At 59.9% G+C, this 66616-nt stretch overlaps 4 protein-coding genes across 6 annotated transcripts in view; all 4 read right to left on the reverse strand.

Moving 5' to 3' along the window:
* Nucleotides 1–14613: 14613 nt before the first annotated feature.
* Nucleotides 14614–25662, reverse strand: LOC128899127 (keratin, type II cytoskeletal cochleal-like). The gene is made up of 9 exons (XM_054177398.1): nt 25168–25662; nt 18446–18660; nt 18216–18276; nt 17642–17737; nt 17319–17483; nt 17065–17190; nt 16628–16848; nt 15771–15805; nt 14614–14885 (listed from the first exon to the last, which is right to left on the reverse strand). The coding sequence occupies exons 1-9, from the start codon at nt 25660–25662 to the stop codon at nt 14614–14616; spliced, it is 1686 nt and encodes a 561-aa protein (XP_054033373.1).
* Nucleotides 25663–34399: 8737 nt separating this feature from the next.
* Nucleotides 34400–39613, reverse strand: LOC128899124 (keratin, type II cytoskeletal 3-like). Its single transcript, XM_054177385.1, has 9 exons — nt 39023–39613; nt 37686–37900; nt 37457–37517; nt 36744–36839; nt 36429–36593; nt 36194–36319; nt 35757–35977; nt 35035–35069; nt 34400–34740 (listed from the first exon to the last, which is right to left on the reverse strand). Exons 1-9 carry the CDS (start codon nt 39611–39613, stop codon nt 34400–34402), a joined length of 1851 nt encoding a protein of 616 aa, XP_054033360.1.
* Nucleotides 39614–46651: 7038 nt separating this feature from the next.
* LOC104305565 (keratin, type II cytoskeletal 6A) lies at nt 46652–51587 on the reverse strand. Of its 3 annotated transcripts, none has more exons than XM_054177387.1 (10): nt 51000–51587; nt 50138–50352; nt 49523–49583; nt 49183–49278; nt 48868–49032; nt 48317–48442; nt 47879–48099; nt 47268–47302; nt 47021–47029; nt 46652–46978 (listed from the first exon to the last, which is right to left on the reverse strand). In XM_054177387.1, exons 1-10 carry the CDS (start codon nt 51585–51587, stop codon nt 46689–46691), a joined length of 1806 nt encoding a protein of 601 aa, XP_054033362.1. In that variant the 3' UTR covers nt 46652–46688. The 3 variants fall into 3 exon arrangements, with proteins under 3 accessions (XP_054033362.1, XP_054033363.1, XP_054033361.1); XM_054177388.1 differs by having other exon boundaries at nt 46652–46885; nt 46961–47029; XM_054177386.1 differs by having other exon boundaries at nt 46652–47029.
* A 14827-nt stretch (nt 51588–66414) lies between these two features.
* The window catches only part of LOC104305563 (keratin, type II cytoskeletal 4), a 7320-nt gene continuing 7118 nt past the window's right edge, over nt 66415–66616 (reverse strand). The window contains exon 9 of the mRNA XM_054177349.1: nt 66415–66616. This exon is cut by the window's right edge and continues 49 nt beyond it. Coding sequence (XP_054033324.1) covers nt 66415–66616 — 202 coding nt within the window.

Raw genomic sequence — 66616 nt, forward strand, 5'->3', positions numbered from 1 at the left:
CGTGGCCTGGCTGCATCAGGATCATCCCCAAGGGTCCTGGAAGGAAGTGTTGGGCCCTAGGGGAGGGACCACCCCCAGGCCAAGCAAGCCCTGTGCTGTGGAACCAGGCTTGGGGAGATGCCTACCCAAGGCCTCTGCCCTCCCCCAGGAGGCTGCAGGAGCCCAGCCAGGTGGGCACTGGTGGAGCAGCTCTGCTCTGCCCTCCTGGGCAGCTGTGTCCTGCTTGGGAAGGCCACCAGCAAAGCCTGCAGCCAGCCCCACGTGCCAGCCAAAGCCACCTCAGCTGTGTGGGCTGCTGTTGTGCTCAGCCCTGGCACAGCTCAGCCTTGGCACAGCAGCCCAGGCCACACCTGGACCTGTTGAGCTGGCTCCAGACCCAGAGAGGGCTTCACTTATGCAGGTGAGGAGGGCAGCTTCCTGTGACACCTTCCTCTTCCTTGCCATGAGCTGGCACTGCCCTTGGACATGGTGCCCTTGGACATGGTGCCCTGCTCTAGAACACTCTGCTCCTGAGCATTCTGCTCTTGGAAGTTCTCCTCTTGGATGCTCTGCTCTTGGACCTTCTGCTCTTGAGCACTGTGGTCCTGAATGTTCTGCTCTTGGCTGCTCTGCTCTAGAACACTCTGCTCCTGAGCATTCTGCTCTTGGAAGTTCTCCTCTTGGCTGTTCTGCTCTGGAGCACTGTGGTCCTGAATGTTCTGCTCTAGAATGTTCTGCTCTAGAACACTATGGTCCTGAACATTCTCCTCTTGGAAGTTCTCCTCTTGGCTGTTCTGCTCTTGGAAGTTCCCCTCTTGAGCACTGTGGTCCTGAATGTTCTGCTCTTGGATGTTCTGCCCTAGAACATTGTGGTCCTGAACATTCTGCTCTTGGAAGTTCTCCTCTTGGCTGTTCTGTTCTTGATCTCCTCTTGAGCACTGTGGTCCTGAATGTTCTGCTCTAGAACACTCTGCTCCTGAGCATTCTGCTCTTGGAAGTTCTCCTCTTGGATGTTCTGCTCTTGAGCACTGTGGTCCTGAATGTTCTGCCCTAGAACATTGTGGTCCTGAACATTCTGCTCTTGGAAGTTCCCCTCTTGGCTCTTCTGCTTTTGGACCTTCTGCTCTTGAACACTGTGGCCCTGAACCTTCTGCTCTTGGATGTTCTGCTCTAGAATGTTCTGCTCTTGGACACTCTGGTCCTGAACCTTCTGCTCTTGGAAGTTCTCCTCTTGGATGCTCTGCTCTTGGACCTTCTGCTCTTGAACACTGTGGTCCTGAATGTTCTGCTCTTGGACACTCTGGTCCTGAACCTTCTGCTCTTGGAAGTTCCCTTCTTGGCTGTTCTGCTCTTGGACCTTCTGCTCTTGAGCACTGTGGTCCTGAATGTTCTGCTCTTGGATATTCTGCTCTTGGATATTGTGGTCCTGAAAGTTCTGCTCTTGGCTTCTCAGCTCTTGGCTGCTCTGCTCTAGAACACTCTGGTCCTGAACATTCTGCTCTTGGATGTTCTCCTCTTGAGCACTGTGGCCCTGAATGTTCTGCTCTTGGATGCTCTGCTCTTGGATATTGTGGTCCTGAATGTTCTGCTCTTGGAAGTTCTCCTCTTGGGTGCTCTGCTCTTGGACCTTCTGCTCTTGAGCACTGTGGTCCTGAATGTTCTGCCCTAGAACATTGTGGTCCTGAACATTCTGCTCTTGGAAGTTCCCCTCTTGGCTCTTCTGCTCTTGGATGTTCTCCTCTTGAGCACTGTGGCCCTGAACATTCTGCTCTTGGAAGTTCTCCTCTTGGATGCTCTGCTCTTGGACCTTCTGCTCTTGAACACTGTGGCCCTGAATGTTCTGCTCTTGGATGTTCTGCTCTAGAATGTTCTGCTCTTGGACACTCTGGTCCTGAACCTTCTGCTCTTGGAAGTTCCCTTCTTGGCTGTTCTGCTCTTGGACCTTCTGCTCTTGAACACTGTGGTCCTGAATGTTCTGCTCTTGGATATTCTGCTCTTGGATATTGTGGTCCTGAAAGTTCTGCTCTTGGCTTCTCAGCTCTTGGCTGCTCTGCTCTAGAACACTCTGGTCCTGAACATTCTGCTCTTGGATGTTCTCCTCTTGAGCACTGTGGCCCTGAATGTTCTGCTCTTGGATGCTCTGCTCTTGGATATTGTGGTCCTGAATGTTCTGCTCTTGGAAGTTCTCCTCTTGGGTGCTCTGCTCTTGAACCTTCTGCTCTAGAACATTGTGGTCCTGAACATTCTGCTCTTGGAAGTTCCCCTCTTGGCTGTTCTGCTCTTGAACACTGTGGTCCTGAATGTTCTGCTCTTGGATGTCCTCCTCTTGGATGTTGTGCTCTTGGGTGTTGTGTTCCTGGATGTTCTGCTCTTGGACATTGTGGTCCTGAACATTCTAGTCCAGAATGTGCCCCTCTTGGATGTCCTCCTCTTGGATCACAGAATCATAGAATCAATAAGGTTGGAAAAGACCTCAAAGGTCATCAAGTCCAACCTGTCACTCAAGACCTCCTGACTACTGAGCCATGGCACCAAGTGGCTGTGCTGCTCCTGGCTGTGCAGCTCCTGGCTGTGCTGCTCCTGGCTGTGCTGCTCCTGGCTGTGCTGCTCCTGGCTGTGCAGCTCCTGGCTGTGCAGCTCCTGGCTGTGCAGCTCCTGGCTGTGCTGCTCCTGGCTGTGCTGCTCCTGGCTGTGCTGCTCCTGGCTGTGCTGCTCCTGCTCCAATCCTTCAGGAGAAAGAGCAAACCACTTCCCAACAGAGAGCTGCAGAACCATAGCATGGGCTGGGCTGGAAGGGACCTCCAAAGGCCTCCCTGCCCAACCCCTCTGCAGTCAGCAGGGACATCCTCCACTAGATCAGCTTGCCCAGGTTGTCCTCATGCTTGAGCCCAAGGGAGCAGAGGGCCAGCCTTGCAGAGGGGTTGTCACAGAAGCTACCAGGCAGGAGAAGCCCTCAAGGGCTCTCAAGCAGTGCCATGGCCAGCCTGGCTCCTTGGGCTTGGGGATGTGGAGGTCAGTTTCAGATGCTCAAATCACTGATGCAAAATTGGCTGCCTGGGCTTCTCCTCCAGCTGCTGCAGCAGGCACAGCTTGTCCCCCTGTGCTGCCATCCAGGAGGGTCTGTGGAGCAGCATCAGAGACTCAGGAAGGTTGGCAAAGCCCTCTGAGATCATCCAGCCCAACCAGCAAGCCAACCCCACCGTGGCCACAAGTGCCATGGCCACAGGGGTCTGGAACCCCTCCAGGGATGGGGACTCCACCATCACCTCCCTGGGCAGCCTGGGCTGGTGCCTGACCACCCTTGCAGGGCAGAAATGGTTCCCTCTCAGGTCACCAAATCCAACCTCCATGACCACCAGACCACATCTACACTGGGTGAGGCACTTAGTGCCATGGCCTGGCTGATTAGATAGGGCTGGGTGATCAGTTGGTTGGACCTGATGACCTTGGAGAGCTCTTCCAACCTGATTGATTCTGTGGTACTGCACTTTGCTTTGCATGGAATCATGGAATGGGTTGGGATGGAAAAGCTCTTGGAGCTCATCCAGTCCCAACCATCCTTCACCATGGGATGGAAAAGCTCTTGGAGCTCATCCAGTCCCAACCATCCTTCACCATGGGATGGAAAAGCTCTTGGAGCTCATCCAGTCCCAACCATCCTTCACCATGGGATGGAAAAGCTCTTGGAGCTCATCCAGTCCCAACCTTCCTTCACCATGGGATGGAAAAGCTCTTGGAGCTCATCCAGTCCCAACCATTCCTCACCATGGGTTGGAAAAGCTCTTGGAGCTCATCCAATCCCAACCTTCCTTCACCATGGGATGGAAAAGCTCTTGGAGCTCATCCAGTCCCAACCTTCCTTCACCATGGGATGGAAAAGCTCTTGGAGCTCATCCAGTCCCAACCATTCCTCACCATGGGATGGAAAAGCTCTTGGAAATCATCCAGTCCCAACCATCCTTCACCATGGGATGGAAAAGCTCTTGGAGCTCATCCAGTCCCAACCATTCCTCACCATGGGATGGAAAAGCTCTTGGAGCTCATCCAGTCCCAACCATCCTTCACCATGGGATGGAAAAGCTCTTGGAGCTCATCCAGTCCCAACCATCCTTCACCATGGGATGGAAAAGCTCTTAGAGCTCATCCAGTCCCTACCATTCCTCAACATGGGTTGGGAAAGCTCTTGGAGCTCATCCAGTCCCAACCATCCTTCACCAGGGGATGGAAAAGCTCTTGGAGCTCATCCAGTCCCAACCTTCCTTCACCATGGGATGGAAAAGCTCTTGGAGCTCATCCAGTCCCAACCATCCTTCACCATGGGATGGAAAAGCTCTTGGAGCTCATCCAGTCCCAACCATTCCTCACCATGGGTTGGGAAAGCTCTTGGAGCTCATCCAGTCCCAACCATTCCTCACCATGGGATGGAAAAGCTCTTGGAGCTCATCCAGTCCCAAGCATTCCCCAGCTCTGCCAAGCCTGGTGCCAAAGCACAGCCCTCAGCACCACATCTCCTGTGAGCACCTCCAGGGCTGGGGACTCCACCACCTCCCTGGGCAGCCTGGGCTGGTGCCTGACCACTCTTGCAGGACAGAAATGATTCCCTCTCAGGTCAAGTCCAACCTTCTACCCAACACCTCCAGGGCTGGGGACTCCACCACCTCCCTGGGCAGGCTGGCAAGCAGGGGATGATGTTCCTCCCATCTGGAGAAGCCTCTGAGCCAGGTGAGAGGAGGGAGCCAGGAGACCTGAGTGGCCTTTGTGCATGGTCTCATTGCCCCCTGTGTCCTGGCTTTCAGGTGGTGGAAGGAGCAGGAGCTGAGCTGGCCCCCACCAGATCCATGGCACAGAGCCTGAGCCAAGGACCAAGCTTGCCAAACCACAAAGGCTGCTCCCAGGAGAGCCAAGCTTCACCTCCTTGAGCACAGCTGAGGCAGGGATTTGCCAACCTCCACAGCCCAGACCTTGGCTCAGCCCCAGTCAGCCCAAACCACCAGCACAGAGTTGTAGAAACACAGAATGGGTTTGGGGTGGAAGGGAGCTCAGAGCTCAGCCAGCTCCAAGCCCCTGCCCTGCCCAGGGACACCTCCCCCCAGCCCAGGCTGCTCAGGGCCTCATCCAGCCTGGACCTCAGCACCCCCAGGCAGGAGGCAGCCACAGCCTCCCTGGGCAGCCTGTGCCAGGCTCTCCCCAGCCTCACTTCCTCCTCTCCCCTCTCAATCTCTCCTCTCCCAGCTCCAATCCATCTCCCCTCACCCTGCCCCTCCCCAGCCCTCATCCCAGGTCCCTGCCCAGCTCTCCTGGAGCCTCTGCAGCTCCTGGCAGCTGCTCTGAGCTCTCCCTGCAGCCTTCTCCTCTCCAGGCTCCACAGCCCCAAGCCTCCCAGCCTGGCCCCACAGGGGAGGCTCTGCAGCCTCTGCTGCTCTTGGTGGCCTCCTCTGGAGCCTCCCCAGCAGCTCCAGGTCCTCCCTGTGCTGGGGGTCCCAGGGCTGGGGGCAGTGTTGCAGGGGAGGGCAGAGCAGAGCAGAGGGCAGAATCCCCTCCCTGTGCTGCTGCTCTGCCTCCTGCTGCTGCAGCCCAGCTCAGGGTTGGCTTCTGGGCTGCCAGTGACCACTGCTGGCTCCTGGGGACTCTGTCAGCCACTGCCACCCCCAAGGCCTTCTCCTCAAAGCTGCTCTTGGACCCAAGAGCACCTCAAGAGCAACTCAACAGCCCCAAGCCTCCCAGCCTGGCCCCACAGGGGAGGCTCTGCAGCCTCTGCTCCTCTTGGTGGCCTCCTCTGGAGCCTCTCCAGCAGCTCCAGGTCCTCCCTGTGCTGGGGGTCCCAGGGCTGGGGGCAGTGCTGCAGGGGAGGGCAGAGCAGGGCAGGGGGCAGGATCCTCTCCCTCCATCCCTGGCCAGGTTGCTTTGGGTGCAGCCCAGGCTGCCCTTGCCCTGCTGTGCTGCCAGTGCCCAGTGCTGGCTCCTGCAGGTGCCCTGCTGCCAGGGGCTGATCCCTTCCCACCTTGCCCTGGCTGCCTGAGGGAGTGTGAGGGGGGGCTGGGGGGGGGGGGTGGGGGCGGGGCTGGGGGCGGGGCTGGGGGCTGGGCTGGGGGCTGGGCTGGGGGCTGGACCAGAGGCTTCCCTGCTCCCAGCCCAGGGAGAGGACTTTGCCATCCCGTTAACACAGGGCTGAGAGCTGCTTTAATGAGTGGCTAATTAGGGGTTAACAGGAAAGGCCAGCGGGGCAGGAAGCTCCTGGTAACCACCTAGCAGAGCAGGTGATCCACTTTAGCAATTACCAATGCTAATTAAGCTATCTCCTAAGCCTCTCATTGTCCCCACAGGAATGGGAAAGTAGGAGCTTAAGGGAGGGAGTGAGGAGTGAAGAGGATGAAGGAGCAGCAGAGCAGCACTGAGGCTGGAAAAGAGCTCCAAGATCAGCAGGTTCAGCTCCTCCCTGAGCTCTGGGCTAGGAGCTGGCTGGAGGGAAGAGCCCAGAGGGGGGGTGGTGAACGGTGCCCACAGCCAGGCACCGGTGGTGTCCCCCCCAGGGAGCAGTGCTGGGCCCCAGCCCCTTGAACATCTTCATTGCTGCTCTGAATGAGGGCATTGAGGCAGGCAGCAGCACATCTGCAGAGGGCACCAAGCTGGGGGCAGGAGTGGAGCTGGGAGAGGGGAGCAGAGCTCTGCAGAGGGCCCTGGGCAGGCTGGGCAGAGCCCAACAGGATGGCACTGAGCAGGGCCCAGGGCCAGGGGCTGCACTTTGGCCACAGCAACCCCAGGCAGTGCTGCAGGCTGGGGGCAGAGGGGCTGAGAGCAGCCAGGCAGAGAGGGACCTGGGGGGAGTGGGGGAGAGCAGCTGAACAGGAGCCAGCAGCGTGCCCAGGGGGCCAAGAAGGCCAAGGGCAGCCTGGGCTGGGTCAGGAGCAGTGTGGCCAGCAGGAGCAGGGAGCTGATCCTGCCCTGTGCTCAGCACTGCTGAGGCCACAGCTGGAGTCCTGTGTCCAGCTCTGGGCTCCTCAGTTCAGGAAGGACATTGAGAGGCTTGAACCTGGCCAGAGAAGGGCAACAAAGCTGGGGAGGGGTCTGGGGCACAGGGCTGGGGAGGGGTCTGGGGCACAGGGCTGGGGAGGGGGCTGGGGCACAGCCCTGTGAGGAGAGGCTGAGGGAGCTGGGGTTGCTTAGCCTGCAGAAGAGGAGGCTCAGGGGAGACCTTCTTGCTCTCTGCAGCTCCCTGCAGGGAGGTTGTAGCCAGGTGGGGGTTGGGCTCTTCTCCCAGGCACCCAGCACCAGAACAAGAGGCCACAGTCTCAAGCTGTGCCAGGGGAGGTTTAGGCTGGAGGTGAGGAGAAAGCTCTTCTCAGAGAGAGTTGTTGGCCCTTGGGATGTGCTGCCCAGGGAGGTGGTGGAGTCCCCATCCCTGGAGGGGTTCAAGAGGGGATTGGATGTGGCACTTGGTGCCATGGCTTAGCCATGAGGCCATCTCCTCTGCTCCTGGCCCTTGGCCCTTGTCCCAGCCCCGCCCTGGCTCCAGGCTCCTCTCAGGCACTTGCAGGGAGCCAGGAGGTCTCCCCTCAGCCTCCTCTCCTCCAGCCTCAACCCCCCCAGAGCTCCCTCAGCTGCTCCTCCGCAGCCCTCTCCCCCAGCCCCTTCCCCAGCTCCCTTGCCCTTCCCTGGCCCTGCTGCAGCCCCCCTGGCCCTGAGGAGCCCAAGGCTGCCCCCAGGCTGCCAGCTGTGGCCCCCCAGTGCCCAGCCCAGGGGCTCCATCCCTGCCCTGCCTACAGAAGCTGCTTTATTTCCCCCTTTATCTCCTAACCCAAAGCAGAGCTCTCAGCTCTCTGATCCCTGAGACCTCTCAAGGGCTCAGCAGGTCTGCAGCTGAAGCCCTCAGGCTTGGGGGTGTGGTGCAGAGCAGAGATGAAATCTCCAAAGGGTTGCAGGAGGAGGAGGAGGAGGAGGAGAGATCCAGCCTGGAAAATGAGGCTGGAGAGGAAACTGGGTTGAACTGGGGGTGAAAAGCAGCAGCTGTGAGGAGAGAGCAGGACCTGGCTGCTACCTGCTGCAGGGAAACCATCCCTGAGTGGTGGCTGAGACACAGGGGAAGGGCAGCAGAGCAGCTTCAGGATCAGCAGCTCAGCCCAAGAGGGCTGCAGCAGGGCCAGGGAAGGGCAAGGAGCTGGGGAAGGGGCTGGGGGAAAGGGCTGGGGAGGAGCAGCTGAGGGAGCTGGGGGGGTTGAGGCTGGAGGAGAGGAGGCTGAGGGGAGACCTCATTGTCAGGAGGTTGGAGCCAGGTGGGGTTGGGCTCTTCTCCCTAGGCTCAGGTGTACAAGAAGAGGAGCTGGCCTCAGGCTGCCCCAGGGCAGGCTCAGCTTGGCCATGAGGAGCAATTTCTGCCCTGCAGAGTGGTCAGGGCCTGGCCCAGGCTGCCCAGGGAGGTGCTGGTGGAGTTCTCAGGCCTGGAGGTGCTCCAGGACCCTGTGGCCATGGCTCTTGTGGCCATGGATGGGTTGGGTTGAGGGTTGGGCTGGATGACCTCAGAGGCCTCCTCCAACCCAATCTGTTCTCTGACTCTAAGTGGGAAGAAGCAAAGGGAGCTGCTGAGATCCTCTACCAGCACCCAGTGCTCCCTGCAGGGGTCTAAGAGCTGGGGACCTCTGCCAGGGGGACCCCAGGACAGGCAGCTTAACCCAGCCTGGCTCAGCCACGGTCCACATCCCCTGGCCATGGGTGCTGGGCTTCACCTCACCACCCCTGAGCCCCCAGAGCCATGCAGAGGTTGGGGCAGAAGAGTGACACCCAACTCACCCCATGGAGCCCTGGCCTCTGCCTCCAGGATTGATTTCAGCAGCCAAAGACATTCCCAGGGCTGGTTGGGTTGGAGAAGAACTCTGAGGTCATCCTCTGAGTCCAAGCTTCAACCCAACCCTGCCATGGCCACAAGAGCCATGGCCACAGGGGGCTGGAGCCCCTCCAGGCCTGGGGACTCCACCAGCACCTCCCTGGGCAGCCTGGGCCAGGCTTGCAGAACCCTTCCAGGGCAGAAGTTTCTCCTCAGGGCCAAGCTGAGCCTGCCCTGGGGCAGCCTGAGGCCATCTCCTCTTGTGCCATCACTTAGGGCAGGAGATCTCAGCCCCCAGCTGGCTCCAGGCTCCTCTCAGGCACTTGCAGGGAGCCAGGAGGTCTCCCCTCAGCCTCCTCTCCTCCAGCCTCAACCCCCCCTGCAGCTCCCTCAGCTGCTCCTCCCTCCCCAGCCCTCTCCCCCAGCCCCTTCCCCAGCTCCTTGCCCTTCCCTGGCCCTGCTGCAGCCCTCTTGGGCTGAGCTGCTGACCCTGGAGCCGCTCTGCTCTCCCTCCCCTGTGTCACCACTCAGGGATTGCTCTCCTGCAGCAGGCAGCAGCCAGGTCCTGCTGCTGCTTTTCACCCCCAGCTCAGCCCAGTTTCCTCCCCAGCCTCATTTCCCAGGCTCCAATTCCTTCCCTTCCCTTCCCTTCCCCATCCCAGAGGCTCTCTCCACGCGCGGAGGACTTCTGGAAGCTTGGGGACAGCTTCTGCCCACCGGAGGCTCAACCTTGCCGGGGCGGGCGGGCAGCGAACCGGCAGCTCCCTGCGCTCGGCAGAGGGCTGAGAGCCTCGGCAGGGATCAAAAGCCGCTGCTGACGGCGGAGAAGAGCCTTTAATGAGCTCCCTGCCCACAGGAAGCTGAAACAGCTGGAGAGCAGCCGGGGCAGATGTGCAGCCCGGGGTAAACAACCTGATTAGCAGCCCGGCCCCGGCGCTGCCTGCCGCCGCGCCCGGGGAGCGCTCCTCGGCCTCCCACACCGGGCTGGCCCCGGCGCTGCCCTCCCCATCGCCCCGCAGCCGATAATTAGCCCAATCAAGGCCAGCCTCGCTGATCGATTGCAGTCCATCCCACTCCCGGCCTCGGGGGCAGCTCAGTTGGGCTCCCAGGAGCTCAGCGCAGGAGCAGCAGCAGCACCCAGAGGGCAACCAGAGAAGGGGGAGGAAAGGTAAAGCAGCCCCCCAAAGTACCCCCAAAAAGGAGCAGGGAGAGAGGGGAGGAAAGGTAAAGCAGCCCCCCCAAAGTACCCCCAAAAGGAGCAGAGAGAGGGGAGGAAAGGTAAAGCAGCCCCCCCAAAGTACCCCCAAAAGGAGCAGGGAGAGGGGAGGAAAGGTAAAGCAGCCCCCCAAAAGTACCCCCAAAAGGAGCAGGGAGAGGGGAGGAAAGGTAAAGCAGCCCCCCCAAAGTACCCCCAAAAAGGAGCAGAGAAAGAGGAAAGGAAAGGTAAAGCAGCCCCCCCAAAGTACCCCCAAAAAGGAGAAGAGAGAGAGGGGAGGAAAGGTAAAGCAGCCCCCCCAAAGTACCCCCAAAAGGAGCAGAGAAAGAGGGAAGGAAAGGTAAAGCAGCCCCCCCAAAGTACCCCCAAAAGGAGCAGAGAGAGAGGGGAGGAAAGGTAAAGCAGCCCCCCCAAAGTACCCCCAAAAGGAGCAGGGAGAGAGGGAAGGAAAGGTAAAGTAGCCCTCCCAAAGCACCCCCTAAAAGGAGCAGGGAGGGGGAGGAAAGGTAAAGCAGCCCCCCCAAAGCACCCCCCAAAAGGAGCAGGGAGAGGAGAGGAAAGGTAAAGCAGCCCCCCCAAAGTACCCCCAAAAAGGAGCAGAGAGAGGGGAGGAAAGGTAAAGCAGCCCCCCCAAAGTACCCCCAAAAGGAGCAGAGAGAGGGGAGGAAAGGTAAAGCAGCCCCCCCAAAGTACCCCCAAAAAGGAGAAGAGAGAGAAGGGGGAGGAAAGGTAAAGCAGCCCCCCCAAAGTACCCCCAAAAGGAGCAGAGAGAGGGGAGGAAAGGTAAAGCAGCCCCCCCAAAGTACCCCCAAAAGGAGCAGGGAGAGAGGGAAGGAAAGGTAAAGCAGCCCCCCAAAGTACCCCCAAAAAGGAGCAGGGAGAGGGGAGGAAAGGTAAAGCAGCCCTCCAAAGTACCCCCAAAAAGGAGGAGAGAGAGAGGGAAGGAAAGGTAAAGCAGCCCCCCCAAAGTACCCCCAAAAAGGAGGAGAGAGAGAGGGAAGGAAAGGTAAAGCAGCCCCCCCAAAGTACCCCCAAAAGGAGCAGGGAGAGGGGAGGAAAGGTAAAGCAGCCCCCCCAAAGTACCCCCAAAAAGGAGGTGAGAGAGAGGGGAGGAAAGGTAAAGCAGCCCCCCCAAAGTACCCCCAAAAGGAGCAGAGAGAGGGGAGGAAAGGTAAAGCAGCCCCCCCAAAGCACCCCCAAAAAGGAGGTGAGAGAGGGGGGAGGAAAGGTAAAGCAGCCCCCCCAAAGTACCCCCAAAAAGGAGGTGAGAGAGGGGGGAGGAAAGGTAAAGCAGCCCCCCCAAAGCACCCCCAAAAAGGAGGTGAGAGAGGGGGGAGGAAAGGTAAAGCAGCCCCCCCAAAGTACCCCCAAAAAGGAGCAGAACCTTGGGGAGTGTCAGAGCCAAGCTCCTGCCCAGCAAGGGAAGGCTCTGAAGCAAAGGCAGCAGGGGTGGGCACCAGGGGAGGGCAGCAGGGGTGGGCACCAGGGGTGGGCACAAGGAGTAGGCGCCAGGGGTGGGCACCAGGGGATGCCCAACCCTGAAGGTGAAGCTTGCCCAGGGAGGTTGTGGCTGCTCCATCCCCAGCAGTGCTCAAGGCCAGGCTGGGAGAGTGTGGAGCCTGGAGAAGGCTGCAAGGAGAGCTCAGAGCAGCTGCCAGGAGCTGCAGAGGCTCCAGGAGAGCTGGGCAGGGACTTGGGATGAGGGCTGGGGAGGGGCAGGGTGAGGGGAGATGGATTGGAGCTGGGAGAGGAGAGATTGAGAGGGGAGAGGAGGAAGTGAGGCTGGGGAGAGCCTGGCACAGGCTGCCCAGGGAGGCTGTGGCTGCCTCCTGCCTGGGGGTGCTGAGGGCCAGGCTGGATGAGGCCCTGAGCAGCCTGGGCTGGGGGGAGGTGTCCCTGGGCAGGGCAGGGGCTTGGAGCTGGCTGAGCTCTGAGACCAGAGCTGCTGCTTCTTCATGTGGTTTCTGGCTCCAAATCAAAGCCTGCACAGATCAGCCCAGGCAGAGAGGGACCTGCAGCCCAGGCAGAGAGGGACCTGCAGCCCAGGCAAGGGGACCTGCAGCCCAGGCAGAGGAACTGCAGCCCAGGCAGAGGAACTGCAGCCCAGGCAGGGGGACCTGCAGGGGACCTGCAGCCCAGGCAGAGGAACTGCAGCCCAGGCAGAGGAACTGCAGGGGACCTGCAGCCCAGGCAGAGGACCTGCAGCCCAGACAGGGGACCTGCAGGGGACCTGCAGCCCAGGCAGGGGGACCTGCAGCAGACCTGCAGCCCAGGCAGAGGAACTGCAGCCCAGGCAGAGGAACTGCAGGGGACCTGGAGCCCAGGCAGAGGAACTGCAGCCCAGGCAGAGGAACTGCAGGGGACCTGCAGCCCAGGCAGAGGAACTGCAGGGGACCTGCAGCCCAGGCAAGGGGACCTGCAGCAGACCTGCAGCCCAGGCAGAGGAACTGCAGGGGACCTGCAGCCCAGGCAGAGGACCTGCAGCCCAGGCAGAGGACCTGCAGCCCAGGCAGATCTGCCATAACCACAGTGGTTGGCAAATGCCAGCTGCCAGCTGTCCTCAGGCTCTCACTTGTGAGCCATGGCTGTGGTGAGAATGGTGCTGGCCCTCCCCCCTGGGTGCTGGCCTTTGGGTGCTGGCCCTTCCCCTTTGGGTGCTGGGGCTGGCATCTGCTGAGGGGTGCCCAGGGGCAGGCCAAGGGGCAGAGAGTGGAGGGCAGGAGGAGAAAGCAGCTTGGGGTGAGGCTGCTGGAGGCCTGCAGCAGGCTGCCCAGAGAGGCTGTGGAGAGCTTCCAACCCCCCCTGGGCACTGTGCCCCTGAGCAAGCTGCTGGGGCTGGGGTGGGGGCTGGGCTGGGGGAGCTCCCAGAGAGGTCCCTTCCAACCACTCAGGACCTGCAGAGGATGGAAGAGACCTCTGAGGTCATCAAGGGCCACCTCCAGCTGGAGCTGGCTGCTCAGAGCTGATTCCATCCTCACTTCCTCCCCCCCTGTTTCAGGGCAGTGAAAGGCTCTGGGGTTTTCTGGGTCCCCTTTGGAATGCTGAGGTCCCCTCCAGCCCTGCCAGGTCTGTGACCTGCCCTCCCCTGGGCCCCAGGGAGGGAGAAGATGACACCAAGGGAAACCTTTTCATCTCTCTGCAGTTTATTGGCAACAAAAAGGACCTGGAGGAGAGGGCTGCTGGCAGCAGGCAGCCGTGCAGCAGGCCTGGTGCAGCAGAAGGGTTGCAGGAAGGCCATGCACAGGGCACAGGAGGGGAAGGAGAAGAGGGAAAGGAGTCCACAACGCATTCAAGCTGCCAAATGGCTCCACCAGGGCAAGGTGGAGAGGGAGACCTCAGCCTCACTCCTAGCCCTGCCTGCCAGCTGCTGGCACCTTCCTTCTGCCTGCAGGAGCTGCCTGCTAGAGCTGCAGCCAAGGCCATGGGGGACATGCAGGGGGTGGGGGAGGTGCAAGGGGGGGACCATGGCCTCTGAAAAAGAGACCTTTGAGGGGGCCAGGGGAGAGCAGGGCTGCACAAGCTGCTCCTCAGCCAGCACAGCAGCAAGAAGAGGTCCTCAGGTGAGCTCTGTGCCCAGGAGGGAGATCCCTGCAGACCGCTGGAGCTCAGGGAGGAGCCAGGTCCTGCCACAGGGCATCTCCTCTCGGGCAGGATGCTGGCAAGTGGCACTCTGGGACCTGGTTCAGTGCCCATGGTGGGGCTGGCTTGGTGGGTGGACTCAGTGACCTCTGAGGTCTTCTCCAACCTCAATGATCCTGTGGTGTAAGAAGGTTCTGAGCTCTGGGGAAGAGGTTATTGCCTTGCTGGGTACTGGTCCAAGGTGATGAACCATGGCTCTTGTGGCTCCATGGTGGTGTTGGGCTGCTGGACCTCAGAGCTCTTCTCCATGCTCAGATGAGCCATGGCACTGCAGCACCATGGTGATGTAGGGCTGCTGGTTGGGCTGGAGGACCTCAGAGCCCTTCTCCATGCTCAGATGAGCCATGGCACTGCAGCACCATGGTGATGTAGGGCTGCTGGTTGGGCTGGAGGACCTCAGAGCCCTTCTCCATGCTCAGATGAGCCATGACACTGCAGCACCATGGTGGTGTTGGGTTGCTGGTTGGGCTGGAGGACCTCAGAGCTCTTCTCCATGCTCAGATGAGCCATGGCACTGCAGCACCATGGTGATGTAGGGCTGCTGGTTGGGCTGGATGACCTCAGAGCCCTTCTCCCACCTCAGATGAGCCATGGCACTGCAGCACCATGGTGGTGTTGGGCTGGAGGACCTCAGAGCTCTTCTCCCACCTCAGATGAGCCATGGCACTGCAGCACCACGGCTTGGTGGCCATGGTGGTGTTGGGTTGCTGGTTGGGCTGGAGGACCTCAGAGCCCTTCTCCATGCTCAGATGAGCCATGGCACTGCAGCACCATGGTGGTGTTGGGCTGCTGGTTGGGCTGGAGGAGCTCGGAGCCCTTCTCCCACCTGGATGATTCTGAGTTGTGAGGGGGCTGTGAGCTCTGGGGGCGAGTTCATTCCCTTCCTGGGTGCTGGCTGGGGAGGGCAGGGGCTGTGCTGCTGGCTGGGGAGGGCAGAGGCTGCCTCTCCCCCCGGGGGGGCTCAGTACTTGACGCCGGAGGACTTGAGGGTGGTGGTGGTCACACATCTGCGCACCGAGGAGGAGCTCCCCCCTGAGACAAAGTTGCCCCCAGAGCTGCAAACCCTTCCACTCCCAGAGGAGAAGCCAGCGCTGAGGAGGCCTCCCCCCAGGCCACAGCTGCCCCCCACGATGCTTCCTCCCCCGAGGGTGCAGACTCCGACTCCTCCCGCGGCGCCGCAGGCTCCGAAGCCTCCGGCTCGGCCTCCGGCCAGGCTGCCTCTGCCGACCACGGCTGCAAGAGAGGGACAGGCTCAGGGCACCCCAAGGGACGGCCTGGGAGCCCTCAGCAAGCCCAGGGCAGAAGCTGCTCTGCAGGGCACAGAGGATGAGGGCAAAGGAGGGGATTCTGCCCCTCTGCTCTGCTCTGCCCTCCCCTGCAGCGCTGCCCCCAGCCCTGGGACCCCCAGCACAGGGAGGGGATTCTGCCCTCTGCTCATCTCTGCCCTCCCCTGCAGCACTGCCCCCAGCCCTGGGACCCCCAGCACAGGGAGGGGATTCTGCCCCTCTGCTCTGCTCTGCCCTCCCCTGCAGCGCTGCCCCCAGCCCTGGGACCCCCAGCACAGGGAGGGGATTCTGCCCTCTGCTCTGCTCTGACCTCCCCTGCAGCACTGCCCCCAGCCCTGGGACCCCCAGCACAGGGAGGACCTGGAGCTGCTGGAGAGGCTCCAGAGGAGGCCACCAAGAGCAGCAGAGGCTGCAGAGCCTCCCCTGTGGGGCCAGGCCGGGAGGCTTGGGGCTGTGGAGCCTGGAGAGGAGAAGGCTGCAGGGAGAGCTCAGAGCAGCTGCCAGGAGCTGCAGAGGCTCCAGGAGGGCTGGGCAGGGACCAGGGATGAGGGCTGGGAGGGGCAGGGTGAGGGGAGATGGATTGGAGCTGGGAGAGGAGAGATTGAGAGGGGAGAGGAGGAAGTGAGGCTGGGGAGAGCCTGGCACAGGCTGCCCAGGGAGGCTGTGGCTGCCTCCTGCCTGGAGGTGCTGAGGGCCAGGCTGGATGAGGCCCTGAGCAGCCTGGGCTGGGGGGAGGTGTCCCTGGGCAGGGCAGGGGCTTGGAGCTGGCTGAGCCTTGAGCTCCCTTCCATCCCAACCCCATCCCATGGCTCCATGGTCTCCAGGTACTCACAGACATTGACGTTGGAGGGGTTGTCTCCACAGAGCCTGTGCAGGGAAGGGAACAGAAGCTGTGACTCCAAGAGCAGCACAAGCAAGGCAGCTCCAGGAGGCTGCCCAGCTGCTGCCTTCATTCCCCACCAACCTCAGCCACTGGGAATATTCCCTGGGGGGGCAGGGGGGAGCTTGGGGCTTGTTTGGGCTTAAAATTGAAATCAAACCAATTGGAACCTCAGAGTTGTGAGAGGGGAGGAAAGCTTCAGCCTGCACCCAAGGACGGTGGAGAGAGACCTTTGAGAGAGACTTCCTCCTCCAAGTCCATTGAGAGTGCAGAGCTCCTGGGGTTGGGAGAGCTCCTCTGCCACTACCAAACCACTTCCCTCTTTCATCCTCAGCACAACTCTGGTGCCACCAAAGTGCTCCAGTGGGCAGGACCTCACCAGGCCCTCTTTGTGCTGAGGTTCCTCCAGGTTTGAGGTTCACCACATGTCACAGAGAGGATGTGGTGAGGTTCCCACCCTGGCAATACCCAGACCTGACCACCCCAAGTGCCCCCCAGAATGCCAAGAGCTGGCTTGGGATTAAACTCAAGGTATCCAGGGTCAGATCTCTGCCTCTCCTCCTCAAAGCACAGTGAGAGTGCAGAACTCTTGGGGTTGGGAGAGACCTTTGAGATCCTCAGGGCCAGCTTGAGCAGGGGAGATTCAGGCTGGAGCTGAGGAAGCAGCTTTGCCCCACACCTCAGGAACCAGCCAGGAGCTCAGTCCCAGGGCTGCCAGGAGCAGTGGTTCCCTCTCCAAGCACAGATCCCTTCCTGCCTCTCCTCCTCCAAGCACCCTGGGCAGCCCAGGCTGGCTCAGGAGCTCTCACCTGTTCTCCTCTCCCTCCAGCAGCTTCCTGTACATGGCAATCTCCACGTCCAGAGCAATCTTGATGTTCAGCAGCTCCTGGTACTCCTTCAGCAGGCGAGCCAGCTCCTCCTTGTCCTTGCTCAGGGCACATTCCAGCTCCTCCAGCTTCCTCCTGGCATCCTTCAGGGCCATCTCCCCGCGCTCCTCGGCCTCGGCGATGGCCGTCTGCAGCTGATGGTTCTGGCAGAGGGCAAAGGAGGTTCTCAGCTGCCTCCTGCCCTGCCTGCCCTGCAGCAGCCCTCGGGGCACCGGCTCCCGAGGCAGCACCCCGATGGCCGCATCAGGCTCCCCCAAAGGGCCTCCCTTTCCCTGCCCGCTCTGCCCTCAGCGGCTCAGGCAGCTCCCAGCTCGGGCAGCCTGCTGCCAGCAGCCCAGCAGGTGCTGGGGGAGCCCTACCTGCTTCTTCACGCTCTCAATCTCAGCCCTCAGCCTCTGGACGTTCCTGGTCAGCTCCTGGATCTCGATCTTGGTGTTGCGGAGGCTGTCCCCGTGCCTGCCAGCTGTGTTCTGCAGCTCTTCATACTGAGCACAGGGACACAAAGCCTCCCATCAGCCACAGCCTGCCCAGACCCCGGCTGCTGCCCTCTCTCACAAGGGACTCAGCACCCAGCAGAGCCTGCCCCAGGTGCTGGGAGGCCTCCATGACTCACCCTGCTCTGGTACCAAGCCTCAGCCTCAGCTCTGCTGTTCTGAGCTATCTGCTCGTACTGCCGCCGGACCTCCTCGATGATGCAGTCCAGGTCCAGGTGCCGGTTGTTGTCCATGGACACCACCACAGACAGGTCCCTGCTGATGGTCTGCATCTGAGCCAGCTCCTGCAACCCAGAAATGAGGCAACTTGGCCATCCAAGGAGCAGAGGACAGCCCAGGAAGGCTCAACTGACCCAAGCCAGCCGGTCCACCGCTCCATCCTCAGTGTCCGTGGCCACCCCACAGCTCCTGCAAGCAGCCCAGGGGAAGGGGCAGCTCTTACCTCCTCATAGATGCACCTCAGGAAGCTGATCTCATCGGTCAGGGCTCCCACCTTGGCTTCCAGCTCCACCTTAGTCATGTAGGCACAGTCCACATCCTAAAGGAGAGATCCCACAGAGAGAGAACTTCTTCCACCCAGCACAGAGCAGCTGCCGGCAGCCACTGCCCCACTGGAGGCTCCTTAGGTGGGGCTGTGGCTCCCTGCAAGGTCTCTGCAGCCTCCACTCTCCCTCCCTCCTGCTGCCTCCCTGCAAGCTCTCTGCAGCCTGTCCCTCCACTCTCCCTCCCTCCTGCTGCCTCCCTGCAAGCTCTCTGCAGCCTGTCCCTCCACTCTCCCTCCCTCCTGCTGCCTCCCTGCAAGCTCTCTGCAGCCTGTCCCTCCACTCTCCCTCCCTCCTGCTGCCTCCCTGCAAGCTCTCTGCAGCCTGTCCCTCCACTCTCCCTCCCTCCTGCTGCCTCCCTGCAAGCTCTCTGCAGCCTGTCCCTCCACTCTCCCTCCCTCCTGCTGCCTCCCTGCAAGCTCTCTGCAGCCTGTCCCTCCACTCTCCCTCCCTCCTGCTGCCTCCCTGCCTCACCTTCTTGAGCACCACAAACTCGTTCTCGGCAGCTGTTCGCCTGTTGATCTCTTCTTCGTACCTGGAGGGGACAAGGCAAGATGAGACTCTGGCACCGCTCAGCAGCCAGCCAGTGGAAGCCCCTTGCTTCCAGGCCCCCCCAGGGCCCCTTGTCTGCAGAAGGAGGACCGTGTGGCAGCCTCCTCTGCTGCCTGGGGGCTCCTTCCCCCCTTCCTCTGCCAGGCACTCACTTGCTCTTGTACTCCTCCACGTACTGCCGCATGCTCTGCAGCTCCGACTCCAGCTGGCTCCTCTGTCCCACCAGCCCCTCCAGCCTCCTCCTCAGCCCTTGGATGTAGTTCTCAAAGATGACATCCAGGTTCTTCCTGGGCCCTGCAGGTCCTTGCTGTTGGAGGAGCTCCCACTTGGTGGCGAGGACCTTGTTCTGTTGCTCCAGGAAGCGAACCTGAAAGCCAGCAAGGGGCTGCGTGAGAGACTCACCCGGGGGGAGGTTCACAGGACCAGAGGTTGTTAGGGGTTGGAAGGGACCTCTGTGATCATCCAGCCCAACCCCCCTGCCAGGGCAGGACCATAGAATCCAGCACAGGTCACACAGGAATGCAGCCAGATGGGGTCTGAGAGCCTCCAGGGAAGGAGACTCCACCACCACCTCTCTGGGCAGCCTCTGCTCCGGGACCCTCACAGCTGTGCTGCTCACAGAGCTCTGGGACCCTCCTGGAGATGTTGTGCCCCTCAAAGCTGCTGCTCCTTTGGGAGCCCAAGGCAATCCTTGCCCACAGCCCCCCAGGACCATGCCTAGCTGAAAGCCACTGTTCCAAGAGGAAGATCCTTTCCTTCTTCCTCCTCTTTGCCCACTTCTCCTCGAGTTCCTCTTTTGCCCCTCCTTCATTTCTGCTCTTCTGTTCCTCATCCCCTGGGATGTTCTCCTCCCAGATCTCCAGAGGGTTGCCAGCTCCAGCTGCAAGCTTTGCCCCACATTCCTCTGCAGGAGCATCAGATCTCTGGGGTTTAGCTGCCAGGGCCTGAAACCCCACAGCTCCCAGCAGCTTATCAGAGAGCCAGAGAGACACAGCCACAGGTTACGAAACCCACGGAGCCCTTCCTCAAGCAGCATCTCCCCAGCCTGGGGAGGACTCCTCCACGCCAGAGCCGAGATAAGGAGCAGCCAGGCCTCACCTGCAAGCTCATTTCTACATCCCTAAGCTCCTTGAGCAGTCATTTGAGACCTCAGAGGACCTCTCATGACAGCTGAGCACTTGGTGGTGCCTTTGGCCTGGCCACACACAGAGGAGGCTGGAGAGAAACCTAAGGGAGAGCTGGGATCGAGCACCCCTCGAGAAGGTCCTCTGGATGCTGTGGGGAGCCCAAGGCTCAGGTTTCCTTAGGAGGACTCCAGGAAAACAGCACCAGCAGCCTTCCAGACCTGCCAGAGTTGAGCTGGGAAGGACAGCATTGCCCTCTCCACAGCACAGGGAAGTTCATGGAGTCATAGAATGTGCTGGGTTGGAAGGGACCTCTGAGGGTCCTTCAGTCCAACCTCCCTGCAGTGAGCAGAGACATCCCCAGCACTGGGCTGGAAGGGACCTCTGAAGGTCCTCTGCTCAACCTCCTGCAGTGAGCAGAGACATCCCCAGCCCCAGCACTGGGCTGGAAGGGACCTCTGAAGGTCCTCTGCTCAACCTCCTGCAGTGAGCAGAGACATCCCCAGCCCCAGCACTGGGCTGGAAGGGACCTCTGAAGGTCCTCTGCTCCAACCTCCTGCAGTGAGCAGAGACATCCCCAGCCCCAGCACTGGGCTGGAAGGGACCTCTGAAGGTCCTCTGCTCCAACCTCCTGCAGTGAGCAGAGACATCCCCAGCCCCAGCACTGGGCTGGAAGGGACCTCTGAAGGTCCTCTGCTCCAACCTCCTGCAATGAGCAGAGACATCCCCAGCCCCAGCACTGGGCTGGAAGGGACCTCTGAAGGTCCTCTGCTCCAACCCTGCTGCAGTGAGCAGAGACATCCCCAGCCCCAGCACTGGGCTGGAAAGGACCTCTGAAGGTCCTCTGCTCAACCTCCTGCAGTGAGCAGAGACATCCCCAGCCCCAGCACTGGGCTGGAAGGGACCTCTGAAGGTCCTCTGCTCAACCTCCTGCAGTGAGCAGAGACATCCCCAGCCCCAGCACTGGGCTGGAAAGGACCTCTGAAGGTCCTCTGCTCAACCTCCTGCAGTGAGCAGAGACATCCCCAGCACTGGGCTGGAAGGGACCTCTGAAGGTCCTCTGCTCCAACCCTGCTGCAGTGAGCAGAGACATCCCCAGCCCCAGCACTGGGCTGGAAGGGACCTCTGAAGGTCCTCTGCTCAACCTCCTGCAGTGATCAGAGACATCCCCAGCACTGGGCTGGAAGGGACCTCTGAAGGTCCTCTGCTCCAACCCTGCTGCAGTGAGCAGAGACATCCCCAGCCCCAGCACTGGGCTGGAAGGGACCTCTGAAGGTCCTCTGCTCAACCTCCTGCAGTGAGCAGAGACATCCCCAGCCCCAGCACTGGGCTGGAAGGGACCCCTGAAGGTCCTCTGCTCAACCTCCTGCAGTGATCAGAGACATCCTCAGCCCCAGCACTGGGCTGGAAGGGACCCCTGAAGGTCCTCTGCTCCAACCCTGCTGCAGTGAGCAGAGACATCCCCAGCCCCAGCACTGGGCTGGAAGGGACCTCTGAAGGTCCTCTGCTCAACCTCCTGCAGTGATCAGAGACATCCCCAGCCCCAGCACTGGGCTGGAAGGGACCCCTGAAGGTCCTCTGCTCCAACCCTGCTGCAGTGAGCAGAGACATCCCCAGCCCCAGCACTGGGCTGGAAGGGACCTCTGAAGGTCCTCTGCTCAACCTCCTGCAGTGATCAGAGACATCCCCAGCCCCAGCACTGGGTTGGAAGGGACCTCTGAAGGTCCTCTGCTCCAACCTCCTGCAGTGAGCAGAGACATCCCCAGCCCCAGCACTGGGCTGGAAGGGACCTCTGAAGGTCCTCTGCTCCAACCTCCTGCAGTGAGCAGAGACATCCCCAGCCCCAGCACTGGGCTGGAAGGGACCTCTGAAGGTCCTCTGCTCAACCTCCTGCAGTGAGCAGAGACATCCCCAGCACTGGGCTGGAAGGGACCTCTGAAGGTCCTCTGCTCCAACCCTGCTGCAGTGAGCAGAGACATCCCCAGCCCCAGCACTGGGCTGGAAGGGACCTCTGAAGGTCCTCTGCTCAACCTCCTGCAGTGAGCAGAGACATCCCCAGCCCCAGCACTGGGCTGGAAGGGACCTCTGAAGGTCCTCTACTCCAACCTCCTGCAGTGAGCAGAGACATCCCCAGCCCCAGCACTGGGCTGGAAGGGACCTCTGAAGGTCCTCTGCTCAACCACCTGTAGTGAGCAGAGACATCCCCAGCACTGGGCTGGAAGGGACCTCTGAAGGTCCTCTGCTCCAACCTCCTGCAGTGAGCAGAGACATCCCCAGCACTGGGCTGGAAGGGACCTCTGAAGGTCCTCTGCTCCAACCCTGCTGCAGTGAGCAGAGACATCCCCAGCCCCAGCACTGGGCTGGAAGGGACCTCTGAAGGTCCTCTGCTCAACCTCCTGCAGTGAGCAGAGACATCCCCAGCCCCAGCACTGGGTTGGAAGGGACCTCTGAAGGTCCTCTGCTCAACCTCCTGCAGTGAGCAGAGACATCCCCAGCCCCAGCACTGGGCTGGAAGGGACCTCTGAAGGTCCTCTGCTCCACCTCCTGCAGTGAGCCGAGACATCCCCAGCCCCAGCACTGGGCTGGAAGGGACCTCTGAAGGTCCTCTGCTCAACCTCCTGCAGTGAGCAGAGACATCCCCAGCCCCAGCACTGGGCTGGAAGGGACCTCTGAAGGTCCTCTGCTCAACCTCCTGCAGTGAGCAGAGACATCCCCAGCACTGGGCTGGAAGGCACCTCTGAAGGTCCTCTGCTCCAACCTCCTGCAGTGAGCAGAGACATCCCCAGCCCCAGCACTGGGCTGGAAGGGACCTCTGAAGGTCCTCTGCTCAACCTCCTGCAGTGAGCAGAGACATCCCCAGCCCCAGCACTGGGCTGGAAGGGACCTCTGAAGGTCCTCTGCTCCAACCTCCTGCAGTGAGCAGAGACATCCCCAGCACTGGGCTGGAAGGGACCTCTGAAGGTCCTCTGCTCAACCTCCTGCAGTGAGCAGAGACATCCCCAGCCCCAGCACTGGGCTGGAAGGGACCTCTGAAGGTCCTCTGCTCCAACCTCCTGCAGTGAGCAGAGACATCCCCAGCACTGGGCTGGAAGGGACCTCTGAAGGTCCTCTGCTCCAACCTCCTGCAGTGAGCAGAGACATCCCCAGCCCCAGCACTGGGCTGGAAGGGACCTCTGAAGGTCCTCTGCTCAACCTCCTGCAGTGAGCAGAGACATCCCCAGCCCCAGCACTGGGCTGGAAGGGACCTCTGAAGGTCCTCTGCTCAACCTCCTGCAGTGAGCAGAGACATCCCCAGCCCCAGCACTGGGCTGGAAGGGACCTCTGAAGGTCCTCTGCTCCAACCTCCTGCAGTGAGCAGAGACATCCCCAGCACTGGGCTGGAAGGGACCTCTGAAGGTCCTCTGCTCCAACCCTGCTGCAGTGAGCAGAGACATCCCCAGCCCCAGCACTGGGCTGGAAGGGACCTCTGAAGGTCCTCTGCTCCAACCTTCTGCAGTGAGCAGAGACAGCCCCAGCCCCAGCACTGGGCTGGAAGGGACCTCTGAAGGTCCTCTGCTCAACCTCCTGCAGTGAGCAGAGACATCCCCAGCCCCAGCACTGGGCTGGAAGGGACCTCTGAAGGTCCTCTGCTCAACCTCCTGCAGTGAGGCAGAGACATCCCCAGCCCCAGCACTGGGTTGGATGGGACCTCTGAAGGTCCTCTGCTCAACCTCCTGCAGTGAGCAGAGACATCCCCAGACCCAGCACTGGGCTGGAAGGGACCTCTGAAGGTCCTCTGCTCCAACCTCCTGCAGTGAGCAGAGACATCCCCAGCCCCAGCACTGGGCTGGAAGGGACCTCTGAAGGTCCTCTGCTCCAACCTCCTGCAGTGAGCAGAGACATCCCCAGCCCCAGCACTGGGTTGGAAGGGACCTCTGAAGGTCCTCTGCTCAACCTCCTGCAGTGAGCAGAGACATCCCCAGCCCCAGCACTGGGCTGGAAGGGACCTCTGAAGGTCCTCTGCTCCAACCTTCTGCAGTGAGCAGAGACATCCCCAGCCCCAGCACTGGGTTGGAAGGGACCTCTGAAGGTCCTCTGCTCAACCTCCTGCAGTGAGCAGAGACATCCCCAGCCCCAGCACTGGGCTGGAAGGGACCTCTGAAGGTCCTCTGCTCCAACCCTGCTGCAGTGAGCAGAGACATCCCCAGCCCCAGCACTGGGCTGGAAGGGACCTCTGAAGGTCCTCTGCTCCAACCTTCTGCAGTGAGCAGAGACATCCCAGCCCCCAGCACTGGGTTGGAAGGGACCTCTGAAGGTCCTCTGCTCCAACCCTGCTGCAGTGAGCAGAGACATCCCCAGCACTGGGCTGGAAGGGACCTCTGAAGGTCCTCTGCTCCAACCCTGCTGCAGTGAGCAGAGACATCCCCAGCACTGGGCTGGAAGGGACCTCTGAAGGTCCTCTGCTCAACCTCCTGCAGTGAGCAGAGACATCCCCAGCCCCAGCACTGGGTTGGAAGGGACCTCTGAAGGTCCTCTGCTCAACCTCCTGCAGTGAGCAGAGACATCCCCAGCCCCAGCACTGGGTTGGAAGGGACCTCTGAAGGTCCTCTGCTCAACCTCCTGCAGTGAGCAGAGACATCCCCAGCCCCAGCACTGGGCTGGAAGGGACCTCTGAAGGTCCTCTGCTCAAACTCCTGCAGTGAGCAGAGACATCCCCAGCCCCAGCACTGGGCTGGAAGGGACCTCTGAAGGTCCTCTGCTCAACCTCCTGCAGTGAGCAGAGACATCCCCAGCCCCAGCACTGGGCTGGAAGGGACCTCTGAAGGTCCTCTGCTCCAACCTCCTGCAGTGAGCAGAGACATCCCCAGCCCCAGCACTGGGCTGGAAGGGACCTCTGAAGGTCCTCTGCTCAACCTCCTGCAGTGAGCAGAGACATCCCCAGCATTGGGCTGGAAGGGACCTCTGAAGGTCCTCTGCTCCAACCTCCTGCAGTGAGCAGAGACATCCCCAGCCCCAGCACTGGGCTGGAAGGGACCTCTGAAGGTCCTCTGCTCCAACCCTGCTGCAGTGAGCAGAGACATCCCCAGCCCCAGCACTGGGCTGGAAGGGACCACTGAAGGTCCTCTGCTCAACCTCCTGCAGTGATCAGAGACATCCCCAGCCCCAGCACTGGGCTGGAAGGGACCTCTGAAGGTCCTCTGCTCCAACCCTGCTGCAGTGAGCAGAGACATCCCCAGCCCCAGCACTGGGCTGGAAGGGACCTCTGAAGGTCCTCTGCTCCAACCTCCTGCAGTGATCAGAGACATCCCCAGCCCCAGCACTGGGCTGGAAGGGACCTCTGAAGGTCCTCTGCTCAACCTCCTGCAGTGAGCAGAGACATCCCCAGCACTGGGCTGGAAGGGACCTCTGAAGGTCCTCTGCTCCAACCTCCTGCAGTGAGCAGAGACATCCCCAGCCCCAGCACTGGGCTGGAAGGGACCTCTGAAGGTCCTCTGCTTAAACCTCCTGCAGTGAGCAGAGACATCCCCAGCACTGGGCTGGAAGGGACCTCTGAAGGTCCTCTGCTCAACCTCCTGCAGTGAGCAGAGACATCCCCAGCCCCAGCACTGGGCTGGAAGGGACCTCTGAAGGTCCTCTGCTCAACCTCCTGCAGTGAGCAGAGACATCCCCAGCCCCAGCACTGGGCTGGAAGGGACCTCTGGATGCCCTCCAGTGCAACCCTGCTTCCTCAGAGTCCCCGGGGCCGGGGGGGCAGAGGGGCAGCCTCTCACCTTGTCAATGAAGGAGGCAAACTGGTTGTTGAGGGTCTTGATCTGCTCCTTCTCCTGGCACTTCACCTGCTGGATCTGGGGGTCGATGTCGACGCGCACCGGCCGCAGGAGGCTGGGGTCCACCTGCACGGGCTGGATGCCCCCGGGGAAGGCAGGGCCGCACCTCACGGGCCCCCCGAAGCTGCCCATCCCCCCCCCGAGCAGCCCCGCTCCGGCGCCGCCGAACCCTGCCCCGCAGGCCGGGCCGAAGCCGCCGACCCTGCAGCCGTAGCCGTAAGAGCCTCCCACGGAGACCCTGCTGGCGGCGCCCAGGTTGTGCAGGCTGCGGCTGCTGAAGCCCCCGCAGCGCCCGGCCCCGCCGCCCCTGCAGCTGGAGAAGGAGCTGTAGCTGATCCTGCTCCTGCCCCCGCTGCCTCCAAAGCCGACAGCAGAGCAGGAGCTGAAGCCCCTTCTGCTCCCTCCGCCGAAGCTTCTGCAGATGGACTGCCGAGACATGGCCGCGGCGCCGGGCTGGGCTGGGCTCAAGCCTGAGTGGAGTGGAGTTGGCTTGAGTTGAGTTGAGTTGAGTTGAGTTGAGTTGAGTTGAGTTGAGTTGAGTTGAGGAGGGCAGGAGGCCTAAGTTGAGTTGAGGAGGGCAGGAAGCCTGAGTTGAGTCGAGGAGGGCAGGAAGCCCAAGCTGAGTTGAGTCGAGGAGGGTAGGGAGCCCAAGTTGAGTCGAGGAGAGCAGGGAGTCCAAGCTGAGTTGAGTCGAAAGGGTGTAGGGAGCCCAAGTTGAGTCGAGGAGGGCAGGGAGTCCAAGCTGAGTTGAGTGGAGGAGGGCAGGGAGTCCAAGCTGAGTTGAGTGGAGGAGGGCAGGGAGTCCAAGCTGAGTTGAGTGGAGGAGGGCAGGGAGTCCAAGCTGAGTTGAGTGGAGGAGGGCAGGGAGTCCAAGCTGAGTTGAGTGGAGCAGAAAAGCCCAAGGGAGCTGCTCTGCTGAGGGAGAGAAGGGTGCAGAGTCTCCTCTAGCTCCACAGCTTCAGGCATTCCCTTTTATCTGCTGCTGGAGTGGGGCTGAGCCTCCCAGGGCGTGAAGAGGAAACCAATTTGGTGTCCTCATCAGCTTGGTGGTTAGCAGAGTTTTGCCAAGCTGCTGACTCCACCCAGCAATCCTCCTTGTGAGGCAGAAGCAAAGAGCCAGAGCCCTGGAACAGCTCTTCGGGGAGTCCATGGAGCCTCCTATCTTTATGGCATCTGCAAGGCTTCTGTTTGACAGGGATGGAGTCATCTCCTCCTCCTCCCACCTCCCTACCTGCTCCTGCTGCTGATTTGGCTCTTTGTCTGGGTCTGGATGCTGCAGGTCAGGAAGGCTTTGGGTGGAAAGAGATGAGAAGGAGGCTTTCACAACTCCCTCCCCCCTCTTCCCCTCCCTCTACACCAAGCACACCCCAAATCTCCTTCTCAAGTGGAAAATTGCTGCTGAGGTGGCAGGAGGCAGCTTTCCACACCTTGCCTTTTGATGAGGGTCAGCACTTCTGCTTCATCTGGGCCCTGCCACGTGAGGAGAGGCTCAGAGAGTGGGGCTGGGGCAGCCTGGAGAGGAGAAGGCTCAGAGGAGACCTCAGCACCACGGGGCAGGACATCAGGGGTGGCCACCAGGAGGGAGACTCCCTCTCTGTGAGGAGCCTCATGGCAAGGATGAGGGCTGGGGGGGAGGAGTTGCTGCTGGGGAGATTCCCATCCTGGGGAGACTCCAATGGGACTCCAGAAGAGTTGGACACTGGAATCATCTCCTCAGGGAAGTGGTGGAGTCCTCTCCACTGGGCAGGTTGGAGGCTCAGCTTGGCAGGGTGCTGGGGCAGCTCAGCTCAACTCCACTGTGACCAAGAGGGGTTGCAGCAGATGAGCCTGGAGGTCCCTTCCCAGCTGGCATTCTGGGAATCCATGAAGGAGGAGCACCCATGGGGGTGGGGAAAGGCTGCTTCTGGGGGAGATGTCTTCAAACTGCCTCCCCCAGAGTCTGAGATGACCAAACCTGAGCACCAGAGCAGAAGGAGCAAGAGGACAAAGGTGTCCAAGCCCATGCTGGCTTCATGGCCAGCTACAAGGTTCCTGCACCTGGGGCAAGGCAATCCCAAAGTAATCCAGGCTGGAAGAGGAGTGGCCCAAGAGCAGCTTTGAGGAGAAGGCCTTGGGGGTGGCAGTGGCTGACAGAGTCCCCAGGAGCCAGCAGTGGTCACTGGCAGCCCAGAAGCCAACCCTGAGCTGGGCTGCAGCAGCAGGAGGCAGAGCAGCAGCACAGGGAGGAGATTCTGCCCTCTGCTCTGCTCTGCCCTCCCCTGCAGCACTGCCCCCAGCCCTGGGACCCCCAGCACAGGGAGGAGCTGCAGCTGCTGGGGAGGCTCCAGAGGAGGCCACCAAGAGGAGCAGAGGCTGCAGAGCCTCCCCTGTGGGGCCAGGCTGGGAGGCTTGGGGCTGTGGAGCCTGGAGAAGAGAAGGCTGCAGGGAGAGCTCAGAGCAGCTGCCAGGAGCTGCAGAGGCTCCAGGAGAGCTGGGCAGGGACTTGGGATGAGGGCTGGGGAGGGGCAGGGTGAGGGGAGATGGATTGGAGCTGGGAGAGGAGAGATTGAGAGGGGAGAGGAGGAAGTGAGGCTGGGGAGAGCCTGGCACAGGCTGCCCAGGGAGGCTGTGGCTGCCTCCTGCCTGGAGGTGCTGAGGGCCAGGCTGGATGAGGCCCTGAGCAGCCTGGGCTGGGGGGAGGTGTCCCTGGGCAGGGCAGGGGCTTGGAGCTGGCTGAGCCTTGAGCTCCCTTCCAACCCAACCCCATTCTAGGATTCTCCAAGCTCCTTCCTTGAGCCTTCCAGATGGCCACAGGTGCTGCTGAACCTGCAGGTGACTGAAGGCCACTGGAGGTTGGGGACTGGAGGCAGAGGAATGCAGGCAGGGACAGAGGCACTTAGCAGTTCCAATGACTTTGCTTTTACCCAAGGAGGCAAAGAAAGGATGAAGCTGAGTGCTGCAGACTTGGTCCTTCTGGAGTGACAGACAGCTAAGGGGGGAAGCAGCTCTGCTGTCCCTCAGGACCTGTGTCCATCCCGAGGTGTGACCTCTTTGGCCACCTCTCCAGCCACAGCAGGGTTGGGCTGGAGGACAGGAGGCAGCTGAGCAAATTCCTGTCCAGCCAAGAGCTGCTGCTGCAAAGCAGCCACCTGAAGGCTGATGTCCTGCACCAGCTGCTGGGCTGTGGACCAGGAAGGTCACCTGAAAGGTGTCCTGCAGATATCTTCTGGGTCTCCTCACTCCTGGGATGGCTCAGCCTGGAAGGGAGCTCAGAGCTCCTCTCCTCCAAGCTCCCCACCCTGCCCAGGGACTGCTCTCAGCCAGGCTCAGCTGCTCAGGGCCTCATCCAGCCTGGCTCTCAGCACCCCCAGGCAGGAGGCAGCCACAGCCTCCCTGGGCAGCCTGGGCCAGGCTCTCAGCAGCCTCCTGCTGCAGAGCTTCTCCCTCAGCTCCACTCCAGCCCTGCTCTGCCTCAGCTCCAAACCCTTCCCCCTGGGGCTGGCTCCAGCCCCCCTCAGCCAAAGTCTCTCTGCAGCCTTCCTGCAGGATCCCTTCAGGCTCTGGCAGCAGCTCTGAGGTCCCCCTGGAGCCTTCTCCCCTCTGGGCTGCACAGCCCCAGCTCCCTCAGCCTGTGCTCCCAGCAGAGCTGCTCCAGCCCTGGTAGCCTCTCTGTGGCCTCCCCTGGGCTCCCCCCAGCAGCTCTGTGTCCTTCTGCTGCTGGGGACAGCAGAGCTGGAGGCAGAATTGGAGGTGAGGTCTCAGCAGAGGCCAGGATTGGAGGTGAGGTCTCAGCAGAGAGTCAAGGAGCAGAACCCTGCCAAGAATATTTCCCCAGTGCTTAGGTCCTGAAAGTCCTGGATGGGGAATCCCTTCCAAAGCCTTCACAGAGCTCCAGGAGGTCAATGACTGCTTTGAGTTCCCCTTCCAAAGAGTGGTTGGCTCAGCAGCATCACCCTCACAGCTGGTACAGCTCAAGTCTTGTTGGAAGGGATCAGGAGCTGGCCCAGGCACCTCAGCCCCTTTGGAATCCAAGGCAGAGAGTCACCTTCCAAAGCCACCAGAGGAGCTGAAGACTTGGACTGTCCCTGGGATGGGGCTGCAGGACACCACAGGCTCTTCCCACAATGGGATGCAGGGGAGTGGGGAAGAGAAGCCTTGAGAGGAGCTCAGGCAACAGTGGGCCAAGGGCTACCCTGGTCTTCAAGAGCACAAGCCGCAGGTGGCCAAAGGTTTTCCTACCCTTCATGGCCCCAAGTGATGGTTGGCCAAGGGTTAGCCTACCCTTCATGGCCCCAAGTGATGGTTGGCCAAGGGTTAGCCTACCCTTCATGGCCCCAAGTGATGGTTGGCCAAGGGTTAGCCTACCCTTCATGGCCCCAAGTGATGGTTGGCCAAGGGTTAGCCTACCCTTCATGGCCCAAGGTGATGGTTGGCCAAGGGTTATGCTACCCTTCATTGCCCCAAGTGATGGTTGGCCAAGGGTTAGCCTACCCTTCATGGCACCAAGTGATGGTTGGCCAAGGGTTAGCCTACCCTTCATGGCCCCAAGTGATGGTTGGCCAAGGGTTAGCCTACCCTCCATGGCCCCAAGTGATGGTTGGCCAAGGGTTATGCTACCCTTCATGGCCCCAAGTGATGGTTGGCCAAGGGTTATCCTACCCTTCATGGCCCCAAGTGATGGTTGGCCAAGGGTTAGCCTACCCTTCATGGCCCCAAGTGATGGTTGGCCAAGGGTTATGCTACCCTTCATTGCCCCAAGTGATGGTTGGCCAAGGGTTATGCTACCCTTCATGGCCCCAAGTGATGGTTGGCCAAGGGTTAGCCTACCCTTCATGGCCCCAAGTGATGGTTGGCCAAGGGTTAGCCTACCCTTGAGTGGCTCAAAAAACAGTTGGCCAAGGTTTATCCTCCTCTTGAGGGACTCAGGTCATGGTTGGCCAAGGGTTATCCTGCTCTTGAGTGATTCAGGTCATGGTTGGCCATGGTTCATCCTACTCCTGAGAGATTCAGGTCATGGTTGGCCAAGGTTTATCCTCCTCTTGAGGGACTCAAGTAATGTTTGGCCAAGGTTTATCCTCCTCTTGAGGGACTCAAGTCCTGGTTGGCCAAGGTTTATCTTACTCCTGAGAGATTCAGGTCATGGTTGGCCAAGGTTTATCCTGCTCTTAAGGGACTCAAGTAATGTTTGGCCAAGGTTTATCCTTCTCTTGAGGGACTCAAGTCCTGGTTGGCCAAGGTTTATCCTACACCTGAGACATTCAGGGCATGGCTGGCCAAGGCTTTTCCTGCTCCTTAGGGACTCAAGTCCTGGTTGGCCAAGGTTTATCCTACTCTTGAGAGATTCAGGTCATGGTTGGCCAAGGATTTCCCTGCTCTTGAGAGATTCAGGTCATGGCTGGCCAAGGTTTATCCTACACCTGAGAGATTCAGGGCATGGCTGGCCAAGGCTTTTCCTGCTCCTGAGGGACTCAAGTCATGGCTGACCAAAGATTATTCAGCTTTGAGGAACTCAAGAAATGGTTGGCCAAGGATTTTCCTGCTCTTGAGGGAGTCAGGTCCTGGCTGCCCAAGGGTTATCCAGATGTGTGTGACCTGCTGCCTGGGACAGGCTGCAGCTGGAGGCTGGGCAGCCAAGCCCACAAGCAGGGGACACCTTCCCCCCCAGGAGCAGCTGGCCTGAGGAGGGTCTCATAGCTCAGAGGGTCTTCCATCCCCCACAGACACAGAACTCAGCTCTGCAGTGTCCCACTCATGGTCTGCAGTCCCACAGAGCTGTGGGGCAGCTCAGATCACTTCTGGCCTCCTCCAGATTGCCAAACACCTCTTGGGAGCTGCCTTCCTCAGCAGGCAGCAGGGCCTGGCTGGAACACCTCAGCTGGTGGCACCATGAGGAGGGGGAGGATCTGTCAAGTCAGCCAAATGCCTGCATGCTGACCACGCTCAGCACACGGAGATAAGACCCAGCTTGAGTCACTCTGACGTCTGCAGACAAGATGTGAAGATTAAACCAGGCCTGGAGTCACTGCAGCCTCCTCCAGGCTAGGACTCGATCGGCAGCCTGAGCTCCACGGCTCCTTCAGATCTCTTGCACAAGAGGCTGTGCACAGCAGAATCCTCCACAGCAGGCAAAGTGTGGACTCTGCAGAACAGGTTGATGGAGCCCAAGCCGGGCTGCAGCTTCAGAGCTCAGGCAGCAGAGAGCTGCTGGCAGCAGGGGGCAGGGGGGAGGATGCCGCAAGGACTCCTCCCAGCGGTGCCTGCCGAGCCGCAGCCTCTCAAGCTGCAGAGAAGAAACAAACTCTTAAAGCTGAGAGCCAAAATAGCGGAGTCCTGCCCCAAGCCAAACCCCAAAGTGCTCCTGGCACAGCCCCAGCTTCTCACAGACCTTCACTTCTCCTCCTCTCCTGCCTGGGCCAACCCCGGGCACTTCCCCCGGCCCCAGCACACCTCTGCTGGGCTCGGCAGGCAGCAGAGCTCCCTCTGCAAGAGCTCCACAGCCTTTCCTCACCCCCTTGCCTGGACCTCTGCCTAGCTTTGCAGCTTCCTGACCTGCTCTGGGGACGCTGGCAGCTCCCAGCTGCTTGTGGTGGCCCTCCTGAAGCGCTCCTGCAAGCCCTCCCTGCCTCTTTGATCTCTCCTTGTGGTGGAGGAGCTGAGGCACAGCTCAGATCAAGCCCAGCAGCCTTGCCCCCGCAGCCCCTCCTCGAGCTGCACCAATGCCTCCCACTTGCTCTTGGAGAAGAGGCTCTGGGGCTGCCCATTGGCTCTTGAGGGAGCTGCTGGGAGCCTGAGCCCATGGGCAGGAGATGAATCACCTCCTCTCAGCCCTTCTTGCTCCTGCTGCTACTCAGGGGAGGGTGAGTCAGTGGTTCCCAAGCCCTCCTGGTGCTCACAGGGTGCTGAGCTCTGCAGCCTGGCCACACTCCCCTTGCACACCAGCAGGGAGCTGCTTGGCCAAGCTCCACATCCATGCTCACAGGCAGCTCCAAGCCTGCCCTCCCCCAGCTGGCCACAAGCCTCCTACCATTGCCACCTTCCCCTGCCACAGACCAAAAGTCTCCTCCAAGGCAGGAAACTCAGATGAAGTGACAAGGCCACAGGGATCTGATGTCTGCTCCCACCCTGCTGCTGCTGCTGATTTCCACCAGCACTCAGCACCTTTGGGTCTCCTCTGGTTTCACCACTCTGGCAGCAGCCCTGCACAGATCCCATCACCTCCTGCCTGGGATTTCAGCATTCCCTGTCCACAGCTTCCTCCTGCTCTCAACATCTGGAGCCCAGGAGGTCAAGGAAACTCCTGTCCTAGAGCAGCAGCAGTTTGGACCTTACCCAAGCCCTGTGGTGGGATGGGGCATGGACAGCAGGGCACAAAGTGTCTTTGGGGGTGTGAAAGCTGAGCCCTAGGTCCCATGGGATTATGGAGTTGTGTGGGTTGGAAAAGACCTCCAAGGTCCCTGAGTCCAGGCCATCAACCCAACCCCACCATGGAATAGGTTACCCAGGGCAGGGAGTGGCAGAGTCCCCAGCCCTGAAGGTGTTCCAGAACCCTGTGGCCATGGCACCCAGGGCCACATTTTGGTGCCCATGGTGGGGTTGGGTTGCTGGTTGGACTGGGTGACCTCAGAGGACTTTCCTAACCCAAACCATTCTGATTCCATGGCCACCAAAGCCTGGCCACAAGAGCCATGGCCACAGGGTCCTGGAGCACCTCCCGGCATGGGGACTCCACCACCTCCCTGGCAGCCTGGGCCAGGCCCTGACCACTCTTGCAGGGCAGAAGTTGCTCCTCATGGCCAACCTGAACCTCCCCTGGGGCAACTTGAGGCCATTTCATCTCATTCTATCACCTGATAAAGACATTGATCAGGGGTAGTCAGATATTGATCGGGGCACATTGACCCAGGCTGGCCTGCAGCCTCCCCCATTGATCCAGGAGGTGCTGGACCTCTGCTGGAAGTTTCCAGACATAACTGGAAGACTTCTGCTGTGGGAAGGACAAGACAGCATTCCAAGGATGGAGCTGTAGCAGAAGCTGCCCCCAGCTGTGCTAAGCTCCAGCTGGGGCTCCCAGTGCTCTTGGCTGCTCACTTCATGGGAACTGAGCATCCAGACCACAGCACTCCAGGCTGGGCTTGGGATTTGGGGCACTACAGTGAGTGAGTGGTGAATGAGTCAAGGAGCATCCCTCAGGCTTGGACTCTTGCCTGCCGCTCTCCTCACACCCATTCAGCTCCCTCACAGCTCAGGCAGGACACACTGAGCAGGAGAGCAAGGCACAGCTCCCCACCAGGCTGCTCTCCCACCAGCAGAAGCCACCTTGGCCAGAGGAGGCCTCCCCAGCCACCACACAAAGACTCTGGGAATGTTCTCTGCGATTTATTGGGAATGGCAACACGCCGAGGAAGGAGGGGAGGCCACAGGCAGGAGAGGAGGGGACACGGGGACAGCACAGCTCACCCCGGGGCACAGGGGGCTGGCAGCCAAGAGCAAACTTTCTTCTCCTGACAACAAGTCCAGGGGGCTGGCAGCCGGTCCCGGGGGGGAGCAGGGCAGCAAGAGCAAGGGCAGCTGGAAGCCAGGGCTCCAGAGAGAGCTTCTGCTCCCAGCAGCCCTGCGGGGGCAGCCGATGCCTCTGGCCCCCCGCCCAGGAGATGGTTGCCTGCCCGGGGCCCAGGCCCCACTGCCCCACACCTCCCCTGAGCCAAAGCCTAGAGAAAGGAAGCAGCAGGAGGCACTGCCTGCAGAAGCACCCCAGGGGCACGGCCGTGGAGGAAGGCAGGGGAGGACAGAGGAGGAAAGAGAACTTCCCTAGACCATTGCCGGCAGGCAGCCACAAATGTACAACACAGCAAGGAAGGCAGAAGGGCCCCTCCCGGGCAGCAGCGCTCCCCGCGGGACAGCCCCACGGCAGCCGCCGCAGCAGCAGCTAAGGGGCAGCTCGCCAGGGCTGCCCAGGGGACGGGGCACGGCCAGGGGGCTCCCGCGGTGGCGCCAAGCCGAGAGGATGCGCTGGGGCATGGGGGACACAGTTCGTGTGGTGGCAGGAGCGGGGGAGGCTGCGCTGCTGCTGCTGCTGCTGCTGCTGCTGCTGCTGCTGCTGCTGCTGCTGCTGCTGCTGCTGCTGCGGCTGCGGCTGCGGCTGCGGCTGGGAGAGGAGAGGAGCTGCTGCTTTCCTTCTGCTCGCTGCCCGCGGGGCTCAGAACCTCACTCCGGAGGACTTGACCGAGGTGGTGGTCACACATCTGCGCACGGAGGACGAGCCCCCGCCGGAGCCGCACACCCTGCCGCTGCCCGACGAGAAGCCGCCGCCGTACACCGCTCCCCCCATGCCGCAGCTGCCGCCCATGCTGCCCCCTCCGAAGCTGCCTCCTGCTCCTCCTATGCCGCAGCTGCCTCCTCCGAAGCCTCCTCCCATGCCGCAGCTGCCGCCGCCGAAGCCTCCTCCCATGCCGCTGCCTCCTCCGAAGCCTCCTCCCATGCCGCTGCCTCCTCCGAAGCCTCCTCTGCCTCCGGAGACGCTGCCTTTGCCTACCACAGCTGCAAGGCAAGCACAGGTTACACCTCCCTCGTTCACTCATACCCACAGGTTGCCTCTCCCTTGCCCCCACAGGCTGCATCTCCCCTGCCCACTGCTGTCCACAGGCTGCATCTCCCTTACCCCCACATCTTGCATTTCCCTTGCCCCCCCAGGTTGCATCTCCCTCACCCACTGCTGCCCACAGGCTGCACCTCCCTTGCCCACTGCCCCCATGGAGCTCCCAAAGAGAGGACTTTGCTGCAGCCCCCCCTGGCCTGCTCCCCTTTCCCCAGGGAAGGAGTGGAGGTACTCACAGACATTGACGTTGGACATTCCATCGTTGCACAGCCTGGGGGGGAATTGGCACAGTTCAGTTACCCAACCCAAGGCACAGCAAACCTGGGAGCTCTGCTGTCACTATCAAGCCAAAGCCTCTTGAGGGACAAAGGACCAATCCCATGGGGACTGCAAGGTCCTTCAGCTGGCAACCTCCCTCTGTTCCCAAGGGTCACATTCCCCATTCCTTCTCAATTTCCCAAGTGTGGAATGGGTTGGGAGGGACCTTAAAGATGATGCAGATCCAACACCCCCTGCCATGGGCAGGGTCACCTCCCTCCAGCCCAGGCTGCTCAAAGCCTCATCCAGCCTGGGAGGGGGCAGCCACAGCCTCCCTGGGCAGCCTGTTCCCAGCTTTTCCTTTGAGAGCAGCCTTGATCTAAAAGCAGCACAAGAAGTATGGAAACCTCCACACCAAGAGTTAGACCTTGAGTGAGAAGAGATTCATCCCTAGAGTGGATGCAAAGCATCAGTGAACTCTTGGGGCTGGGAGAGACCTTTGAGATCCTCAGGGCCAGCTTGAGCAGGGGAGATTCAGGCTGGAGCTGAGGAAGTAGCTTTGCCCCACACCTCAGGAACCAGCCAGGAGCTCAGTCCCAGGGCTGCCAGGAGCAGTGGTTCCCTCTCCAAGCACAGATCCCTTCCTGCCTCTCCTCCTCCAAGCACCCTGGGCAGCCCAGGCTGGCTCAGGAGCTCTCACCTGTTCTCCTCTCCCTCCAGCAGCTTCCTGTACATGGCAATCTCCACGTCCAGAGCAATCTTGATGTTCAGCAGCTCCTGGTACTCCTTCAGCAGGCGAGCCAGCTCCTCCTTGTCCTTGCTCAGGGCACATTCCAGCTCCTCCAGCTTCCTCCTGGCATCCTTCAGGGCCATCTCCCCGTGCTCCTCGGCCTCGGCGATGGCCGTCTGCAGCTGATGGTTCTGGCAGAGGGCAAAGGAGGTTCTCAGCTGCCTCCTGCCCTGCCTGCCCTGCAGCAGCCCTCGGGGCACCGGCTCCCGAGGCAGCACCCCGATGGCCGCATCAGGCTCCCCCAAAGGGCCTCCCTTTCCCTGCCCGCTCTGCCCTCAGCGGCTCAGGCAGCTCCCAGCTCGGGCAGCCTGCTGCCAGCAGCCCAGCAGGTGCTGGGGGAGCCCTACCTGCTTCTTCACGCTCTCAATCTCAGCCCTCAGCCTCTGGACGTTCCTGGTCAGCTCCTGGATCTCGATCTTGGTGTTGCGGAGGCTGTCCCCGTGCCTGCCAGCTGTGTTCTGCAGCTCTTCATACTGAGCACAGGGACACAAAGCCTCCCATCAGCCACAGCCTGCCCAGACCTCAGGCACTTCACTGCTGAGCCAAGGGACTCAGCACCACCAAAGAGTGTCCCAAACTCACCCTGCTCTGGTACCAAGCCTCAGCCTCGGCTCTGCTGCTCTGAGCTATCTGCTCATACTGCTGCCTGACCTCCTGGATGATGCTGTCCAGGTCCAGGTGCCGGTTGTTGTCCATGGACACCACCACAGACAGGTCCCTGCTGATGGTCTGCATCTGAGCCAGCTCCTGCAACCAAGCCATGACACATCCTGAGCACCAGAGGAGCACACCAAAGAGCCACAAGCCCCAGGCAGCTCCTCCAGACCGAATCCACAGGGGTGTCCTCCCCACCCTCAGTGTCTTTGGCCACCCCACAGCTCCTTGGACAGCTCTTACCTCCTCATAGATGCACCTCAGGAAGCTGATCTCATCGGTCAGGGCTCCCACCTTGGCTTCCAGCTCCACCTTAGTCATGTAGGCACAGTCCACATCCTAAAGGAGAGATCACACAGACAGACAATGGCTTCCCCTCAGCCCACAAGAGCTGCTGGCAGCCAACACCTCCCCATCTTGCTGCTGCCTCCTTGCAAGGTCTCTGCAGCCTGTCCCTCCACTCTCCCTCTTGCTGCCTCCTTGCAAGGTCTCTGCAGCCTGTCCCTCCACTCTCCCTCTTGCTGCCTCCTTGCAAAGTTTGTGCAACCACCACTCTCCCTCCCTCCTGCTGCCTCCCTGCAAGCTCTCTGCAGCCTGTCCCTCCAATCTCCCTCCCTCCTGCTGCCTCCCTGCAGGCTCTCTGCAGCCTGTCCCTCCACTCTCCCTCCCTCCTGCTGCCTCCCTGCAAGCTCTCTGCAGCCTGTCCCTCCACTCTCCCTTTCTCCTTCTGCCTCTTTGCAAGCTCTCTGCAGCCTGTCCCACCACTCTCCCTCCCTCCTGCTGCCTCCCTGCAAGCTCTCTGCAGCCTGTCCCTCCACTCTCCCTCCCTCCTGCTGCCTCCCTGCAAGCTCTCTGCAGCCTGTCCCACCACTCTCCCTCCCTCCTGCTGCCTCCCTGCAAGCTCTCTGCAGCCTGTCCCTCCACTCTCCCTCCCTCCTGCTGCCTCCCTGCCTCACCTTCTTGAGCACCACAAACTCGTTCTCGGCAGCTGTTCGCCTGTTGATCTCTTCTTCGTACCTGGAGGGGACAAGGCAAGATGAGACTCTGGCACCGCTCAGCAGCCAGCCAGTGGAAGCCCCTTGCTTCCAGGCCCCCCCAAGGCCCCTGTCTGCAGAAGGAGGACCGTGTGGCAGCCTCCTCTGCTGCCTGGGGGCTCCTTCCCCCCTTCCTCTGCCAGGCACTCACTTGCTCTTGTACTCCTCCACGTACTGCCGCATGCTCTGCAGCTCCGACTCCAGCTGGCTCCTCTGTCCCACCAGCCCCTCCAGCCTCCTCCTCAGCCCTTGGATGTAGTTCTCAAAGATGACATCCAGGTTCTTCCTGGGCCCTGCAGGTCCTTGCTGTTGGAGGAGCTCCCACTTGGTGGCGAGGACCTTGTTCTGTTGCTCCAGGAAGCGAACCTGAAAGCCAGCAAGGGGCTGCGTGAGAGACTCACCCGGGGAGGCTCCAGCTGCTTTGTGTGGGAGAGACAGAAGGGAGGGTTGCCCAAATCCTCAATTGAGGCTCACTCCACCATCCCAGCTCATAAAAGGCCTGATGAGCCTTTATGAGAGGGGTTTGTTTTGAGTCATCCTCAACTTCTCCTTTCAGGACAAAAGTTGTTGCCAACAGCAAACAGCTTCTCCGTTCTCCGGAGCAGCAGGTTTGGAGCCTGCTGGTTTGGAGCCTGCTGGTTTGGAGCCTGCTGCTGTCTGTGCTGAGCTGAAGTCAGCCAAACTCTGCTTTCATTCTGATTATGATTATTATTTCACCTAACTGCACAGAAAAGCTCTTTTTGAGGCATTTTGGTGGGGGTGTATGTCTGTGTCTCTTTGGTTTCCATCTGGAATGGAAAGGAGCCCAAAGGTCTCTTTGGTTTCCATCTGGAATGGAAAGGAGCCCAAAGGTCTCTTTGGTTTCCATCTGGAATGGAAAGGAGCCCAAAGGTCTCTTTGGTTTCCATCTGGAATGGAAAGGGGCCCAAAGGTCTCTTTGGTTTCCATCTGGAATGGAAAGGAGCCCAAAGGTCTCTTTGGTTTCCATATGGAATGGAAAGGAGCCCAAAGGTCTCTTTGGTTTCCATCTGGAATGGAATGAAGCCCAAAGTGCTGGAAGGGTCTTCAACAGCCTAGAGACAGCTCCTTGAAGAGGAAGTTCCATCCAAAGGGGGAAGAGAACTTCTAGGACAGCTGAAGTCTACTCTGATGACTTCCCCCTGAATGCCTGTGGTGGGCTGAAATGTTCCCCCACCCCCCAGCATTAGCTCTGCCAGAGCAGCTCAGTATGAGCAGGCTGGAGGGATGCTGAGGCAAGAGAAGCTGCAGCATGGCCTGGAGGTGTCCTCTTTCAGCTGCCATTTGCATCCAACCCTCCTCTACTGCTCACTCTCACTCAACAAGGTCTTCTTCCTCGCTTGCTACTCCAGCAGCAGCCTTGGAAAGTCCATCAGCTCCTTGCTGGTTAAGAGGAGGAGTTCCCCGTCCAGGCCTCGGGGAAGCCTTTCCAGCGCCCACCTCCGAGCAGGGCAGCTCCCCAAGCCTCACCTTGTCGATGAAGGAAGCAAACTGGTTGTTGAGGGTCTTGATCTGCTCCTTCTCACTGTTCTTCACTTGCTGGATCTGAGGGTCGATCTCCACGTGGACCGGCCTCAGGAGGCTGGGGTCCACCTGCACCGGCTGGATGCCCCCGGGGAAGCCGGGGCCGCCGAAGCCGCCCATGCCGCCGCCCCCCATGCCGCCGCCGAAGCCGCCCATTCCTCCGGGACCCATGCCGCCACCAAAGCCACCCATTCCTCCAGGACCCATTCCTCCTCCACAGCTCATCCCTCCACCGAAGCCTCCCATGCCTCCTCCGTAGCCTCCGCCGAAGCCTCCCATCCTGCCTCCCGGGAAGCCTCCGCCGCCGTAGCAGCCGCCCATGGCGATCCTCCTGCTGCCCCCCATGTTGTGGAGGCTCCTGCTGCTATAGCCTCCGCACTGTCCACCTCCTCCGCCTCCCCGGGACGAGGAGTAGGAGCTGTAGCTGATCCTGGTCCTGCCGCCACCTCCGCCGAAGCCCCCAGCCACGGCCGAGCAGGAGCTGTAGCCCTTCCTACTCCCTCCTCCAAAGCTTCTGCAGACGGACTGCCGAGACATGGCCGCGGCTTCCAAGGAAGAGCCTCCCCAAGCAGATCAAGGAGAACAGCGAGACCGAGGCCCAAGGCACAGCTGCTGAGCGGAGAACGTGGAGAGAAGTGGCTGGAGTCTTCTCTGGCTCCACAGCTCCAGGCACTGCCTTTTATCCGCTGCTGGGGCTGGGCTGGGCCACCCTGGGCGTGAAGGTGGATCCCAGCTTATTATTTCCATCAGCATGGGGCTGCTGACAGATCCCCACCTGAGCCTGACCATATTTGGGCCTGCCTGGAAACACACCCTGCAATCTAGAGGCGAATAAAAGAAGGCTGAAGCGGGGCTGGGAGTGACTAAGTGACCTCCCCTATCTTTATGGCATCTGGGAAGCTGAGGGGCAGCGCCGCTTCGCCCTCCCCCCGGCATCCCCCCCTCGGCGCCCTCCGCCGACGGGGTGTCCCCCACCCCCTCCACCCCAGTAACCCCAGATAGAGATCTTCCCAATCCAAGAGTCACTGGAAAGGAGCAGTTTTGATGAAATCCCAGGCAGAGCCCAGCTTTCACAACTGCTCCAACACACCCTTAAATCCCAGTTTTATGTGGCCAAGCCGCCTGTGGCAGCCGGAGGAGTTTCCCAATCCGGGAGCAGAAACTCACGGCACCCAAGTTTGGAGCGACTCAGCAGAATGCCTCTGCTAGGAAAGGGCAAAAACAGCTCCCTTGGAGCCTTTGCACTGGGAGTGTCCTCTCCCTCGGGATTAAATTCCCCTCCCAAGTGCAGCTCCCCCAGACTCTGGCAGCTCACTGGGAGCTCGGAGGATGCTGAGGCAGAGCGAGGAAGGCAGCTTTGGAGCAGCGCCGCTGCCAGTCCTCCTCCCTGCTCTTGGGAGGGCATGGAAGAAGGAGAGAAGAACAACTCCCTGAAGGGAGGTTGTAGCCAGGTGGGGGTTGGGCTCTTCTCCCAGGCAAGCAGCACCAGAACAAGAGGACACAGCCCCAAGCTGCGCCAGGGAAGGTTCAGGCTGGATGCTAGGAAGAAATTCTTCCCAGAGAGAGAGCTTGGCCATGGGGATGGTGCCCAGGGAGGTGGTGGAGTCCCCATCCCTAGAGGTGTTTAGGAAGAGATTAGATGGGGTGCTTGCTGCCATGGTTTAGTTGATCAGATGGTGCTGGGTGAGAGGTTGGACTTGGTGATCTCAAAGGTCTTTTCCAACCTGGTTAATTCTATTCTGTTCTATTCTGTTCCATTCTATTCTATTCTATTGGACATGGCACTGGGTGCCATGGGTTAGCAGTCATGAGGTCTTGGGTGACAAGTTGGACTTGATGATCTTTGAGGTCTTTTCCAACCTTATTGATTCTATTCCATTCCATTCTATTCCATTCTATTCTATTCTATTCTATTCCATTCCATTCTATTCCATTCCATTCTATTCTATTCTATTCCATTCCATTCCATTCCATTCCATTCCATTCTATTCTATTCCATTCCATTCTATTCCATTCTATTCCATTCCATTCCATTCCATTCCATTCCATTCCATTCCATTCCATTCCATTCCATTCTATTCCATTCCATTCCATTCCATTCCATTCTATTCCATTCCATTCTATTCCATTCCATTCTATTCCATTCCATTCCATTCTATTCTATTCCATTCCATTCCATTCCATTCTATTCCATTCTATTCTTGTTCTGTTCTGTTCTATTCTATTCTATTCTATTCTGTTCCTCCTCCATGCTCTTGGGAGGGCAATGAAGAAGAAGAACAACAACATTGGGCAGCTGCTTCAGTGAGGATGGTTGGGGACAAAGAAGTGGGAGAAGAGCAGTTGGACAACTTGGAGTGGTGAGGTAGGGGAGGGTCCTGCTGCTCAGAAGAATAGAATCACAGACTTGGTTTGGTTGGAAGAGACCTCTGAGCCCACCAGGCCCAACTGGCAGTGTTGATGACCTCCTGCCTCCCTGGGTTGCCTCCAGAGCCTGAGGGACAGCTGAAGTGGAAAGGTGGTGAGGAACAGGAGCCTCTCTGCTGCCCAGGCATGGTACCTCCTCCCCTCCTCCTCACTTACATCTTCTGCTGGGGAAGGAATGGCTTTGAGAAGTGGTCCCTGAGAAATGAAAGACCTCCCTTGGGGGGGAGGGGTCTTGGAAAGGAAAAGTTTTCCATTGCTGCTCAGGTTCCAGATGGTGACAAAAGAATGTCCAATGCCATCCATGTGTTCAGGAGAAAGGAGCTTCTAGGGGCTGCTGAAAAGGAAGCTGAGGCCTGCAGAGACCTCCTTAAAGGCTGCTGCTTTCTTCTTTTGGATCTGAGATCCCTGGATGTTGGCAGTAAATAGGGGATTGGAGCCCATGAGTGCAACACCCAACCACTTCTCACACCTTCCCTACCTCCTCACCACCATGAGGCATCAAAAAGTGACAGCAAAGAGGTGGCAGAGCCCTCCCCAAAAGTCCAATCTGTAAAGAACAGGAATTTGAGGTCCTTCCAAAGAGCAGAGTGTGGCCAGCTGCAGCAGCAGCAGGGGTTGCCAGGCTCTCCTGGGGGGGTTGTGGCAACTCCAAGTGGTTTGAAGGTATCAGCTGCAGCCACAGACACCTCAAAGCTTTTGGAAGAGCAGCCCTGACAATCCCTGCCAAAAGCCACCAGAGGAATTAGAAACAGAGCTGCCCTTGCCTGTCACTGAGGGCTGCAGGACACCTCAGGCTCTTCAAGGAACAGGGGAGGTGGGTGGAGAGGGGGCTTAGGGGCTTATGGGAGTGGAGAACACTACCCATGAGGAGAACTCATGGAGAAGGTCTATCCTAACCTTGAGAGCACCAATCATAGTTGACCAAAGGCTATCCTGTTCCTGAGGGACCCAAGCCATGGCTGACCAAAGGCTATCCTGCTCCTGAGGGATCCAAGCCATGGTTGACCAAAGGCTATCCTGCTCTTGAGGGACTCAGCCATGGCTGACCAAAGGCTATCCTGCTCCTGAGGGACTCAGCTTTGGCTGACCAAAGGCTATCCTGCTCCTGAGGGACTCAGCCATGGCTGACCAAAGGCTATCCTGCTCTTGAGGGACTCAGCCATGGCTGACCAAAGGCTATCCTGCTCCTGAGGGACTCAGCCATGGCTGACCAAAGGCTATCCTGCTCCTGAGGGACTCAGCCATGGCTGACCAAAGGCTATCCTGCTCCTGAGGGACTCAGCCATGGCTGACCAAAGGCTATCCTGCTCCTGAGGGATCCAAGCCATGGTTGACCAAAGGCTATCCTGCTCCTGAGGGACTCAGCCATGGCTGACCAAAGGCTATCCTGCTCCTGAGGGATCCAAGCCATGGTTGACCAAAGGCTATCCTGCTCCTGAGGGATCCAAGCCATGGCTGACCAAAGGCTATCCTGCTCCTGAGGGACTCAGCCATGGCTGACCAAAGGCTATCCTGCTCCTGAGGGACTCAGCCATGGCTGACCAAAGGCTATCCTGCTCCTGAGGGATCCAAGCCATGGTTGACCAAAGGCTATCCTGCTCCTGAGGGACTCAGCCATGGCTGACCAAAGGCTATCCTGCTCCTGAGGGACTCAGCCATGGTTGACCAAAGGCTATCCTGCTCCTGCTCCTGCTCCTGCTCCTGAGGGACTCAGCCATGGTTGACCAAAGGCTATCCTGCTCCTGAGGGATCCAAGCCATGGTTGACCAAAGGCTATCCTGCTCCTGAGGGATCCAAGCCATGGTTGACCAAAGGCTATCCTGCTCCTGAGGGACTCAGCTATGGCTGACCAAAGGCTATCCTGCTCCTGAGGGATCCAAGCCATGGTTGACCAAAGGCTATCCTGCTCTTGAGGGACTCAGCCATGGCTGACCAAAGGCTATCCTGCTCCTGAGGGACTCAGCCATGGCTGACCAAAGGCTATCCTGCTCCTGAAGGGCTCAGCCATGGCTGTCCAAGAGCTGTCTGTGAGCTGCTCTCTGCCACAGGCTGCAGCTGGGGAGCCCTGCAGGGAGAGGACATCTTCCCTCTCGAAGCAGCTGGCCTGAGGAGGGTCTCATAGCTCAGAGGGTCTTCCATGCCCCAGAGACACAGAGCTCAGCTCTGCAGTGCCCCACTCATGGCCTGCAGTCCCACACAGCTGTGGGGCAGCTCAGCCTGGAGCTGGAGCAAGGGAGCATCACTTCTCCTGGCCTCCTCCAGGCTGCCAAACAGCTCTTGGGAGCTGCCTCCCCCAGCAGGCAGCAGGGCCTGGCTGGAACACCTCAGCTGGTGGCACCATGAGGAGGGGGAGGATCTGTCAAGTCAGCCAAATCCTGCATGCTGACCACGCTCAGCACTGGCAGCTCAGACGCCCAGCTTGAGTCACTCTGACATCTGCAGACAAGATGTGAAGATTAAACCAGGCCAGGAGTCACTGCAGCCTCCTCCAGGTGAGACTCAGCAGCCAGCCTGAGCTCCACGGCTCCTTCAGATCTCTTGCACAAGGAGCTGCCCTCGCTGCAGCCACCGAGCAGGCAGAGTGCGCTCTGCAGAGCAGCCCAAGCCAGGCTGCAGCTTCAGAGCTCAGGCAGCAGAGAGCTGCTGGCAGCAGGGGGCAGGGGGGAGGATGCCGCAAGGACTCCTCCCAGCGGTGCCTGCCGAGCCGCAGCCTCTCAAGCTGCAGAGAAGAAACAAACTCTTAAAGCTGAGAGCCAAAATAGCGGAGTCCTGCCCCAAGCCAAACCCCAAAGTGCTCCTGGCACAGCCCCAGCTTCTCACAGACCTTCACTTCTCCTCCTCTCCTGCCTGGGCCAACCCCGGGCACTTCCCCCGGCCCCAGCACACCTCTGCTGGGCTCGGGAGGCAGCAGAGCTCCCTCTGCAAGAGCTCCACAGCCTTTCCTCACCCCCTTGCCTGGACCTCTGCCTAGCTTTGCAGCTTCCTGACCTGCTCTGGGGACGCTGGCAGCTCCCAGCTGCTTGTGGTGGCCCTCCTGAAGCGCTCCTGCAAGCCCTCCCTGCCTCTTTGATCTCTCCTTGTGGTGGAGGAGCTGAGGCACAGCTCAGATCAAGCCCAGCAGCCTTGCCCCCGCAGCCCCTCCTCGAGCTGCACCAATGCCTCCCACTTGCTCTTGGAGAAGAGGCTCTGGGGCTGCCCATTGGCTTTTGAGGGAGCTGCTGGGAGCCTGAGCCCATGGGCAGGGGGTCTTAGAGTCACAGGATTGTTTGGGTTGGAAAAGCCCTCCAAGAGCATCCAGTCCAACCTCAACCTAACCCCACCGTGGCCACCAAACCATGGCCCCAAGTGCCATGGCCGCAGTGGTCTGGAACAGCTCCAGGGATGGGGACTCCACCACCTCCCTGGGCAGCCTGGGCCAGGCCCTGACCACTCTTGCAGGAAATAAATTGTCCCTCATGGCCAAGCTGAGCCTGCCCTGGCACAATTTCAGGCCATTTCCTCTTCTCCTATCACCTGATGCTAGAGAGAAGAGCCCAACCCCACCTGGCTCCAGGCTCCTCTCAGGCACTTGCAGGGAGCCAGGAGGTCTCCCCTCAGCCTCCTCTCCTCCAGCCTCAACCCCCTCAGCTCCCTCAGCTGCTCCTCCTCCAGCCCCTTCCCCAGCTCCCTTGCCCTTCCCTGGCCCTGCTCCAGCCCTCAATGTCCCTCTGGCAGTGGGGAGCCCTACAAGCCTTTGACTCATGCTCCCAGCCCTTCATGTTCCTACTCCCAGCCAGAGGAGGGTGAGTCAGTGGTTCCCAAGCCCTCCTGGTGCTCACAGGTTGCTGAGCTCTGCAACCTGCCCACACTCTCCTTGTACTCCAGCAGGGAGATGCTTGGCCAGGCTCCATCTCCATGCTCAGAGGCAGCTCTAAACCTCCCCCTCCACCATCACCCTCCCAGTGGTCACTGCCATCTCTGTCCCCTAAGACACAGCAAGGTCTGCTCCACCTGGAGATGCTTTCAGAAGGGAAAGTCCTGAGGGGGTTCTCAGCTCAGTTTGCTTGGGTGAGTCACTGCACCATGAACTCCAGGATGGAGCTTCCAGGCTGGGCTGAACTGCTGCAGGTTGTTTGACTGCAGCTTCCAGACCACAGCACTCCAGGCTGGGCTTGGGATTTGGGGCACTACAGTGAGTGAGTGGTGAATGAGTCAAGGAGCATCCCTCAGGCTTGGACTCTTGCCTGCCGCTCTCCTCACACCCATTCAGCTCCCTCACAGCTCAGGCAGGACACACTGAGCAGGAGAGCAAGGCACAGCTCCCCACCAGGCTGCTCTCCCACCAGCAGAAGCCACCTCGGCCAGAGGAGGCCTCCCCAGCCACCACACAAAGACTCTGGGAATGTTCTCTGCGATTTATTGGGAATGGCAACACGCCGAGGAAGGAGGGGAGGCCACAGGCAGGAGAGGAGGGGACACGGGGACAGCACAGCTCACCCCGGGGCACAGGGGGCTGGCAGCCAAGAGCAAACTTTCTTCTCCTGACAACAAGTCCAGGGGGCTGGCAGCCGGTCCCGGGGGGGAGCAGGGCAGCAAGAGCAAGGGCAGCTGGAAGCCAGGGCTCCAGAGAGAGCTTCTGCTCCCAGCAGCCCTGCGGGGGCAGCCGGTGCCTCTGGCCCCCCGCCCAGGAGATGGTTGCCTGCCCGGGGCCCAGGCCCCACTGCCCCACACCTCCCCTGAGCCAAAGCCTAGAGAAAGGAAGCAGCAGGAGGCACTGCCTGCAGAAGCACCCCAGGGGCACGGCCGTGGAGGAAGGCAGGGGAGGACAGAGGAGGAAAGAGAACTTCCCTAGACCATTGCCGGCAGGCAGCCACAAATGTACAACACAGCAAGGAAGGCAGAAGGGCCCCTCCCGGGCAGCAGCGCTCCCCGCGGGACAGCCCCACGGCAGCCGCCGCAGCAGCAGCTAAGGGGCAGCTCGCCAGGGCTGCCCAGGGGACGGGGCACGGCCAGGGGGCTCCCGCGGTGGCGCCAAGCCGAGAGGATGCGCTGGGGCATGGGGGACACAGTTCGTGTGGTGGCAGGAGCGGGGGAGGCTGCGCTGCTGCTGCTGCTGCTGCTGCTGCTGCTGCTGCGGCTGCGGCTGCGGCTGCGGCTGGGAGAGGAGAGGAGCTGCTGCTTTCCTTCTGCTCGCTGCCCGCGGGGCTCAGAACCTCACTCCGGAAGACTTGACCGAGGTGGTGGTCACACATCTGCGCACGGAGGACGAGCCCCCGCCGGAGCCGCACACCCTGCCGCTGCCCGACGAGAAGCCGCCGCCGTACACCGCTCCCCCCATGCCGCAGCTGCCGCCCATGCTGCCCCCTCCGAAGCTGCCTCCTGCTCCTCCTATGCCGCAGCTGCCTCCTCCGAAGCCTCCTCCCATGCCGCAGCTGCCGCCGCCGAACCCTCCTCCCATGCCGCTGCCTCCTCCGAAGCCTCCTCCCATGCCGCTGCCTCCTCCGAAGCCTCCTCTGCCTCCGGACACTGTGGTCCTGCCTACCACAGCTGCAAGGCAAGCACAGGTTACACCTCCCTCGTTCACTCATACCCACAGGTTCCATCTCCTTTGTCCCCACAGGCTGCATCTCCTTCACCCCCCCAGGTTGCATCTCCCTCACCCACTGCTGCCCACAGGCTGCACCTCCCTTGCCCACTGCCCCCATGGAGCTCCCAAAGAGAGGACTTTGCTGCAGCCCCCCCTGGCCTGCTCCCCTTTCCCCAGGGAAGGAGTGGAGGTACTCACAGACATTGACGTTGGACATTCCATCGTTGCACAGCCTGGGGGGGAATTGGCACAGTTCAGTTACCCAACCCAAGGGACAGCAGACCTGGGAGAGCTCCTCTGCCACTACCAAACCACTTCCCTCTTTCATCCTCAGCACAACTCTGGTGCCACCAAAGTGCTCCAGTGGGCAGGACCTCACCAGGCCCTCTTTGTGCTGAGGTTCCTCCAGGTTTGAGGTTCACCACATGTCACAGAGAGGATGTGGTGAGGTTCCCACCCTGGCAATACCCAGACCTGACCACCCCAAGTGCCCCCCAGAATGCCAAGAGCTGGCTTGGGATTAAACTCAAGGTATCCAGGGTCAGATCTCTGCCTCTCCTCCTCAAAGCACAGTGAGAGTGCAGAACTCTTGGGGTCGGGAGAGACCTTTGAGATCCTCAAGGCCAGCTTGAGCAGGGGAGATTCAGGCTGGAGCTGAGGAAGCAGCTTTGCCCCACACCTCAGGAACCAGCCAGGAGCTCAGTCCCAGGGCTGCCAGGAGCAGTGGTTCCCTCTCCAAGCACAGATCCCTTCCTGCCTCTCCTCCTCCAAGCACCCTGGGCAGCCCAGGCTGGCTCAGGAGCTCTCACCTGTTCTCCTCTCCCTCCAGCAGCTTCCTGTACATGGCAATCTCCACGTCCAGAGCAATCTTGATGTTCAGCAGCTCCTGGTACTCCTTCAGCAGGCGAGCCAGCTCCTCCTTGTCTTTGCTCAGGGCAGTTTCCAGCTCCTCCAGTTTTATCCTGGCATCCTTCAGGGCCATCTCCCCACGCTCCTCAGCCTCAGCAATGGCTGCCTGCAGCTGATTGTTCTGGGCAAGAACAAAGGGAACCTTCTCAGATCTCGTTTTGCCACCTGGGATCAAGCCTCAAGCCCCAAAGCGGAGATGTCAAGGGGTGGGGGAGGGAAGGGGAAGGCAACATCCACATGAAGTAAGAGGTGGTTGAAGAAACCATTTCTGCCCCACACGTGGTCATCTGGGGTCCAACCCCAGGCCAGCAGCCCAGCAGGTGCTGGGGGAGCCCTACCTGCTTCTTCACGCTCTCAATCTCAGCCCTCAGCCTCTGGATGTTCCTGGTCAGCTCCTGGATCTCGATCTTGGTGTTGCGGAGGCTGTCCCCGTGCCTGCCAGCTGTGCTCTGCAGCTGCTCGTACTGGGGGCACCAAGACAGAGCAGAGCCTCAGTGAGGCAACCCCTGGCCCAGGTGGGACCAGGGGCTGCTACCAGGCCCCAGCAGGTGGCTCCTGGATGTGCAGCTCAGTGGAAAAGATCCTTCCCAGACTCAGCTATTGGGGCTGAAGTAGACCTGAGTGACAGTAACGCCCCTGGGCTCCTGGAAAGCTACTTGGGGCAGGGATGTTCTACTTGAGGCACATTTTTGGCCAGGCTTGTACCATGCAGCCAAGTGAGGGCCTGAGCACCTTGGAAGCAGTGAGTCAGATCCCTCAAAAGCAGCAGAATTCCTCCTGGGACTGCTTTCCATGAGCTCCAACACCCTCAGCTTGTAGAGGGCTCTGCCCTCCACTACCCACAAGCTTCAGCCACCACCCAAGGTTCCTCAAAGGCTTCCAGACTCACCTGGCTCTGGTACCAAGCCTCAGCCTCGGCTCTGCTGCTCTGAGCTATCTGCTCATACTGCTGCCTGACCTCCTGGATGATGCTGTCCAGGTCCAGGTGCCGGTTGTTGTCCATGGACACCACCACAGACAGGTCCCTGCTGATGGTCTGCATCTGAGCCAGCTCCTGCAACCAAGCCATGACACATCCTGAGCACCAGAGGAGCACAGCAAAGAGCCACAAGCCCCAGGCAGCTCCTCCAGACCAAATCCACAGGGGTGTCCTCCCCACCCTCAGTGTCTTTGGCCACCCCACAGCTCCTTGGACAGCTCTTACCTCCTCATAGATGCACCTCAGGAAGTTGATCTCATCAGTCAGGGCTCCCACCTTGGCTTCCAGCTCCACCTTAGTCATGTAGGCAGAGTCCACATCCTAAAGGAGAGATCAGAGGCAAGAGTTTTGTTTCCTCCTGGAAGTCCTTCAGGGTCATGGAGATGACAGCCTGGTGCTGAGGGCAACAGCTCTGAGGGTGGTAGTCAGGGATGCAAATGGAGCCCAAAGGACTTCAAAGAGCAGGGCCTGGAGCCTCTACCAGTTCCTGCTGAGGACAGAGTCCCCTGCAAGCAGAGGTGAAGCCTGGTCTCCCAGCCAGCCCTTTGTAGTGCCTCTGACTCACCTTCTTGAGCACCACAAACTCGTTCTCAGCAGATGTCCTCCTGTTGATCTCTTCCTCATACCTAGGAGAGGGAAAGCACAAAGTTGAGTTTCCACAACCCTCCTGCCCGAGGCCAGGCTGGAAGCAACCAACAGTGTCAAAAACAAGAGAAGGAAAGAGTCAGGCTGAGAAAGAGCTCCGTCCACAACCTCTGCAGAGAGCTCCTGGGTGAAGGGAAGGAGCTCCTGGGTGAAGGGAAGGAGCTCCTGGGTGAAGGGAAGGCGCTCCTAGGGGAAGGGAAGGCGCTCCTGGGTGAAGGGAAGGAGCTCCTTTGGGAAGGGAGGGAGCGCCTGGGGGAAGGGAAGGAGCGCCTGGGGGAAGGGAAGGAGCTCCTAGGGGAAGGGAAGGAGCGCCTGGGGGAAGGGAAGGAGCTCCTGGGTGAAGGGAAGGCGCTCCTAGGGGAAGGGAAGGAGCTCCTAGGGGAAGGGAAGGCGCTCCTAGGGGAAGGGAAGGAGCGCCTGGGGGAAGGGAAGGAGCTCCTAGGGGAAGGGAAGGCGCTCCTAGGGGAAGGGAGGGAGCGCCTGGGGGAAGGGAAGGAGCTCCCCAGCCTCCTGAGGTGTCCCTCCCCGCACTCACTTGTTTTTGAACTCCTCCACATACTGCTGCATGCTCTGCAGCTCCGACTCCAGCTGGCTCCTCTGTGCCAGGATGGAGTCCAGCTGCCTCCTCAGGTTCTGGATGTAGTTCTCAAAGATGACATCCAGGTTCTTCCTGGGCCCTGCAGGTCCTTGCTGTTGGAGGAGCTCCCACTTGGTGGAGAGGACCTTGTTCTGCTGCTCCAGGAAGCGAACCTGAAAGCCAGATCATGGAGAACCCACCGTGAGGTGAGGAGCGGCAGCCAGGGCACCTTCCAGCAGGTGAGGTGAGGCTCCTGGTGGTCCTGCTTGACCATGGGACAACCAATCCACATTCTGCTGCCACCTAAGCTCCAAGCTGAGGGAGGAGGAGGAGGCCATTTCTCCTGGTCCCATCCTTCTCAGCCATCAAAGGAGCTCTTAGAGGAAGCCACCAGCTCCCGCCACAGGTAGCGTAGACACCTCCAGGTCTAGACCTAGCCTTGATTCCTGCTCTTTGAAAGCCAAGAGGGCAAAGAAAGAATCCTGCTGGTGCAGATTTGCCTGGGAGAGCGTTTGGGAAGAGAAGGCTCAGGAGGGAAGAAGCTCTGAGCCTGAACCCTGCAGATGTTTGGAGGCGTTGAACCTGTTTGCAAGGCAGCCATTAGCTGAGCCTGGTGCAACAGGCTGGGTTAAAGCCCTGCAGACACAGCTTTGATCTCCTAGGGAAGAGATTCTCATCTCTCCTCCAGCAGCTCTTAATGAAAGGACTCTTCCCAAGCTCCTCAGCCTCTTCAGCTTTCCCTCCAACAGGAGGTTTCTGCACAACAAGGGAAGGTGCTCCCAGCTCAGAGCCCGGGGCAGGCACAGCCCCACCCTCTCACCTTATCAATGAAAGAGGCAAACTGGTTGTTCAGGGTCTTGATCTGCTCCTTCTCCTGGATTTTGACCTGCTGGATCTGGGGGTCGATCTCCACGTGGACCGGCTGCAGGAGGGCTGTGTCGATCTGCACCGGCTGGATCCCAGGGCCGCCTCTGCCCGGCCCCCCGAAGCCCGCCATGCCAAAGCCGGGCCCACCGAAGCCTCCCATCCCTCCGCCACCCATCCCTCCCCCGCCATAGCCGCCCATGCCTCCGCCATAGCCGCCCATGCCTCCGCCATAGGCGCCCACGCCCCCGAAGCCTCCCATGCCCCCTCCGCCGAAGCCTCCCATCCTGCCTCCTCCGTAGCCTCCGCCGCCGTAGCAGCCGCCCATGGAGATCCTTCCACCGCCACCTATGCTGTGCAGGCTCCTGCTGCTAAAGCCCCCGCAGCGGCCTCCGCCTCCAAAGCCCCTGGAGACGGAGTAGGAGCTGTAGCTGCTCCTGCTCCTGCTGCCTCCCCCTCCGAAGCCCCCGGCGATGGCCGAGCAGGAGCTGTAGCCCCTCCGGCCGCCCCCTCCGAAGCTCCTGCAGACGGACTGCCGAGACATGGCCGTGGCTTCCAGGGGAGCGCCGGCAGCTGCAGCGGGCGAGGAAGGCGAGGGAGAAGAGGAACGGGGCTGCGTGCTGCAAGGGGAAGGGAAGTCCAAGTCCCTCTGGCTGGAGGGCAGGAGATGCTCTCTCTTTATGCCGGCCCCGGAGGAGGGCTGGGTCTGCATGGGCGTGAAGGAGGAGCCAGCCGCTGTCTTCATCGGCCTGGTGTGGCTGACAGATTTCCATCTCCCCTTTGCCAAACACCTTGACCCTCCCCAGGAACACACCCAGGGCCCAGAGAGCTGCCACACGTGTGGCTACCCCAGGGCCGAGGGAGGCCTCCGGCTGTTGTGGTTTCGGCAGCAGCCTCCCCAGGCTCAGCCTCCCTCCTGCTGCGCTTCGGCTTCGGCTTCGGCTTCGCCCTCGGGTCTTGGGGTTGCTTTTTGCTTCCAAGCCTCCTTTCATCCACTCTGATTTGTTTCCCTGCTTCCCTTTATCTCGATTCTGATCTCTCCTTCCAAAGCCCCATGGCAGGCAAGCTCCAAGGCTCCTGCCAAGGTGCAGCAGAGCTTTCACAACTCCCCAAACACACCTAGGCTGCACCCTGCCTCCTTCTTTTGAGCTGGAAAATTGCCTTTGGCCTCGAGAAGTCATTTCCCAATCCAGAGCCAGGGCTCAGCAAATTGCATTTTGATGAGGCTCTGAAGGCTTCTGGAGAAACAGAGCCAGGAAGGAGACACCAGAGACATGGCTGGCACTGGCAATCCATGTGCTGGTGGACCAAACTCCTCCTGCTGTGAGGGTTGGTGCCTTCACACCAGGGTTGGGTTGGTGCCTTCACACCAGGGTTGGTGCTTTCACACCAGGGTTGGGTTGGTGCCTTCACACCAGGGTTGGTGCTTTCACACCAGGGTTGGTGCCTTCACACCAGGGTTGGGTTGGTGCCTTCACACCAGGGTTGGGTTGGTGCCTTCACACCAGGGTTGGGGTTGGTGCCTTCACACCAGGGCTGGGTTGGTGCCTTCACACCAGGGTTGGGTTGGTGCTTTCACACCAGGGTTGGGGTTGGTGCTTTCACACCAGGGTTGGGTTGGTGCTTTCACACCAGGGTTGGGTTGGTGCTTTCACACCAGGGTTGGGTTGGTGCCTTCACACCAGGGTTGGGTTGGTGCCTTCACACCAGGGTTGGGTTGGTGCCTTCGTGTCAGGGTTGGGTTGATGCCTTCATGCCAGGGTTGGGTTGGTGCCTTCACACCAGGGTTGGGGTTGGTGCCTTCACACCAGGGTTGGGTTGGTGCCTTCGTGTCAGGGTTGGGTTGGTGCCTTCATGCCAGGGTTGGGTTGGTGCCTTCATGCCAGGGTTGGGTTGGTGCCTTCACACCAGGGCTGGGTTGGTGCCTTCACACCAGGGCTGGGTTGGTGCCTTCACACCAGGGTTGGGTTGGTGCCTTCACACCAGGGTTGGGTTGGTGCCTTCACAATAGGGTTGGGTTGGTGCCTTCACACCAGGGCTGGGTTGGTGCCTTCACGCCAGGGTTGGGTTGGTGCCTTCACACCAGGGTTGGGTTGGTGCCTTCACACCAGGGTTGGGGTTGGTGCCTTCACACCAGGGTTGGGTTGGTGCCTTCACACCAGGGCTGGGTTGGTGCCTTCACACCAGGGTTGGGTTGGTGCCTTCGTGTCAGGGTTGGGTTGATGCCTTCATGCCAGGGTTGGGTTGGTGCCTTCACACCAGGGTTGGGGTTGGTGCCTTCACACCAGGGCTGGGTTGGTGCCTTCACACCAGGGCTGGGTTGGTGCCTTCACACCAGGGCTGGGTTGGTGCCTTCACACCAGGGCTGGGTTGGTGCCTTCACACCAGGGTTGGGTTGGTGCCTTCACACCAGGGTTGGGTTGGTGCCTTCACAATAGGGTTGGGTTGGTGCCTTCACACCAGGGTTGGGTTGGTGCCTTCATGCCAGGGTTGGGTTGGTGCCTTCACACCAGGGTTGGGTTGGTGCCTTCATGCCAGGGTTGGTGCCTTCACACCAGGGTTGGGTTGGTGTCTTCACACCAGGGTTGGGTTGGTGCCTTCATGCCAGGGTTGGGTTGGTGCCTTCATGCCAAGGTGTTCTCATCAGCAGTGAAGAAACCCCACAAGGCTCACAGACAGAAAAGCCCTCTGGGAGATCTTCTGAATCTGGTTGGTTGGAAGACACCTTCCAGCTCAGCCACTCCAACCTTCCACCCAGCACTGAAGGGTCAAAGCCAAACCGTGGCCGGAAGTCCACAGTGCTGCTTGAACACCTCCAGGGGTGGGGACTCCACCGCTGCCCTGGGCAGAGGATTCCAGTGCTTGAGAACCAAGGCCATGAGAAGAGGCAGAGAGGACATCAGGAGCCCAGCTGGGATGGGTCTGAGGGAAAACTTCTTTGGTGTGAGGCTGCTGGAGGCCTGGAGCAGGCTGCCCAGAGAGGTTGTGGAGTCTCCTTCTCTGGAGGCTTTCAAGCCCCATCTGGATGTGTTCCTGTGTGACCTGCCCTGGGGGGTCCTGCTCTGGCAGGGGGGTTGGACTGGGGCCCTCCCAACCTCTACCACTCTGTGGTTCCCTGAGGTGGGAAGTGTGGGCAGACCACAGAGCCATGGAATGGGCTGGGTTGGAAGGGACCTCAAAGCTCAGCCAGCTCCACCCCTACCCTGCCATGCCCAGGGACACCTCCCACCAGCCCAGGTTGCTCAAGGCTTCAATCCAGCCTGGCCCTGAGCACCTCCAGGGAGGGGGCAGCCATGGGCAGCTCTGAGAACAGCGAGAGAGCAGCAGGCATGAAAATCACACTGCCCACAGAATGAAAGCTGGCAGCCACTGGCAGGCAGGGAGCCAGGCAGAGGATGCTGGGGAGAGCTCAGCTGGCCCTGCAGAGACATGGGAATGAGGAGGGCAGAGGGCAGGGGAACCTTCTGCAGAGGCCCTGCAGGTTTTCAGCTCCTGGCTTCCTTCAGCACTTCCATGCAAATCTCTTCCTGCCAGACAAAGGCACTCAAGGAGCCCTCCCTGCAGAGCAGGAGTTGGAACCTTCTGAAATCACAGCAGCACAGAACATGAGGGGTTGGGAGAGACCTCTGGAGCTCACCCAGTCCAACCCCCCTGCCACAGCAGGGCACCCAGGGCAGGGCACCCAGGAACACATCCAGGTGGGGCTGGAAGCTCTCCACACCAGGAGACTCCACAACCTCCTTGGGCAGCCTGCTCCAGGCCTCCAGCAGCCTCACCCCAAAGAGGTTTCTCCTCATCTTCAGATGGAACCTCCTGGCTTGCAGTTTGTGCCCCTTGCCCCTTGGCCTGGCCCTGGGCACCACTGAGCAGAGCCTGGCCCTGGGCACCACTGGGCAGAGCCTGGCCCTGGGCAACACTGAGCAGAGCCTGGCCCTGGGCACCACTGAGCAGAGCTTGGCCCTGGGCACCACTGAGCAGAGCCTGGCCCTGGGCACCACTCAGCAGAGCCTGGCCCTGGGCAACACTGAGCAGAGCCTGGCCCTGGGCACCACTCAGCAGAGCCTGGCCCCTGCTTCTTGCCCCCCAACCCAACCCAACCCAATCCAATCCAGCCCAACCCAATCCAATCCAACCCAAACCAACCCAACCCAACCCAACCCAACCCAACCCTATCCAATCCAGCCCAACCCAATCCAATCCAACCCAAACCAACCCAACCCAACCCAACCCTATCCAATCCAACCCAACCCAATCCTACCCAATCCAACACAACCCAATGCAACAGAACCCAACCCTACCCAATCCAATCCAACCCAACCCTTTCCAACCCGACCCAACTCAACACAACCCAACACAACCCAATCCAACACAACCCCATCCAACACAACCCAACCCTACCTAATCCAATCCAACCCAACCCAACCCTTTCCAACACAACCCAATGCAACTCAACACAACCCAACCCTACCCAATCCAATACAACCCAACCCTTTCCAACACAGCCCAACCCATTCCAACCCAACCCAACCCAACCCTATCCAATCCAACCCAATCCAACACAACCAACCCCAATCCAACCCAACCCAATCCAACCCAACCCAATCCAACCCAACCCAACCCAACCCAATCCAATCCAATCCAACCCAACCCAATCCAATCCCATCCCAACCCAACCCAATCCAACCCAAATCCAAACCAAACCAATCCAATCCAGCCCAACCCAATCCAAACCAATCCAACCCAACCTGATCCAACCCAACCAACCCCAATCCAACCCAAACCCAACCAATCCAATCCAGCCCAACCCAATCCAAACCAATCCAACCAACCCCAATCCAACCCAACCCAATCCAATACAGCCCAACCCAATCCAATCCAACCCAACCCAACTCAACACAACCCTTTCCAACACAACCCAACCCTACCCAATCCAACCCAACCCTTTCCAACACAACCCAACCCTACCCAATCCAACCCAACCCTTTCCAACACAACCCAACCCTATCCAATTGAACCCAATCCAACACAACCAACCCCAATCCAAACCAACCCTACCCAACCCAACCCCACCCAACCCAATCCAACCCAACCCAATCCATGGTTCTGGGACTCCATGATTCCATGCTCAGAAGATTCTGGTGTTGGTGACAGGCTGAGAAGGTCTTCATTTAGAGGGGAAACTTGCAATGAGACAACCCCAAGCCATCAGCCCTTCCTCCTCTGGCCTTGCAGGAGCCTCCTCAGCAGCTGGCAGCCAACTCTCACCTTCTGTTTCTTGAGAGGAATTCCTTCCTTTAGCAACTTGCAACCATTTAAAGCTACCTGAGACCAAGAGCTGCAACACCTTTTGTGGGTGTGGAGACATCTAAACCATGCTGGTGGCTCTCTAGCAGGGTTCCCAGAGGCTCCCACAGGACTCAGCCTCCTGAGCAGCCATGCTGGCAGCTTTTGGTGCCTTCAGGTTTTGTAGTGCCTCTGAAACTCTTCCCCCAGGCAACTGGTTCAGGAGGACTGAAGGGGGCCACAGCCTGGGGCTCAACTAGAGAGGCTGGGGCCAGACTCTGCTGAGTGGTGGCCAGGGGCCAGGCCAAGGGGCAAGGGGCACAAACTGCAAGCCAGGAGGTTCCATCTGAAGATGAGGAGAAACCTCTTTGGGGTGAGGCTGCTGGAGGCCTGGAGCAGGCTGCCCAGAGAGGTTGTGGAGAGCTTCCAACCCCCCCTGGGCACTGTGCCCCTGGGCAAGCTGCTGGGGCTGCCCTGCTGGGGCAGGCTGGGGTTGGGGTTGGGGCTGGGGGAGCTCCAGAGGTCCCTTCCAGCCCTTCCAGGCTGGGATTTGGGGACTCAGAGGCTCTGTGTGGTTTTACAGCCTGGTTCATAGACAATAAATAAGTAGCCTGAGGAGGTCTCCTATGGCTTCTTGGTCTTTGGCAAGACTTCATCTGCTAAATGTCAGTGCTGGGACCAACCCCTGCCCAGGCTGGGAGGTTTTGAAACACAACCTCAAACATCAGCACAGCCACGAGGCAGGAGGCCTGACAAAGACCTGAGGTCCCCTTGGGAGAAAGCAGGAGCTGTCTGCAGACCCCTGGTGCCCCTTGGATGAAGGCAGAAGCTGTCTGCAGACCCCTGGTGCCCCTTGGGTGAAGGCAGCAGCTGCCTACAGCCCCCTGGTGTGCTCTTGGATGAAGGCAGGAGCTGTCTGCAGACCCCTGGTGCCCCTTGGGTGAAGGCAGCAGCTGCCTACAGACCCCTGGTGTGCTCTTGGATGAAGGCAGAAGCTGTCTGCAGACCCCTGGTGCCCCTTGGATGAAGGCAGGAGCTGTCTGCAGACCCCTGGTGTGCTCTTGCATGAAGGCAGGAGCTGTCTGCAGACCCCTGGTGTGCTCTTGGGTGAAGGCAGAAGCTGTCTGCAGACCCCTGGTGCCCCTTGGATGAAGGCAGGAGCTGTCTGCAGACCCCTAGTGTGCTCTTGGATGAAGGCAGGAGCTGTCTGCAGACCCCTGGTGTGCTCTTGGATGAAGGCAGAAGCTGTCTGCAGATCCCTGGTGCCCCTTGGATGAAGGCAGCAACTGTCTGCAGACCCCTGGTGTGCTCTTGGATGAAGGCAGGAGCTGTCTGCAGACCCCTGGTGCCCCTTGGATGAAGGCAGGAGCTGTCTGCAGACCCCTGGTGTGCTCTTGGATGAAGGCAGCAGCTGTCTGCAGACCCCTGGTGCCCCTTGGATGAAGGCAGCAGCTGCCTACAGGCCCCTGGTGCCCCTAAGGGAGGGGAGGGCAGGAGCTGACTCTCAGCAGCCCTGCCACAGGCAGGACCTGGCAGCCACCACCTCCATGGCCCCAGGCTGTCAAGATGCTCCACTCCTGCTCCACCAAGCAAGCAGATTCCAGCACCATGAGGCTCAGGAGGGGCTGAGGGGCTGTAGCTGCTGGAGATGGCACCCTGCAGCCCCAGAGGGATGGAGCAGTGCTCTCCCTGCCCAGGCAGCTGGGGAGGTTGTGCTGGGAGGGGTTGCTTGGGGGTTTTGTCTCCTTTTCTGTGGGTGGGATGAAGTGCTCAGGAGGTTTGCAGGTTCCCAGCCCTGCTGGGTGTTGCTGCCTTCAGTCAGCACAAGGCTCAGGTCCCCAGAACCTGTGGTTAGATAAGGCTGGGGCTGAGTCACAGCCCTGGCTCCAGCCAAGCTTGGGAAATCAGCCTGGGAGTTGGGGATCAACAGCAGCAGCCAGCCCCAGGGCAGCCTGGCACTGGGAGGGGGGAGCTCCAACAGCCTGGCACCCAAAGCCCTCAGGGAGAAAACTGCCCTTAAAGAGGTCCCTTCCAACCCAAACTGTGCTGGGATTCCCCACTGCTGGCATCCCCCACTGCTGGCATCCCCCACTGCTGGCATCCCCCAGTGTTTGCATCCCCCACTGCTGGCATCCCCAGAGCTGGCATCCCCCAGGGCTGGCATCCCCCACTGCTGGCATCCCCCAGTGTTTGCATCCCCCACTGCTGGCATCCCCCAGGGCTGGCATCCCCCACTGCTGGCATCCCCAGAGCTGGCATCCCCCAGTGTTTGCATCCCCCACTGCTGGCATCCCCCAGTGCTGGCATCCCCAGAGCTGGCATCCCCCAGGGCTGGCATCCCCCAGGGCTGGCATCCCCAGGGCTGGCATCCCCCAAGGCTGGCATCCTCCACTGCTGGCATCCCCCAGGGCTGGCATCCCCCAGTGTTTGCATCCCCCACTGCTGGCATCCCCCAGGGCTGGCATCCCCCACTGCTGGCATCCCAGGATTGCACAGATCCATGGTGCTGTGATTCTCTGGTTCCAGGATGCCACAGTTCTGGGATTCTGTGTATCCATGATTCTGGGATCCCATGGTCCTACAGCTCCATGGATCTGTGGTTCTATGAGTCCACAGTTCCATGGTTCTGAGCTTCCATGCTTCCACACTTCCATGCTCTGGGATTCCATGCTCTGGGATCCTTTGATTCCATGATTCCACAATTCCATGGTTCCATGGTTCTGAGCTTCCATGCTTCCACACTTCCATGCTCTGGGATTCCATGCTCTGGGATCCTTTGATTCCATGATTCCACACTTCCATGCTCTGGGATTCCATGCTCTGGGATCCTTTGATTCCATGATTCCACACTTCCATGCTCTGGGATTCCATGCTCTGGGATCCTTTGATTCCATGCTTCCACACTTCCATGCTCTGGGATTCCATGCTCTGGGATCCTTTGATTCCATGATTCCACACTTCCATGCTCTGGGATCCTTTGATTCCATGCTTCCACACTTCCATGCTCTGGGATTCCATGCTCTGGGATCCTTTGGTTCCATGCTTCCACACTTCCATGCTCTGGGATTCCATGCTCTGGGATCCTTTGATTCCATGCTTCCACACTTCCATGCTCTGGGATTCCATGACTCTGGGATCCTTTGATTCCATGCTTCCACACTTCCATGCTCTGGGATTCCATGCTCTGGGATCCTTTGATTCCATGCTTCCACACTTCCATGCTCTGGGATTCCATGCTCTGGGATCCTTTGGTTCCATGATTCCACACTTCCATGCTCTGGGATTCCATGCTCTGGGATCCTTTGATTCCATGCTTCCACACTTCCATGCTCTGGGATTCCATGCTCTGGGATCCTTTGATTCCATGATTCCACACTTCCATGCTCTGGGATTCCATGCTCTGGGATCCTTTGATTCCATGCTTCCACACTTCCATGCTCTGGGATTCCATGACTCTGGGATCCTTTGATTCCATGATTCCACACTTCCATGCTCTGGGATTCCATGCTCTGGGATCCTTTGATTCCATGGTTCCACACTTCCATGCTCTGGGGTTCCATGCTCTGGGATCCTTTGATTCCATGCTTCCACACTTCCATGCTCTGGGATTCCATGCTCTGGGATCCTTTGGTTCCATGCTTCCACACTTCCATGCTCTGGGGTTCCATGACTCTGGGATCCTTTGGTTCCATGCTTCCACACTTCCATGCTCTGGGATTTCATGCTCTGGGATCCTTTGATTCCATGCTTCCACACTTCCATGCTCTGAGATTCCATGCTCTGGGATCCTTTGGTTCCATGCTTCCACACTTCCATGCTCTGGGATTCCATGCTCTGGGATCCTTTGATTCCATGCTTCCACACTTCCATGCTCTGGGATTCCATGCTCTGGGATCCTTTGGTTCCATGATTCCACACTTCCATGCTCTGGGATTCCATGCTCTGGGATCCTTTGATTCCATGCTTCCACACTTCCATGCTCTGGGATTCCATGCTCTGGGATCCTTTGATTCCATGATTCCACACTTCCATGCTCTGGGATTCCATGCTCTGGGATCCTTTGATTCCATGGTTCCACACTTCCATGCTCTGGGGTTCCATGCTCTGGGATCCTTTGATTCCATGCTTCCACACTTCCATGCTCTGGGATTCCATGCTCTGGGATCCTTTGGTTCCATGCTTCCACACTTCCATGCTCTGGGGTTCCATGACTCTGGGATCCTTTGGTTCCATGCTTCCACACTTCCATGCTCTGGGATTTCATGCTCTGGGATCCTTTGATTCCATGCTTCCACACTTCCATGCTCTGAGATTCCATGCTCTGGGATCCTTTGGTTCCATGCTTCCACACTTCCATGCTCTGGGGTTCCATGACTCTGGGATCCTTTGGTTCCATGCTTCCACACTTCCATGCTCTGGGATTCCATGCTCTGGGATCCTTTGGTTCCTTGATTCCACACTTCCATGCTCTGGGATTCCATGACTCTGGGATCCTTTGATTCCATGCTTCCACACTTCCATGCTCTGGGATTCCATGCTCTGGGATCCTTTGATTCCATGCTTCCACACTTCCATGCTCTGGGATTCCATGCTCTGGGATCCTTTGGTTCCATGCTTCCACACTTCCATGCTCTGGGATCCCATGACTCTGTCATCCTTGGATTCCACAGTTCCATGGTACTGAGCTTCCATGGCTCCACACTTCCATGCTCTGGGACTCCACAGTTCCATGATTCTGCCCCTCCCTGATTCCCTGATTCTATGACAAGAACCAAGCAGGAATTGAGGAGGAGCTGCTCCGGCCTTGGATGAGGCAAAGGCTCATCCACAAACCTCCCACTTCCAACCTCAGGAACCCTCTCCAGCTCCAGAACCTCATCAAATTCCCCAAATTCCCATAAAATTCCAGAGCTTTTCACTGCCCTTCCCAAGAGACTTCTGAAACAGGAGGGGAAATGAGGGTGAAATCCAAGGTCAAGCTTGATGGAGCTCTGAGCAACCTGCTCTGGCTGGAGGTGTCCCTTGATGACCTCAGAGGTCTCTTCCACCCTCAGCAGCTCTCTGAGCCCATGGATTAGGTCACAACTTGCTCCACCCAGAAGAGTTTTCTCCTGAGCTGTGATGCAGTGTCAGGAGCAGCCAGGGAGGGCTTCTTGGTGACTCTCTGGTGTAGCTCCAGCCCTGGGCAGGCACAGAACCAGGGAATCAGTTGGAAGGGACCCCAAGGCTCAGCCAGTCCCAGCCCCCTGCAGGGAGCCCTCACACCACAGCAGGTTGCTCACAGCCACCTCCAGCCTGGCCTTCAGCACCTCCAGGGCTGAGGCTTCCAGCACCTCCCTGGGCAGCCTGAGCCAGGCTCTCACCACCCTCCTGGGGAAGAAATTCTTCCTCACAGCCAATCTGAGTCTCCTCACTTCCAGTTCTGCTCCATCCCCCCCAGTCCTATCCCTCCCTGACAGCCTCAGAAGTCCCTCCCCAGCTTTCTTGCAGCCCCCTGCCGACCCTGGGAGGCCACCAGAAGGTCTCCTGGGAGCCTTCTCCTCTCCAGCCTGCACAGCCCCAACTCTCTCCAGAAGTCTTCTCCCCAGGCTGCTCAGCTCTGCCCTGCTCAACTCAGCTCTATTGTGCTCTGTTCTGCTCTGCTCAGTTCAGCTCAGCTCTGCTCTGTTCTGCTCAGCTCTGCTCAGCTCATCTCATCTCAGCACAGCTCAGCTCTGCTCTGCTCAGCTCATCTCAGCACAGCTCAGCTCAGCTCTGCTCTGATCAGCTCACCTCAGCTCACCTCAGCTCAGCTCTGCTCTGTTCTGCTCAGCTCTGCTCACCTCAGCTCTGCTCTGCTCAGCACAGCTCCGCTCTGTTCTGCTCAGCTCAGCTCAGCTCAGCTCTATTGTGCTCTGTTCTGCTCTGCTCAGCTCAGCTCAGCTCAGCTCTATTGTGCTCTGTTCTGCTCTGCTCAGCTCAGCTCAGCTCAGCTCAGCTCAGCTCTGCTCAGCTCAGCTCAGCTCAGCTCTGCTCAGCTCTGCTCAGCTCTGCTCAGCTCAGCTCAGCTCTGCTCAGCTCAGCTCTCAGGAGGCCTTTGCTGTTGGGAAGTTTCCCGAGGGGCAGCTGGGCTGCGGCGACTCCGAGGCAAGCTGAGGACTTTCCCTTCGCCACCAGCCCAGGTCCCTGTTACAACTCACTGCAGCCCAAACCTTCTCCTCCCCCAGGAGCAGCTCCACACCTTCCCTGGCAGCCTGGTGGCATTCCACAGGCCCTGGCTGGGAGCTGGGAAAGGAGCTTGGGATGAATGGGATGAGTCACCCCGAGCCGAGGCTGCGGTCCAGCAGGGAGCTGACTCAAGGTCTCCTGAGCAAGAGGTCAAACCACAGCAGCAGAAGGGTTTGGGGCTGGGGCTTGGGGCTGGGGTTTGGGGCTTGCTTTCTTCTCCCTGCCTCTGAATTTCCCAGCTCATCAAAAAAGGTTCTGCTCCTCTGGGTTGGCAGAGCTGGGGAGGGAGCTGAGGTCCTGCTGGTGCCTTCTGGAGGTGCCTCAAAGGCAACCCAGGAAGCCTTGGCCAGTCCAGACCAGGCTGAAAGCTGCAGGGCTGGCTCCAGCAGCCTGGAGGCTGAGGAATGAGCTCTGAGTGAGCTGGAGGAGGGGGTGGAGGGGGTGGTCACCCCCCCTTAGAAGCAGAGAACCATCAAGGCTGCACAAGGCTGAGGGAGCTGGGGTTGCTTAGCCCAGGGAAGAGGAGGCTCAGGGGAGACCTCATTGCTCTCTACAACTCCCTCAAGGGAGGTTGGAGCCAGGTGGGGGTTGGGCTCTTCTCCCAGACAAGCAGCACCAGAACAAGAGGCCACAGTCTCAAGCTGTGCCAGGGGAGGTTTGGGCTGGAGGTAAGGAAGAAATTCTTCCCAGCAAGAGAGATTGGCCCTGGGGATGTGCTGCCCAGGGAGGTGGTGGAGTCCCCAGCCCTGGAGGTGTTTAGGGAGAGCCTGGATGAGGCCCTGGGTGCCAGGGTTGAGTTGATCAGATGGTGCTGGGTGAGAGGTTGGACTTGAGGATCACAAAGGTCTCTTCCAACCTGGTTCATTCCATTCCATTCCATTCCATTCCATTCCACTCCACTCCATTCCATCCTATCCTATCCTATCCTACCCTACCCTATCCTATCCTACCCTATCCTATTCTATTCCATTCTAAGACCTCAAAGATCACCAACTCCTTCTTCCTGGGATGCTCCCAAAGCCCTCAGGGCTCTGCAGTGTCTCTGCTGCGTGGGCCCCACAGCTGTGGGACCACCTTGGAGGACAGGGAAGAAGTGGGAGGCCTGGAGCCAGTGGTCAGCCTGAGGTGGAGCAGGTGGGGAATGGCCCAGGCTGGCCAACACAAGCAAGGAAAAGGGCTTGGGAAGGGAAAGGAGAAGGGAATGGTCTCCTAACATCAACTGAGTCCTCAGGTCTGCCCCTGGTGGAGCCAACTGCCCCTGGCACCCCAGGGGATCCAGCAGGAGGACAAAGAAGAGCATCCAGGCTCAGCCCAACTGCCCCTGGCACCCAGGGGACCCAGCAGGAGGACAAAGAAGAGCATCCAGGCTCAGCCCAGCTGCCCCTGGCACCCCAAGGGACCCAGCAGGAGGACAAAGAAGAGGATCCAGGCTCAGCCCAGCTGCCCCTGGCACCCCAAGGGACCCAGCAGGAGGACAAAGAAGAGGATCCAGGCTCAGCCCAGCTGCCCCTGGCACCCCAAGGGACCCAGCAGGAGGACAAAGAAGAGCATCCAGGCTCAGCCCAGCTGCCCCTGGCACCCAGGGGACTCAGCAGAAGAACCTCCTGAGTGCTCCACAGACTGAGCTGGGTCAGGGACAGGACAAAGGCCACCAGGCACAACCTGGATCCCAGGAGGTTCCATCAGGAGAAAGCAGTTTGGGGTGAGGCTGCTGGAGGCACCAGGAGGAAGTTCTGCACCAGGAGGGTGGTGGAACCCTGGACCAGGCTGCCCAGGGAGGTGGTGGAGACCCCATCCCTGGAGACCTTCAAGGTCAAACTTGATGCTGCTCTGAGCAACCTGCTCAGGTTGGGGATGTCCCTGCTGACCACAGGGGGCTTGGGCAAGAGGACCTCTGAGGCTCCCTTCAACCCAAGGCACTCTATGATTGTTTCCTCCTCCCACGCCTGCAAGGCCTCCTTCACCTTCCTGCCATGATTCCAAACCCACCCCCAGATCTGGAGGGAGAAGGGAGTGAGAAGGACAGGGGAAGGGCTTGCACCACCACTTGGCCTCCTTCAGATGCCAACTCCAAAGGGCAGCAGCAAGCCAGGCAAGGCTGCCAGCTCCCAGCCCCAGCAGGAGTCTTGCTGGAGTAGGGCAGCTCCAGGGCTGGACCCAGGGCAGCTCCAGGGCTGACCCAGGGCTGGACCCAGGGCAGCTCCAGGGCTGGACCCAGGGCTGACCCAGGGCTGGACCCAGGGCTGACCCAGGGCTGGACCCAGGGCTGGACCCAGGGCAGCTCCAGGGCTGGACCCAGGGCTGGACCCAGGGCTGGACCTAAGGGAGCTCCAGGCCTGGACCCAGGGCAGCTCCAGGGCTGGACCCAGGGCTGGACCCAGGGCAGCTCCAGGGCTGGACCCAGGGCTGGACCCAGGGCTGACCCAGGGCTGGACCCAGGGCAGCTCCAGGGCTGGACCCAGGGCTGGACCCAGGGCTGGACCCAGGGCTGGACCTAAGGGAGCTCCAGGCCTGGACCCAGGGCAGCTCCAGGGCTGGACCCAGGGCTGGACCCAGGGCTGGACCCAGGGCAGCTCCATAGCTATGGTATCTCCATGGCTGGGGCAGCTCCAGGGCTGGCCAGCTTCAAAGGGCAGGAGCAGGCCAGGCAAGGCTGCCAGCTCTCAGCCCCACAGCAGTCTTGTTGCAACACGAAACTCTTTGGTCAGAGAGAGCAAACCACAGCAGGTCACTGCCTCTAAGGGTTTATTGGGGTGATGCCACCCTGGCAAAGGAGAAAGCTTGGGTCCCAGGGGCACAAGGAGAAGCTGAACCCTCAGCAGAACCAAACATTTGTACAGCAGCTTCCAAAGGACAGAAGTTAGACACAAAAAAACCCAACCCAGAGTCCAGAGGGGGTAAGAAATGTCCTCAGCTGGGACAGGTCACCAGGAGGAGAGGGTTGGTTTGGAGCTCCAGCCCTGGCTGCTGAGCAGCCCCCACTGAAACTGCACCACAGCTGCATCCAGCACCAGGTGGATCTGGATGGAAGAAGTCAAACCTTGCTGCAGGCTGCACAGGACCCCAGCTCTGAGCAGCCCACGTGGAGCAGTCCCTGCCACCCAGTGCTGCTGGGATGTCCCTCACTTGGGCCATGCTGCTCTGGAGCCTTGGACCATGCTCTGGAGCCTTGGACCACGCTGCTCTGGAGCTTTGGACCATGCTTTGCAGCCTTGGATCTTGCTCTGTAGCCTTGGACCATGCTTTGCAGCCTTGGATCTTGCTCTGCAGCCTTGGACCATGCTTTGCAGCCTTGGACCATGCTCTGCAGCCTTGGACCATGCTCTGCAGCCTTGGACCATGCTCTGCAGCCTTGGACCATGCTCTGCAGCCTTGGACCATGCTCTGCAGCCTTGGATCTTGCTCTGCAGCCTTGGACCATGCTCTGCAGCCTTGGACCATGCTCTGCAGCCTTGGACCATGCTTTGCAGCCTTGGACCATGCCCTGCAGCCTTGGACCATGCCCTGCAGCCTTGGACCATGCCCTGCAGCCTTGGTGTATTCTTTGTAGCCTTGGACCATGCTCTGCAGCCTCATCCCAGTTGTGTTTGGGGCTTTCCAAGAAGCTGCTTCCAAAGGAGGTCTCTCAGCCCCCTGCTAGCAGCAGCATCTCCAGGGGACGCCAGCAGGTCCCAGGCTCCGTGGAGCATCAGCTGGGGTCGGGAGCCAAGAGTCCTCTCCATGCAGCTTGTGGAGGACAGTGGTGGCTGAGGCTGAAATAGTTGGACACCCCCTTGGCACCGAAGAGGGGGAGGCGGGGGTGGGGTGGGGGTGGGCACCGTGCACTTTGCTTCCTCTCTCCTCCAGGGGCTGGGGCTGAGGGGGGGACAGAGAAGGCTTCCCTAGACCCTCCGGCCGCTCTTCTTCAGGATGCTGCCAGAGCCTGTGACCACCGAGCTGCAGCCTCCCCCGCCGACGGAGCCGAAGCCTCCCCCTGCCCCAAACCCACTGCCTCCTCCTAGGCTGTAGCAGAAGCCGGCGCCGCCGGCGCCGCCGGCCCCGCAGCTGCCAGCGCCGAAGCCTCCCGGCAGGCAGAGTCCGGCG

Source organism: Dryobates pubescens, chromosome 40 (genome assembly GCF_014839835.1).
Source record: "Dryobates pubescens isolate bDryPub1 chromosome 40, bDryPub1.pri, whole genome shotgun sequence".
Taxonomy (NCBI): domain Eukaryota; kingdom Metazoa; phylum Chordata; class Aves; order Piciformes; family Picidae; genus Dryobates; species Dryobates pubescens.

Coding starts and splice junctions, on each gene's coding strand:
- LOC128899127 (XM_054177398.1), bottom strand. CDS start 25,662: ATGTCTCGGCAGTCCATCTGCAGAAGCTTCGGCGGAGGGAGCAGAAGG. Junction 17,484..17,641: donor TGAGGTGCATCTATGAGGAG/GTAAGAGCTGCC, acceptor TCTGGGTTGCAG/GAGCTGGCTCAGATGCAGAC. Junction 15,806..16,627: donor CTGGAGGGAGAGGAGAACAG/GTGAGAGCTCCT, acceptor TTCCCTGCACAG/GCTCTGTGGAGACAACCCCT.
- LOC128899124 (XM_054177385.1), bottom strand. CDS start 39,613: ATGTCTCGGCAGTCCGTCTGCAGAAGCTTTGGAGGAGGGAGTAGGAAG. Junction 36,320..36,428: donor AGGCTTGGTACCAGAGCAGG/GTGAGTTTGGGA, acceptor CCCTGTGCTCAG/TATGAAGAGCTGCAGAACAC. Junction 35,070..35,756: donor CTGGAGGGAGAGGAGAACAG/GTGAGAGCTCCT, acceptor ATTCCCCCCCAG/GCTGTGCAACGATGGAATGT.
- LOC104305565 (XM_054177386.1), bottom strand. CDS start 51,587: ATGTCTCGGCAGTCCGTCTGCAGGAGCTTCGGAGGGGGCGGCCGGAGG. Junction 49,279..49,522: donor AGTTTGTGGTGCTCAAGAAG/GTGAGTCAGAGG, acceptor TCTCTCCTTTAG/GATGTGGACTCTGCCTACAT. Junction 48,443..48,867: donor AGGCTTGGTACCAGAGCCAG/GTGAGTCTGGAA, acceptor TGGTGCCCCCAG/TACGAGCAGCTGCAGAGCAC.